The following is a 72,089-nucleotide window of genomic DNA, read 5'->3' on the forward strand; positions in this document are numbered from 1 at the left end:
GCAGTCTGAGTATAGCTTATCAGATGTTAGGATTTGGAACTGCCTTTATACTTTGAAGTTGTCAATTTCAGATATAACTCTCCATTGCAATGTTCAGTTTCCAACCAACCTTCATTATTATACCAACCTTCAGGTATAATAATAACTGACCTGTGTGCTTTTAAAATTCCAGATGGGTCAAAGTAATGCAATCACTGTTAGCCTGGAATGAATTCAAAACTACTTATGTGCTAAACTACTCTATTAGACCCTGGGAAGATGCTATTTTCCCTTTATTGTAAATTTAATGTAATTTCTTAAGGCTATGTTTTCCTGCCATATCAGGAGATGATTAATAATGTTAATTAGTCCACTCATTAGTTCTACAGGTATTGACATAGATCCACTGGTATCTAGTGTTGTAGAGTCATAGAGATGTACAGAACTGAAGCAGACCTTTTGGTCCAACTCGTCCATGTCAACCAGATATCCCATCTCAATTTGGTCCCATTTGCCAGCACTTGGCTCATATCCCTCTAAGGAGGAGAAAGTGAGGTCTGCAGATGCTGGAGATCAGAGCTGGAAATGTGTTGCTGGAAAAGCGCAGCAGGTCAGGCAGCATCCAGGGAACAGGAGAATCCAACGGTTCGGGCATAATTCCTGAAGAAGGGCTTATGCCCGAAACGTCGATTCTCCTGTTCCCTGGATGCTGCCTGACCTGCTGCGCTTTTCCAACAACACATTTCCAGCTCATATCCCTCTAAACCCTTCCTATTCATATACCCATCCAGACGTCTTTTAAATGCTGTAATTGAACCAGCCTCCACCACTTCCTCTGGCAGCTCATTCTATACATGTAACACCCTCTGCGTGAAAAAGTTGTCCCTTCGGTCCCTTTTATATCTTTCCTCTCTCATCTTGAACCTATGTTCTTTAGTTCTGGATTCCCCTTCCCCAGGCAAAAGACCTTGTCTATTTATCCTATCCATTCTCCTGATGATTTTGTAAACCTCTATAAGGTCACCCCTCATCCTCTACTCCAGGGAAAACAGCCCCAGCCTATTCAACCTCTCCCTATAGGTCAAACCCTCCAACCCTGGCAACATCCTTATAAATCTTTTTTGAACACTTTCAAGTTTCACAACATCTTTCCGATAGGAAGGAGACCAGAATTGCGCGCAATATTCCAAAAGTGGCCTAACCAATGTCCTGTGCAGCCGCAACATGACCCCCCAACTCTGATACTCAATGTAGTGACCAATAAAGGAAAGCATACCAAGCACCTTCTTCACTATCCCATCTACCCACAACTCTACTTTCAATGAACTATGAACCTGCACTCCAAGATTCCTTTGTTCAGCAACACTCCCCAGGACCTTCCCATTAATTGTATAAGTCCTGCTCAGATTTGCTTTTCCAAAATGCAGCACCTCGCATTTATTTGAATTAAACTCCATCTGCCACTTCTCAGCCCATTGGCCCATCTGATCAAGATCCTGTTGTACTTTCAGGTAACCCTCTTCACTGTCCACTAGACCTCCAATTTTGGTGTCATCTGCAAATTTACTAACTATACCTGCTATTTCACATCCACATCATTTATATAAATGACAAAAAGTAGGGGACCCAGCACCAATTCTTGTGACACATTGGTCACAGGCCTCCAGTCTGAAAAACAAACTTCCACCACCACCCTCTGTCTTCTACCTTTGAGCCAGTTCTGTATCCAAATGGCTAGTTCTCCCTGTATTCCATGAGATCGAACCTTGCTAACCAGTCTCCCATGGGGAACCTTGTCGAACGCCTTACTGAAGTCCATATAGATCACGTCCACCACTCTATCCTCATCAACCCTCTTTGTTACTTCTTCAAAACACTCAATCAAGTTTGTGAGACATCATTTTCCAAGCACAAAGCCATGTTGACTATCCCTAATCAGTCCTTGCCTTTCCACATACATGTACATCTTGTCCCTCAGGATTCCCTCCAACAACTTGCCAACCATTGATGTCAGGCTCACTGGTCTATAGTTCCCTGGCTTGTGTTTACCACCTTTCTTAAATAGTGGCACCATGTTAGCTAACCCCAGTCTTCCAGTACCTCACCTGTGACTATTGATGTTACAAATATCTCAACAAGGTGTCCAGCAATCACTTCCCTAGCTTCCCACTGAGTTCTAGGGTACACCTGATCAGGTCTTGGGGATTATCCATTTTTACGCATTTCAAGACATTCAGCACCTGCTCCTCTGTAATATGGACATTTTTCAAGATGTCACCATCTATTTCCCCACATTCTATATCTTCCACGTCCTTCTCCAGAGTAAACATTGATGCGAAATACTTGTTTAGTATCTCCCCCATCTCCTCCGGCTCGATACATTGACTGCCTTGCTGATCTTTGAGGGGAGAAAGTGAGGGCTGCAGCATCTGCAGCCCTCACTTTCCCAGCATCTGCAGCCCTCACTTTCAACACATTTTCAGCTCTAATCTCCAGCATCTGCAGCCCTCACTTTCAACACATTTTCAGCTCTGATCTTTGAGGGGCCCTATTCTCTCCCTAGTTACCCTTTTGTCCTTAATGTTTTTATAAGATTTTCCCTAACCCTATTTGCCAAAGCTATCTCATGTCTTCTTTTTGCCCTCCTGATTTCCTCTTAAGTATAGTCATACTGCCTTTATGATCTCTCCTGTCTATGCCTGACATATGCTTCCTTCTTTTTCTTAACCAAACCTCAATTTCTCTAGTCATCCAGCATTCCCTATACCTACCAGCCTTTCCTTTCACCCTAACAGGAATGTACTTTCTCTGGACTCTCATTATCTCATTTTTGAAGGCTTACCATTTTCCAGCTTTCCAGCAAACATCTGCCCCCCGCTCTTTCAGCTTTTGAACGTTCTTGCCTAATATCGTCAAAATTAGCCTTCCTCCAATTTAGAACATTCACTTTTCGATCTGGTCTTTCCTTTTCCATCACTATTTTGAAACTAATAGAATTATGGTCACTGGCCCCAAAGTGCTCCCCCACTGACACCTCAGTCATCTGCCCTGCCTTATTTCCCAAGAGTAGGTCAAGTTTTGCACCTTCTCTAGTAGGTACGTCCACATACTGAGTCAGAAAATTTTCTTGTACACACTTAAGAAATTCCTCTCCATCTAAACCCTCAACACTATGGCAGTTCCAGTCTACGTTTGGAAAGTTAAAATCCCCTACCATAACCACCCTATTATTCTTACAGATAGCTGAGATCTCCTTACAAATTTGTTATTCAATTTCACTCTGACTATTAGGCGGTCTATAATACAATCCTAATAAGGTGATCATCATTTTCTTATTTCTCAGTTCAACCCAAATAACTTCCCTGGATGTATTTCCAGGAATATCCTCCCTCAGTACGACAGTAATGCCATCCCTTATCAAAAATACCACTCCTATGCAAAAAACTGTGTACTTACCGATTTTTGTGCTGTCAGCTCTCCCACACAGGTTCCTGCACTGTGAATTTCGCTGTTTGTTAATTTTTCCTAGACATACTCTGATGTCCAGAGATACATGAATTCAAACAGCAAAGGCAGTAAGTGCACAGATTCAGTGCTGTTTCAGTTAGGAGTGTAGGTTTCTTTCTCTCTCTCCCTCACTGACCATGTGCTCGCTGCCTTTTGTCTGTCTTCCTCCTTTTAAAAGTGCTGTTGTTTTGACTTTTTTTTCCCTAAAATTCCAAAACAATTCACCAGCATATAAACAGTAATTGCTGCTCCTGGATTACCCAGAATCCTTTGGTGATATAAAATGATATAAAATATGGACCATTGATCTCATTGTTGACTGAATACCTGGGATGTTCCATGACTGAAAGGATTATACAAAGGTGGCAAATAGTGCTAATGCCACTTCCAGGTGGTGCAAGGATTGCACATACATGAAGAGGAACCTGACAAGTGGCATTAAGCAGCAGACATTTTTAAAGTACTGTCATCTATTTGCTATTTTACTGTTTGGAAATGTAAACAGTCCAATTGGATTTATGATATAATGTGGAGGAGTGTTCTTGGGTAAGCTGACGAGGGAGGGTGCCAGCTCTGCTTCATTAACCCCACAGTCTTCAGCTCTCTGTCCCTTCCCTCCCAGGCTAGTGACATCAGCAGCCACTTCCTGTGACCTTCATGGCCATTGATGTCACCTGCCACTTCTGCCTGTGCATATTGGCGTTATGGATAATCCCTCTGGTTATAAAGAAGAACCAAAAGCACTGACTTAAAATGGCCACAGGTATAACCTTATTATACAAATGGGCCAAGTTTTTTTTTATATACAACCATGGATTAGAAAGGAAACAGCCTTTTGGATGCTCACAGCATTCTTTTCCTTTTTGCACTTTGCCCTCCCCTTTCAGAACTACCAGACTTCCAGTCAGCCTTGTCTTGCCATGGAGGGCAGTTACCAAGGTAGGAAAATGGTCATGGTTGTCAGCAGTCCTCAGTAAAGTTGAGGAGGATACCCTTCAGCCAGGAGCATAGTCACTAATGGGTAGCCTCTGATATTAGTCCAGAGGCTTATGCATGGTCAGTCACCCACTGGCATTTCAGAGTCTTTTCCTGAGTGAAATAACTCCGCAGAGGCCGGTATCCCTTCACCAAGTCACCTTTTATGTACAGTCATTGACACTGATCCAGCTTCCTCAAAGCCAGCTCTCAAAGTGAACAGGATGTCTGGCACTCATGTTCTTTTTTTTTCTTTTTTTAACAGTAATTGACACTGCCCCAGCTCCCTCAGAGCCAGCTCTCAGAGAGAACAGAACCTCTGACACTCCTGTTTATTTATCTTTTTGTTTTTTTTCATGTTTTTTCTTTTTTTTTTCCCCCTTTTTACCCCCATACTACCACCTAACTGCGGTAGTGCTTATTTTTCCCCAGCACCATGGTATGTGTGTGCAGGTGTGAGACACAGTGAGAGACACAAGGTGCACGAATCGTTATTTAAATTTCCACCACCAGGAAGAAAGGAAACACCTGAGTGGCAGCACTCATGTTCTTTTTCTTTAAGAGACTTAAATATACACTCTGGTTAGTTGTAGGTTAGATTAGTAGACAGTTGAGTTCTTTTTTTCTTTTTCGGTATTTTTTCTTTTGTTAAATTTTGGCAATTGTATATTTGATTTAATTGTATATCAATGTTTGTATTTGAGAGTTTTGTTTATTTTTGTAAACTTGTAAAAATGTTAAATCTCTAATAAAAATATCTATTAAAAAAAATAGACTTGGAGGGGGAAATAATACACTCCACTGGTTTTACTTGTGTTTTTTTTTATTTTTAAAGGAGACACTCCCTTTTTTTTTAAACCCCCACACTACCACCTAACTGTGGTAGTACTTATTTTTTCCCCAGCACCCATGGTGTGTGTGCGTGTGTGCAGGTGTGAGACACAGTGAAAGACACAAAGTGCACGAATTTTTATTCAATTTCCACCACCAGGAACATAGGAAAACACCCGGGTGGCCAGTGACAAACACTGCCCTTCACATCAAAGGGCAGTGCTGTGTGATCAAAACAGTGAAGGGGAGGGGAGGGACTAAATCAAAATAGAGCTGGAGGGAGAAATGATGCACTCCACTTCCTGCGGTGCCCACCTCTCCCTGAACAACTCCAGGGTGTTGGTGGACCCCGCGTGCTCCTTCTCCAAGGACACCCGGAGCACTCATGTTCTTATCTGTCAGCCAGCGCTCCCTGATTGGATCAGGTTAACAGCCCCAACCAGGAACTCATATTTTACAAGGCCCACCTGGCTGACCTCATTACAATCCCCACTAATCATCTTGGCTCTTTCTAGCACTATTTGGGAATGGTATGTACAGGACTGAGAGAAAGGGAGGGTTTGAGTGAAATGGAAGTGGGTAGTACAGATAGGAGAAAGCTGGTGAAGTGTCCTGAGTGAGTGACTGACTGAGTAGGCAGCATAGAGGCCACGCAGAGCTTATTTGGAGAGTATGTAGAGGGAAAAGCAAGTGAGGGAAGACATTACATACAATCGTGAGAGTGGTAGACTGTGAGCTTTGGTGGGAGATGAGAACAGCAGCAGAATTGAGGAAGTCAAAGGTAGCAGAGAGAGAATGGTGTTACTTATCCTGGCTGAGCAAAGAGGTTCTGCTCTATTTCCTGCATCAAAGTATCAATTTCCTTGGCTTCAAAGTTGGGGCAGCTTGACTGACCAGCATTCTTTGCAAACATTTTTTCCAGCGTTTTAAATACTGCTGCTTTAAAAGAACATCATCTCATTTAATTCATTTATGAAAAGCTCTCCAGGGTATTTACCTGCATACACATGCAAGCTCAGACTCCTCTGCTCCTTCCCAAAGCCTCAAGATACTTTGGTCCCTGCTGGACCCTGCAGCAGTGCTTTCATCTCTGTGCCCCAGTGGGAGGCCAGAACACCTGCTGCTGTCACACCACAACAGGCAAATTAATACCAAGGGCAATTGGAGATGTGCAAAATTCATGTAATTTGCTCATACCTGGGGCTGCTGTCAAGAATACCAGGATAATCATTTGCATTCAGTTAAGCAAAATCGCTATTGTCTGTATTTAGTATTTCTACTTGTTTACACCTGTGGCTTGTGGGTTGGAGACCTAACTGCAAAACACTATAGAGCAATAAATCCTTGCACTGGTGTTTACAGCAAAGCACCATGTTACATCTGAATGGATCTGTTTCTATGTTCTACTTCTTCACTGCTCACAACAAAGTTTGAAAATAAAAATGATATGATAGTGCCCATTTTACATATATGTTATACATATCCATATAAAGCTCAGATATAGGTCAACCATGTTCCTCAAGTAACAAATGAAGAACTACTTTATTTCAGCAAAGCTTATGCAAATGAAAATTATTACTAAAATGTTTAAGCTGTGCAAATATACATTACCGTCCTCCTTAAAAACTAACACACATTATATAAATTAGTAAAAAAAAGTCCTCTCTACAATGTTATCATACTTTTTCTGCCCAAATAATAGTTAAAGTTAGAAAGAAATAATTATTTACAGATTGTCCCAAATGTCGATCTGTGGCCACAGTCAACTATCACATGAACTGTTGGCACTGGAGTGTTATTCTCGATCAGTTATGGCTGGCTCACTTCAATTTTCTGAAGACAGTGGTGTAGATTTTGAATTCTCCATAAAGGGATGCTCCACCTAGAGAGATAAGGGTTTCCAGTGGGCTTTACAACTCATAAATTTTGATGAAAGAGGTTTTAGAGAAAAAAAGTTGGAAAGGGTATATCACTCCAGGTATATTATCGCTGTGACTCTCTATCTTCAAATACAATAGATACATTGCACCCACAAACTGGGCCATTGGATCTTTATCTGAAAGTATTGTAGACTCTGTAATTCTAGCTGAGCATCTTGTGTTCTTTGCAAATGCCATGTTCTTCCTTGCTGCAGACAGTCTCCTTTGGTTTTCAAAGTATCCTTCCAAAATGTCTAGGATTTACAATGGTGTCCAGTCAATGATATTTTAAATCAATATTCCAGATAACACATCTCCATAACAGGTGCAAAATAATTCTAGCTGTTGACAAGAACTTTAAATCCATCTGATTGACATTTTACTCTGTGCCTCAGAGCTTTGAATAGAAATCTCACACTCACACTGAAACTTCATGAGGGAGCCAGAGGGTTGTCTACTGAGTGGTGTCTTCAAGGGGGGACAAAGTGGATTTTCTGGCAATAGTGTGTGGTTTGGCAACAATCCATTATGTATGTGGCAGCAGCAGGTATATTTAAAGTGAATGGCCCTGAAAACTCCAGGAGTTGAAGATTTATCGCAGAGTCCTGCTGGAATCAATTCTGGAGAAATGCCAAGTTCAATAAATTGGATACCTCCTTGTCTCTGGAGCCATAGAACATTAGAAAGTACAGCACAGAGACAGCCCATTCAGCCCACCTGCTGAAAAAAATACTAGTTGCCCATTCTAATCCTACTTTCCAGCTCCTCATCTGTAACCTTGTGGGCTACAGAGTTTCACCTGCAGATCCAGGGCTCCTTTTACACATGTTGGGGGTATCTGCCTCAACAAACTGGGCAATGAATTCCAGATACCCACCAGCCTCTGGCCCAAAAGGACTTTCCTCTACTGCTCACCATGAATCAGTGCCTCCTGGTAATTGATCTCTCCAGTAGAGGAAGCAGGTCTTCCCTGTTCACTCTACCCAAGCTCCTCACCATTTTGGACACCTTGATTAAGTCACCCCGAGCCTCCTTTATTCTAATAAAGACAACCCTAGCCTCAGAGCTGCAATTTTTAAACCCTGACAGTATCCTTTGAAATCTTCTCCATACGCTCTCTAGAGCAATTATGTCCTTCCTGAAATGTCGTGACCAAAACTATAATTCTAGCTGTGTGCTAACCAATATGTTACATAGTGGCATGTCTCACATAGAGGCTTTTGGTTTCCATACCTTGCCTAAATCATAAAGGAATGCACCCCAAATGTCGTCTTTACCACCACAAAAACAAACTGGTGATGAGGAAAAAACGGTTTGACAATCACTCAGGCAGTCAGGGTAATGATCTGGTGGTGAAGAAGACCTTCTGATTGGCACTGGGAAGGGGCAATGTGCATTTGGCACTTTTGCTAGTGGAGTCAGGACTGCAGGATGTGGTTGGTCATGTGAGGAAAGCTCCAGAAGATATCTGAAGTGCTGCACATATCGTCGCACCATTAAAGCATTGCTTTTCTATTTTCCTTCGGCTGCACTAAATAAATTTAAAATACAACAAGAGTCATAGAGCAGTGAGTGAAGCAGCAAAACTACTCAGAGAGACAGTCAAGGAGAAAGTGAGGGCTGCAGATGCTGGAGATCAGAGTCGAATGTGCGGTTCTGGAAAAGCACAGCAGGTTAGACAGCATCCGAGAAGCAGGAGACGCTAACCCTAACATGAGCCCCAATCCTTGAAAAAGCTGACCAAAGTAATGCAAGCACAAAGCAAAGACCAGCTTAAAGGTTGAGCGTAAGTATGACAGGGGGGCCAAGTCCCTGTAGTATCTGGGGAGGCTTAGATGATCCAGTCAACCCAGATGACCACTTTTGCAGAGAGCTAGGTAGTAGATTGACAAACAGGATCTCAAGGGTTGTGATTTTTGAATGACTCCCTGTGCCACATGCTAGCAAGTATAGGAATAGCTGGATCGAGCAGATGAAGAGTTGGTCCAGGAGGGAGAACTTTAGACTCCTGAACCATTAAGTCTGTTCCTGGGAAAGGTGGGGCCTGAACAAGTCACATGGGTTGTACCTGAACCAGAACAAGATCAACAAATTTATGGAATTCACTTGTCGTTGCTGGTGGATGTGTAAATTTGGCTAGAGGTGGGAATATAGAGTGAAAGATGTTGCAGAGGCAAATGTAGGAGTAAAACTATGTCAATTTGTAAGACAGGCCATATGTTGTCAGTTTAAAGCATAAAGGAGCATGGCAATGTTGAATGGCATTTATTTTAATGTAAGGAGTCTTGCAAGCAAGGCAAATGAGTTGACACAAGGGGATATATCATTGCTATTAGAGATCTGGTTGAGGGATGGGTGAAGTGGCAGTTCAATATTCCAAGAAACATAATCTTTAGGCAAAGCAAGGTTGTGTAAAAGAAGAGACGCTGTTGCAATATCAGGGTCAATTCCTGAAAGAGGAATAATATATTGGAGGGTTCCTGAAATTAGGCCAAATGGGTGGAACGTAAAACAAAACAAAGGGACAATCACATTGTTGTGAGTGAAATCCTGTAAGTGGTCAGAAAGAGATAGACAGAAAGATACAGAGGTAAATTTCAGAGAATTGTAAGAATAATAGGGTAATAATAATAGGGAATTTCATCTTCCCCAGTACTAATTGGAACAGACAAATTGTGAAAGGCTTAGATAGGGCAGAATACTTAAAATATATTTAAAGAGCTTCTAATACCAGCACATAGAAAGTCCTACAAGAGAGTGTGATGCTGGACCTAACATTAAGGAACAAATCTGTGAAAGTGATAGATGTGACAGTGAGGGAGCATTTCATTGATAGTGACCATAATTCAGTAAGATTTCAAGTAGTTGTGGAAAAGAACATAAATGGATCAGAAGTAAATGTTCTGAACTGAGTGGTGGCCAATTTAAATATTGACAGGACAGGAGATGGCCAAAGTGGACTGGGAGGAGCTACTTACAGGAAAATCTACATCAAAGCAATGGAAGTCTCTCAAAAAGGAAATAATGAGGACCTAGGGCCAACATGTTCCTGTAAAGGTGAAGGGTGGGACTAACAAGTGCGGAAGCATGTAGAGACCTGGATAAAAACAGAAAAGGAAGCTTAAAGCAAAACAGCAGAAGCCCGAAAGGAATATAGAAAGCATAGGTGGGTAATGTAAAAAAAAAATAGGATAGCAAAGAAAGGACTTAAGGAAAAATTATTGCACCCAGGTTGTTGTTGAGTACCTGCAACTCACTATCTAAAAAGCGGTGGAGGCCGAAACCCTCATCACATTTAAGAAGTATTTAGTGAAACACTTGCAACATGTCGGAATACAAGTCCAAGGGCCAAGTGCTGGGAAGGTAGCTAGGGTAAATGGGTGCTTAATGACCAGCATTAGCATGATGGGTCAAAGAGCCTCTATCCCTGCTGTCAAACTTTATGATTGTTTGATTCTGTGGCATTCACTCTGCTATACGTAACCTTGAGATGTAACTTTACGCTGTTTAATTTGAGACATGGCTTGAAAGAAGTTTTGATCAATGTTCTCAACTGATGATAGATGAGCAAGATACCAGAATAGCTGCCAACTCTTCTCCAAGTAGTGTCCAGGGGATCTTTTATGCTGAGATGATAAAATAGACAAGGCCTCATTTTAACACCAGAAAGGCTGGTGTTCCTTTCTCACTCTGGAGTATCAGCTATTCTTATCTGTTCATCAGTGGAATGGAGTTTAAATCAACAGTTTTCTGAGATAGGTGAGCAATTATTGTGTCTACCTGACCCCTAAATCAATAGAAAAACACAGGAAACTGCTGTCATTTAACAACATAAAAGATATCCAAACACTAAAGGTCTGCAGTATACTTGGATTGAGTGTGTTATTTTCCTAAATTTACTTGCTGGTCAGTTTGAAATCAAGACCTTGTTATATGATGCCAAAAACACGAAGTATTTGCAATAAAAAAGTTGTAATTATCTTATGAACTTTCCACTGTTTTCTACGTGTCCGTGCAGGGAAGACTCCATTTTACTGCTTTTGAAGGTCACCACGGTCACAAGGTTTCACAACTTCAGCAAGTGTACCTTGTTCCATTGTTGTTCTCTACAGGCATGTAAATTATTTGACACCTAAAAAAATACACAGGTTATTCTTCAGCATCTTTATTGAGGTAAAGATATTTGACTATATGTTCAGGACTAGGTTAGCACTTCAACACATTTAATTATCTTGCTAATTTGGCATCTGAAAAATTAATTAATCTTTAAAAATTAATATTGAGTTATGTAGTAAGGAAACAGACCCTTTGACCCAACTTGACCATGCCGACCAGGTTTTCCAAACTGAACTAGTCCCATTTGCCTGCATTTGGCCCATATTCCTCCAAACCTTTCCTATTCATGTACCTGTCCAAATGTCCTTTAAACATTGTGATTGCACACACCTCTATCACTTCCTCTGGCAGTTCATTTCCTGTCACAATGCCAATCATCTGCTGATGTATTTGCATAATTACATGCTTTCAGGATTGTGTTTCATGTTTCATTTCAACTTGCAGTATTCTCCTACTGCCATTAGTTTCAATGCTATTTTCTGCCAGCATATAGTCCTCCCTCAGGTCGTGCAAGTAGGCTTTATCCATGTAAATGCCAACAGGTATGGGTGCTGTCTGCTCTGTCCCGATAGAGACATCAGGCAAGCTGTTTCCTCTGATGGCCCATATGACATGACCCTACTCGTTCTAGTTGACTATTATGGATTGGGAAATATTACGGTAGGCATGATCAGGAAGGTGTGACGCAAGTATAAATGTATGATTGCTACCAAGGAAACAGTGAGAGAAAGAATGTCTTACTATTTCTACATACAGTCAGTTCTTCTATAAAGCGATGGTCATGTTCTTGTGCAACCCTCCATTATAGAGAAATTGTGTTTCAGAAACAGCCCTTAAAGTGTTGGCGATGCAATTGCATTACAGCCAAATCACATTTTAAAAGTTCCCACTTTAGAAACAGAATTCCCCAATTTGTCAATCGTGTCACAGTGAATTTGTGTTGACGAAACTCGCATTATAGCAGAAAGACCTGTATAATGCATTAAAATCGATGCACAACCCAAATGTGACACTTTAACAGTTCAAAGCAGTTCTGTCCAGGAGTACCACCACCAGCAGCACAAACAGGTTGCATTATACCTTGCAGTGTGCTCACACTGGCAAATAGGTACACGAGACATTGAGGTAGGGCTCAGGAGGTGGGGAGGATGGCATTTAATATTTGGAATGCTTTGGCAATTTCTACTGTCCTCAAAAATTGATTTTGGTTCCATGTGACTATTGGCCATAAGAGGGAGGACCAAGAGAATTGAGAGAACAGCGACATCAAACTAATTTGTACTATATTAATAAACTATTACATGGACCTGACCCTTTTTGGTTGTGAATCTATGGAGGGTGTGGACCGGAAATGGTGTGAACACACAGTAGGTAAACTCAATTTATTAGTATGATTCCTCTTCCCTATTCAAACATCATTCCAAGTTCAGAACAAAGAGCTGGAGAATTTTGCAATCTACCTTCACTTTGACAGCATTGCAAGCTTGCCAATTTATTTCGCTCTTGCTTTGGATTATACCCGATATTAAGACAGAAGATAAAGGGATGCTTTGGAACTGTGCAAAAAAACAGCACCGGACCAATGAAGCCACAGTAAGTCCGGCCACCCATGGATTTAAGATAGTGAGTTTGAAGAAGGGACAGCCAGAGATAGACCTCTCTCAATGAGGAGGAGCAGTGAGAGGTGACAGCAAAGAACAGGAGATTTCTGACCAGTCTGCACTTCTCTGCTGTATGAACCAACCTACATTCAGAGGCAAATTTAAGGAAGGAAAAGGAGCTTGATGAGATCTCACAAGCCTGTCAATAAATATGTGTTGGAGAAAATCAGCTGCATTCTCAGAACCATAGCAACATAGAAATTAGGAGCAGGAGTAGGCTATTCAGCCATAGAGTCATAGAATCATAAAGGTGTACAGCATGGAAACAGACCCTTCGGTCCAACCCGTCCATGCCGACCAGATATCCCAACCCAATCTAGTCCCACTTGCCAGCACCCGATCCATATCCCTCCAAACCCTTTCTATTCATATACCCATCCAAATGCCTTTTTAATGTTGCAATTGTACCAGCTTCCACCACTTCTTCTGGCAGCTCATTCCATATACGTACCACCCTCTGTGTGAAAAGGTTGCCCCTTAGGTCTCTTTTATATCTTTCCCCTCTCACTATCTCAGTTATAAATGTCCTACCCTATATCCTTAGATTGTGACTTCTGGTCCTGGTCTCCATGGTCCTGCATTTGCTCTGTCTAGTTCCATTAGAATGTCTGAGGCTTCTATGAGATTCCCTTTTACCTTTTTCTTAAATATATATATATGATTTATTATTAAAATGGTGCCAGAGTATGGCAACTTATACACTTTACACTGTATTTTTTTTGTAAAAATACAAGTTACAATAAATTTCTATTCTATTCTATTCATTCTTCTAATGTCCACTGAGTATAGGCCTAACTGAACCAGCTTGTATTCATACGTCAATAAAGCACTGCTGCCTCATAGTACCAGGGACCCGGGTTTGATTCCAGCCTTGGGTAACTGTGTGGAGTTTGCATGTTCTCCCCGTGCCTGCATGGGTTTCCTCCGGGTGCTCCGGTTTCCTCCCACTGTCCAAAGATGTGCAGGTTAGGTGGATTGGCCAAGCTAAATTGCCCATAGTGTCCAGGGATGTGCAGGTTAGGTGAGTTAGCAATGGAAAATGCAGGGTTACAAGGATGGCGGGATGGGGCTGATTAGGATGGTCTTTGGAGGGTCGGTGTGGACTCGTTGGGCTGAATGGCCTGTTTTCACATTGTCGGGGTTCTATAGTTCTTCAGTCCTGTCATCCCAGGAATTGTCCGTAACCTGGTTATCACTGTTGTTATGCATGAAGGAATTATTTAGAGCAGCATTGAACAAGTGTTACCTTGTTGGATATCTAGAGAGATGCTGCCATGCCCAAACCTCTCTCCAATATAGTGATGATTGCAACTAACAGATTGGACTTCCACTTCAGGCATTCCAGGATGGACGGATTAAATGTAACTGCAAATAATTGTAGGCTTCACTCATCTTGTCATGCAGATTGTTTCAAGTCAGCAGGATGAGGAAGAGTTTAATATGCAGTGATACAATGGACAGCCATAGGATTTGATTGTTAATTTGTGACCAAGAATTACTTTCAGTAATGGATGTGTTTGTGTCACTCCAACAGAAAAGGTGTCTGTTACCAAAGGAGGGGTAGCATGTATCTGCTGTTGAAGCTCAATGATCTGCCTTTATCTTCTTTCCAGGACACTCCCCTACAAAGCATGTAGTGCATAATAAAATGGTGACAGTTGATTTTGTGAAGCCCACGATAATGCAGTGTTCAAAATCCTATCAATGCATTTCCCTAAAAGGAGACCTATACTCTATCTTTCTTGTACCATCCAATCTCATGCTTCCTGAATCTCGTCTAAGTAGGAGTGCCGATGATTTCTAGGTTATTGTGTATCCAGAGATGGTAGCAGAAAAAATCCTTTTCATGCAGAGTCTGAGATGTATCCAGAATACAGAATCAGGAATTAATTCTCTTTAAAGAATAACACACAAACCTTGTGGACTATACATCAGATGCCCACATGGTGACTTCATCCCTCCTTTTCTTCATCCTCTTGTTGCTAGCCTCCAGACTGCCCATCAGAAAAATACAGTAATCCCACATCATTTGTCAACAAGAGTGAATGCATCTTCAAATGCTATATTCTAAGAATTTCCCCACTCAAATCACACGCTGCTCACTGTGCCACTCTCTGTCAGACTCTTCTCAAACATCTCTATCAATCACAGCTCAAAGTCAATGTTCCAACCTCACACACACCATTAGCACTGCTGCAAGGCTCACACCCATATTTCTCAGCTTGCACAGACTGTCAGCTAATCAACCATAACAACCAAAACACATTATACTACTAATACACTTCTCCTTCTCTTTCAAGACATAGGACAACATGAAGCGTAAACAGAGAAAGCTAAACAGCAGGGGACAAACATGATTACCATAATCAGAACAGCAATTGCTGAAGGTGTAACCAGTAGCAATGTTGAAAACACTAAAGAGTCAAGGTCTGTTCACATACAATTCTTTTCTTTTCAAATCCTACTTTCTTCTCAAACCACAATCCTTTCTGATTTACATTTTTCAGACACTTCTTGTCACTATTGCACCCCTTCATTATAAACCTATCATGTGCCTTTCTCAGTTCAGATACCTAAGGACTGCAGTCTGGTCAGACAGTGGTGGAACAGAAAGAGGTTGGAACAACAGGAAGGCAGTAATGAAGATGGAAAATGGAAGATGAAAACTCACTCTCAGACCCATAGACATCAGCTCAAATACTGAAGTGCATCACCTGAAACTATGGGGGAATTAGATTCAATTGTAATATTCAAAGGAAATTGGATAAGCAACTAAATAATGCAGGACTACATGGAAGAGGCAGGAATGGGATACTTTGGCTGACCCTTTCAAAGAATTGGTTGATTCTATGTAAGAAATTTGGTTACTTACTGTGTTCCTTCGATTTTTTTATTCTTTCGTAACTTCGATAGATCACTACAAGAATTAATGCTTCAAAAAATTGGAACAACAAGAAAATGAGTGGAAATAAGTAAAGCGCAGAAATATCTTCCTGGTTGAAAGCAACTTTGAGGATGGTAGTACACAGCTGGACATTTTGGCATCCGGTTTCCATAGAAACCGTCCGCCGGCACCTGTTGAAAGAGAGTAAATATGTTAGGAGAGGCTTCCTGGGTGATGATGACCTTCAGTGTGCTGCTATACCTGACTGGGCTTTGATTGGGGTTTAAATAGGTTGAATGGATAGGGTTGGTGCTGAATTTTTGTGATATGAATTTATACTACACAACTTAGCAGCTGCGAAGTTACACAGTCTGCTTCAGGACAACACCAGGTTATAGTCCAACAGGTTTAATTGGAAGCACAATTAAACCTGTTGGACTATAACCTGGTGTTGTGTGATTTTTAACTTTGTACACCCCAGTCCAACACCGGCATCTCCAAATCAAGTCTGCTTCAGTACAGACTGAATTGAAAACAAATTACTGTCCGTGACATTGTCATCAACCTTTAAAAAAAATACTTGGATAGACACTTGAAATGTCATAACTTTCAAGGATATGGGTACTGTGTTCAAATGTAGATTTAGTATAGCTTTGTCAGTACAGACTTGATGGTCAAAATGCCTCTTCTGAAATGTCTGATGATGCATTTATCATTCAAGTTCGCTATGCACCTCCATTTACAAGCATGAGAAGGAGATTATTTTATTCTTTAATGGTAATTAAGTGTTGCTGACAAAACAAGATTTGTAGCCTATCCATAACTGCCCTTGAACTGATTGGTTTATCAAATCAGAGGCACTTAAGAGTCAATCATATTGCTCTGGGTCTGGAGCCACATGTAGGCCAGAGCAAGTAAGTATTACTGATTTATTTCCCTAAAGGACATTGGATGTTTTTTGTCTCTGACAATTGATAATGGTTTCAATATTATTATACCAAGGTGAGCTTTCGATCCTAGATTTTCGAAACTGAATTTAAACCCACCAGCTGCCATAGGATTTAAACTCTTTCTCCAGAGCATTAGTTCACAGGTTTATCAACATAGTGATAGTACCACCACACCACCATCTCCCTCAGCGTGAATGTTGCTGAAGAGAAACATGTTGCTGAAACTTTTCATCTTGCAGTTATCGTATGCAAGAATGCTAAATTTCAAACAAGCACAATTTCATATTCTCCACAGAAGAACATGATGCTGATTGGTCAGCAAGTTGACTCTCATTGGCTGAAGTGTTGCCATAGTGAAAATAATGCAGCACAATAGCTCCACAAACCCCCTGACAACTCAATAAAAGTACAAGGCTTGAACACATGTTTTTTGTTTGCAGAGAGTGGGTAGCTACACATGACTGCATTATTGTATTGTAAAATGGCTTATGGCAAATTGACTGCCTGCTTTACACCCCTCCCACATTCTATTTTCAATGAAGCCGACCCATTCCAGATTGGGCCTGACCAAGTCTTGATACAACTGAAGCATCCCATCCAGCCATTTTATTTCCAGCACCCTTCAGATAAAATCCATCTCTACATCAAACTTTTTAATTATTTTACACCTATCCATGAATGATTTGTCCACGTGGGCACCTCTGTTAAGGACAGATGTCAGCCTACTGTAATCTCATTGAACTAATAAATGAGAAGCCCAGGCTAATTCTCTGGGACATGGGTTCAAATCCAATGATGGCAGCTGGTGAGGTTTAAATGCGATTAATGAATTCAAGGACTTAATCAAAATAAAATCTGGGAATGATAGGTGATCTCAGTACCACTGCTCACAAAGTCAACATTGTTCGTTGTACTAGCTAACCTAATGTCCTTCATGGAAGGAAATCTGCCATCCTTACCTGGTCTGGCCTACATGTGACTCCAGATCCATAACAATGTAGTTGCCTCTAACTGCCCTCAATGGGCAGCACTTGCCAGCCTTTCCAATGGCATCAATTATACGAGTAAGTAAAATAGACATCCCTTTCCTTTGTCTTTGTTCCCAGTCTCTTACCATTAAGAAAATATTCTGACTTGACCTTCTTGGATCCCAACTGGATTCCCTCATACTGAATAACAAACATCTGCTCCAGTTTTGCCTATGTACTTTATCTGTCTCTGTTGTAACTTCCTACTCTTATCTACATAGTACATCACCTCCGCATGGATTACCAGGGTGATGGCTGAAAGGATGTTTTCCCTTGTGGGAGAAGGGAACCATTCGTGTCTCCCATTTAAGATCATATTACCATAAGACATAGGAGCGGAAGTAAGGCCATTCGGCCCATCGAGTCCACTCCGCCATTCAATCATGGCTGATGGGCATTTCAACTCCACTTACCCACATTCTCCCTGTAGCCCTTAATTCCTTGTGACATCAAGAATTTATCAATTTCTGCCTTGAAGACATTTAGCGTCCCAGCCTCCACTGCACTCTGCGGCAATGAATTCCACAGGCCCACCACTCTCTGGCTGAAGAAATGTCTTTGCATTTCTGTTCTGAATTTACCCCCTCTAATTCTAAGGCTGTGTCCACGGGTCCTAGTCTCCTCACCTAACGGAAACGATTTCCTAGCGTCCACCCTCTCCAAGCCATGTATTATCTTGTAAGTTTCTATTAGATCTCCTCTTAATCTTCTAAACTCCAATGAATACAATCCCAAGATCCTCAGCCGTTCCTCATATGTTAGACCTACCATTCCAGGGATCATCCGTGTGAATCTCCGCTGGACACGCTCCAGTGCCAGTATGTCCTTCCTGAGGTGTGGGGACCAAAACTGGACACAGTACTCCAAATGGGGCCTAACCAGAGCTTTATAAAGTCTCAGTAGCACAACGGTGCTTTTATATTCCAACCCTCTTGAGATAATTGACAACATTGCATTCGCTTTCTTAATCACGGATTCAACCTGCATGTTTACCTTTAGAGAATCCTCAACTAGCACTCCCAGATCCCTTTGTACTTTGGCTTTACGAATTTTCTCACCGTTTAGAAAGTAGTCTATGCTTGTATTCTTTTTTCTAAAGTGCAAGACCTCGCATTTGCTCACATTGAATTCCATCAGCCATTTCCTGGAGCACTCTCCCAAACTGTCTAGAGCCTTCTGCAGCCTCCCCACTTCCTCAGTACTACCTGCCTGTCCACCTAACTTTGTATCATCGGCAAACTTCACTAGAATGCCCCCAGTCCCTTCATCCAGATCATTAATATATAAGGTGAACAGCTGCGGCCCCAACACTGAACCCTGCGGGACGCCACTTGTCACCGGCTGCCATTCCGATAAAGAACCTTTTATCCCAACTCTCTGCCTTCTGTCAGACAGCCAATCCTCAATCCATACCAGTAGCTCACCTCGAACACCATGGGCCCTCACCTTGCTCAGCAGCCTCCCGTGTGGCACCTTATCAAAGGCCTTTTGGAAGTCTAGGTAGACCACATCTACTGGGTTTCCTGGTCTAACCTACTTGTCACCTCTTCAAAGAACTCCAACAGGTTTGTCAGGCATGACCTCCCCTTACTAAATCCATTTTGACTTGTTCTAATCCAACCCTGCTCTTCCAAGAATTTAGAAACCTCATCCTTAATGATGGATTCTAGAATTTTACCAACAACTGAGGTTAGGCTAATTGGCCTATAATTTTCCATCTTTTGTCTTGATCCTTTCTTGAACAAGGGGGTTACAACAGCGATCTTCCAATCATCCGGGACTTTCCCTGACTCCAGTGACGTTTGAAAGATCTCAACCAACTCCTCCGCTATTTCCTCAGCCACTTCCCTCAGAACTCTAGGATGTAGCCCATTGAGGCCAGGAGATTTATCAATTTTAAGATCTTTTAGCTTTTCTAGCACTTTCTCTTTTGTAATGGCAACCATACTCAACTCAGCCCCCTGACTCCCTTTAATTGTTGGGATATTATTCATGTCTTCCACTGTGAAGACTGATGCAAAGTACTTATTAAGTTCTCCTGCTATTTCCTTATCTCCCATCACTAGGCTTCCAGCATCAGTTTGAAGTGGCCCAATGTCTACTTTTGCCTATCGTTTGTTTCTTATGTATTGAAAGAAACATTTACTATCATTTCTAACATTACTGGCTAGCCTACCTTCATATTTGATCCTCTCCTTCCTTCCTTATTTCTCTCTTTGTTATCCTCTGTTTGTTTTTGTAGCCTTCCCAATATTCTAATTTCCCAGTGCTCTTGGCCACTTTACAGGATCTCTCTTTTTCTTTGATAGATTTCCTGACTTTAAGATGGATTTAAGATGGAGGTAAGGAGAATATTTTTTGTCTCAGGGGTTTATGCAACTGCGGAACATGCCACACTTGGGACAAGTGGAGGCAGGGTTGCTGGACATTTTTAAGGCAGAGGAAGGAGTCAACAGGTGGAGGGAATAGTCCACAGTCAGATCAGCTAAATGGCAGAGCAGGCTTGAGGGCTAGAATACAAGAGCATGGATGTGTCACCTGAACTGTATAAGGGTCTGGTTCGACTGCATTCCGAATATTGTGAGTAGTTTTGGGCCCCATATCTAAGGAAGCATGGACTGGTGTTTGAGGGGTCCAAAGGAGGTTAACAAGAATGACCCTGGGGATGAAGGGTTTGTCATACGCATAGTGGTTGAGTACTCTGGGTCTGTACTCAATGGAGTTTAGAAGGATGGGGGAGGGGGGGATCTAATTGAATCTTATAGAATACTGAGAGGCCTGGATAGAGTGGATCTAGAGATGTTTCCGCTATCAGGAGAGACGAGGACCCAAGGGATGCCTCAGAGTGAAAGGCGGACCTTTGGAACTGAAATGAGGAGGAATTTCTTCAGCCAAATCGGTGGAGGCCAAGTCATTGAATATCTTGAAGACAGAGATAGATAAGTTCTTGCTTGGTAAAGGTAATCAAGGGTGATGGGGACAAGGGATGGGAAAGGCATGGAGAAACATATCAGTCTTGATTGAATGATGGAACACACCCAATGGGCTGAATGGCCTTATTCTGCTCCTTTGTCTTATGGTCTTATGATCTGACGGCCTAATCTTGCTCTGAATTTGTATTTTCATATTAATGATATCCAAAAATATGAACATATAACTCTCTAATATTTCACCCTGGACATTCTGTTGCGGGGTCATCTGAAACAGATGTGAATAGATATGCTTTATTTTAGAATTAGTTCCTACTTTCTTCTGAATCAAGAACATTCAGGTAGCTCTCTGTGTTACTGACAGCCCCTAATAGAAGCCAAACATTCAGCTTGACTTTCAACCAGATATTTGTGGTTTTCTTTTCTAATGAAGGTGTGGTAAAGCTTCTGACATGCACTCTCATTGTACCTAATTTAAATCTATGCAATTAAAGTTTTATGCCTCAGTTAGTGTTACAAGAATGGACAAAAGACAACCATTTCAATTGCTAAGACAAAACTGTTTCTACCGCAATTAATTGCACACGTTACCTTTCCGGTAACCTGCATAGATATGAGAGGACATATCCGGAAGTATATCCTATAGCGGGCATGAGTGCTGTGGTAGCAAGTAGGTGAGAGGAGAAAAGCATCCAGAGACTGGTCCCAATTGACATTCCTGACAAGATGCCAATTATTATTCCTGCGATAAGAAGAATGAACAGGCCTGCCTGAAAGAGAAACATGCAAGTTTAATGAAACAAAATGCTTTGAATGAAACAAGTTCTCAATAGCCCAAATACCAAGAGTCCATCTGTAGTTACTGACATACCACAATTACCCTTCCACTGCAACTCAGGCGAATGGTGCAACTTCCAAGAAGCCTGTTAAGATGTTCAGATTGTTTTCCTCAGCATTAGCATTCAGACTGAACCTTTAAACCAATGCAGTAAAAGGAGGCTTTTCCCATATTCTCTGCAACAAGCTAACCTAGGAATAGTTAGGCCATGTTAAGTCTGAATCAGACCTGTATGGAGAACTGGCCTGCACATAATGCATTGATGTTATAGAGAGGATCCCACACAGATTTACTTAACTGATGAGAAAACTGCCACATGTTATCATTGAAAGGCATCAGTTAAGTTAGGATTCATTTAATTTTTGAACTATTTTAACAGAAAACAAACAGAGAAGATACCATGCTGGCAAATTATCAAATCTCTTACTTTAGTTATTGTCTTTGAGTACTTTGGATACTTGTCATTGAGGAAGATGCCAATGCCACAAGGGATGAGCATTAAGACCAGGGTTATGGAAATCCCTCTGTATGGGACTTTACTTGCCAGTGATAGGCTTTTGCAATAGAGATAAAGAAGGAGAGGCATCATGCCAAGTGCTAGTACTGTAGAGCATGTGGTCATCACAATACTGTCGGGATAATAAGAGAGACAATGTTAGATAAAGTTTCAGCAAAGATTAGCCATAAACAATTCAGTCACCAATTCTGAAATACAATATTACTGATATTAACAATGCTAACTAATAGGTACCTCTTCCTTGATAGTGTAATCTTTACAGAGGAATTTTAAAAATTTGCTCATGGATTGTGGGCATCACTGGCTGGGCCAGCATTTGTTGCCTATCTGGATTTCCTAGAGGGCAGTTAAGAGTCAAACACATTGCTGTGTGGGTGGGATCACATGTAGGCCAGACTAGGTGACAATGACAAATTTCCTTTTGTAAATTTCCTTGGTAACGAACCGGGACAAGTGATGGGCTTGTTAGTGGGTGAACATTTTGGTGATGGTGACCACAATTCTGTGACTTTCACCTTGGTTATGGAGAGAGATAGGTGCGTGCAACAGGGTAGGTTTTACAATTGGGGGAAGGGTAAATACGATGCTGTAAGACAGGATCTGAGGAGCATAAGTTGGGAGCATAGACTGTCAGGGAAGGATGTCGTGGAAATGTGGAACTTTTTCAAGGAACAGATACGACGTGTCCTTGATATGTATGTACCTGTCAGGCAGGGAAGAGATTGTCGTGTGAGGAAACCTTGGTTGACGAGGGTCGTTGAATGTCTTATAAAGAGGAAGAAGGTTGAGGAAACAAGGTTCAGACAGAGCGTTGGAGGGATACAGGATAGCCAGAAGGGAGCTGAAGAAAGGGATTAGGAGAGCTAAGAGAGGGCATGAAAAATCTTTGGTGGGTAGGATCAAGGATAACCCCAAGGCATTTTATGCGTATGTGAGAAACATGAGAATGACGAGAACGAGGGTAGGTCCGACCAAGGACAATAGTGGGAGACTGTGTATTGAGTCGGAAGAGATAGGAGAGGTCTTGAATGAGTACTCTTCTTCAGTATTTACAAATGAGAGGGACCGTATTGTTGAAGAGGAGAGTGTGAAACGGACTGGTAAGCTAGAAGAGATACTTGTTGGGAAGGAAGATGTGTTGGGCATTTTGGAAAACTTGAGGCCTGACGTGATATATCCTAGGATTATGTGGGAAGCAATAGAGGAAATTGCAGAGCCGTTGGCAATGATCTTTTCGTTTTCACTGTCAACGGAGGTGGTACCAGGGGACTGGAGAGTGGCGAATGTTGTGCCCCTATTCAAAAAAGGGAATAGGGATAACCCCAGGAATTACAGGACAGTTAGTCTTACGTCAGTGGTAGGCAAAGTAATGGAAAGGGTACTGAGGGATAGGATTTATGAGTATCTGGAAAGACACTGCTTGATTAGGGACAGCCAGCACGGATTTGTGAGGGGTAGGTCTTATTGAATTCTTTGAGGAGGTGACCAAGCATGTGGATGAGGGTAGAGCAGTGGATGTAGTGTACATGGATTTTAGTAAGGCACTTGATAAGGTTCCCCATGGTAGGCTTATGCGGAAAGTCAGGAGACATGGGATAGAGGGAAATTTAGCCAGTTGGATAGAAAACTGGATAACCAGTCGAAGTCAGAGAGTGGTGGTAGATGGTAAATATTCAACCTGGAGCCCAGTTATAAGTGGAGTTCCACAGGGATCAGTTCTGGGTCCTCTGCTGTTTGTAATTTTCATTAATGACTTGGAAGAGGGAGTCGAAGGGTGGGTCAGTAAATTTGCAGATGATACGAAGATTGGTGGAGTTGTGAATAGTGAGGAGGGCTGTTGTTGGCTGCAAAGGGACTTAGATATGGTGCAGAGCTGGGCTGAGGAGTGGCAGATGGAGTTCAACCCTGTCAAGTGTGAGGTTGTCCATTGTGGAAGGACAAATAAGAATGCGGAATACAGGGTTAACGGTAGGGTTCTGAGTAAGGTGGAGGAGCAGAGGGATCTTGGGGTCTATGTTCATAGATCTTTGAAAGTTGCCACTCAGGTGGATAGAGCTTGTAAGAAGGCCTATGGTGTATTAGCGTTCATTAGCAGAGGGATTGAATTCAAGAGTCGTGAAGTGATGTTGCAGCTGTACAGGACCTTGGTTAGGCCACATTTGGAGTACTGTGTGCAGTTCTGGTCGCCTCACTTTAGGAAAGATGTGGAAGCTTTGGAGAGGGTGCAGAGAAGATTTACCAGGATGTTGACTGGAATGGAGAATAGGTCGTACGAGGATAGGTTGAGAGTGCTAGGCCTTTTCTCATTGGAACGGCGAAGGATGAGGGGTGACTTGATAGAGGTTTATAAGATGATCAGAGGAATAGATAGAGTAGACAGTCAGAAACTTTTTCCCTGGGTACAACAGAGTGTTACAAAGGGACATAAATTTAAGGTGAAGGGTGGAAGGTATAGGGGGGATGTCAGGGGTAGGTTCTTTACCCAGAGAGTGGTGGGGGCATGGAATGCGCTGCATGTGGGAGTGGCAGAGTCAGAATCATTGGTGACCTTTAAGCGGCAATTGGATACGTGCATGGATGGGTGCTTAAGCGAGGACAAATGTTCGGCACAGCATCGTGGGCCGAAGGGCCTGTTCTGTGCTGTATTGTTCTTTGTTCTATGTTCTAAAGGAACTAGCTGCCAAAGGGATGGGAATCCACACTGTTAACTTTCTCTCTGAATATTTATCACCCTCCAACCCTGCCTGGCAAAGCTTTAAACTGGATCCATTTTTCAAGGCACCTGATTCAGGTGCAGTTATTGGAACCGATCTAAGGAACGTTTTCAAATTTGGACATTACAATATTCTGGTTAATTTTAGCATTCATGTACACTGTAGTTACAGATGTGTATTTGTTCCCTCCATCATTTACTGATACGTTCCCTCGACGGTCAATCACCTATTCCAATACAGGATGTGGTGACACTGGGACTGAATGCTTTTGTGGATCTGGGATACTGGCACTATGACCAAATGAGGAACCTGCACTAGTAACCTGGCAGCAGCCAGACTGAATGTCAGGACAGACAGAGGGTTCCTTGGTGATGAATGAGGTTTGTGTTGCAGACGGGCTAGAGGAGAGATGCCTCCCTTTTTTTCCTCCCACCTCGAAAACCTCTTTGATTTTGCTTCCAATTTGCACCCATCTCTCTCAGCTGCCAGCTAGACCTCCACCTGCAGATGGCGACAGTGGGGGAGAACACCAAGCAGAGGAATTGTTGGCCCAAGTGAGAGATGCAGATAAAGTAAGATATTAAACTGGCTATCACTGTTAAACGTTTGGGTTCTGAATTCAAAAGGACACCATCTTCTTGGGGAACAAAATTTGTCAAACTGTATTTGGCTTGGGGAGTGAAAAAGATGAAATCTTAATTTTTTTTTAACACTAACAGTGCAATCAAGTGGCATTATAAAGGACTTTGAGGAGGATAACATTAACAACCCATGCTTTTGTAAACATAGTCACAAAATATGCCATTTCTAATGAAGACAATATTCTTTATCATTTAAATGTGTGAAACTGGCCTTCAGCAAATGCATGAAAGGGTACATAGCACAGATGGACAGTAATACAAGCATAAAATACGGTGGATGCTGAAACAAAACAGAAAATGCTGGAAGATTTAGCAGCTCGTCTTCATCTCTGGAGAGATAAACGGAGTTAACATTTCACATCAATGACCTTTCATTAGTAGTTGAGCTGACAATATTATGTGGCACCTTTTCTTAGACTCTTTCCCTAGACTTGCATCTTTCCCAAAGATGGATTCTACCCCTTAAGCCATTAGAAAAGCCAAGCTTCAGGTGAGCAGCTGTTTCCGTACCTGAGATTCATGTCTCCGTTCAGTGCCAGTGAGAAGATGTTGGAGAGGGTTCCGCCAGGGCAACAGCCACAGATCAGGACTGACAGAGATTCAATGGAGGACAGCCTGAAAGCCTTGGCGAGGCTGTAAGCTGTTAGGGGCATAATCCCATATTGAGAAAACACTGCAATCAGCACCCCCTTCGGTTTCAAAATGTGATGCTTGATCATTGGTAATTCCATCGTGCAGCCCATTGATATCATTGTGATGAACAGAGCAAGGATTGAAATGACAGTAATAGTCTGATCTATTAACTTTCCTGGTGGCTGGTCTGTCTCCCCCATACTTAAGTTTAAGATTGGTGTCGAGTTAATACTCAGGAGCACATTCCAAGCATCTTTCACCAAATATTCCTCACTGGTGGTGTTCATTTTGATTCAACGGTTCAACGCTTAATCTCTGAATCGCTTCTGCTTTGTAGATGAGAAGTAAATGGATCTCCCAAAATAAAACATTTACAGGGCTCCTGGTTTTGGGGATGCTTTTGTTTGATATAATTCTGCAGGAGTTTTGCTTCAAGTGCTACCAGGTAGCCTGTTCCTATAAAATCTGGCAATTTCTCCGAACCTACAAGAGAACGAGCACTGTAAAGTCATGTTGTAAGCTTTGCTGCGAGTTATAAGTGACGGTATTCAGAACAGTCTCTGAATAGTAACAAAGAACTAGTCATTCAGCTCTTTTTTTTGGATGGCAGCTTAAAATTCTCTGTAATGACTCTGATTTAATTATTTGGGAAATGCAGACCAAGCAAAAGATACATAACCCTTGACTCACGGAACTGTTGCATGACCATATTTCTTAAAAGCCTTGAGTCGAACAATGAAAAACAAGCTTGATACCAATATTACATTTTATTTATATTTTCTCTTCATGTTCCTCCAGTTTTCTCCCCACTCTTCACAAAAGATGTGTTCATGCTGGGACTTGTCTCTTTGGATCCACACTGGGATATTGCTCCTTGGGTCCACATTAGGAGATACCTATCTGGGCCCATTCTGGATTATATATCTCTGGGTCCATAGTAGAAGGTATCTCTCTGAGTCTGCACTAGAATATGTTGCCCTGGGACCTGACCACCATACTTTGTTAAACAATCTGAATTGATTAGTGAAGATTGAGTACAGGCGTTGGGAGGTCATGTTGCGGCTGTACAGGACATTGGTTAGGCCACTGTTGGAATATTGCATGCAATTCTGGTCTTCCTATTGGAAAGATGATGTGAAACTTGAAAGGGTTCAGAAAAGACTTACAAGGATGTTGCCAGGGTTGGAGGATTTGAGCTCTCGTGAGAGGTTGAATAGGTGAGGGCTGTTCTCCCTGGAGTGTCGGAGGCTGAGGGGTGACCTAATGGACGTTTATAAAATCATGAGGGGCATAGGTAGGATAAAAAGACAAAGTCTTTTCCCTGGGGTGTGGGAGTCCAGAACTAGAGGGCATAGATTTAGGGTGAGGGGGGAAAGAAGGTGGTACATGTACAGAATGAGCTCCCAGAGGAGGTGGTGGAGGCTAGTACAATTGCAACATTTAAAAGGCATCTGGATGGGTTTATGAATAGGAAGGGTTTGGAGGGATATGGGCCAGGTGCTGGCAGGTGGGACTAGATTGGGTTTGGATATCTAGTCGGTGTGGACGAGTTGGACTGAAGGGTCTGTTTCCATGCTGTACATCTCTATGACTCTATGTGGACAATGTATGTTGCTTGTGGTACCATTATTTAAGAAAGGTGGCAAGGAAAAGCCAGGGAACTATCGACCGGTGAGCCTGACGTCAGTGGTGGATAAATTATTGGAGGGGATTCTGAGGGACAGGATTTGCAAGTATTTGAAAAGGCAGGGACTGATTTGGGATAGTCAACATGGCTTTTTGTGTCTCACTAACTTGATTGAGTGTTTTGAAGTGAGAAAGAAGATTAATGAAGGCAGAGCTTGGACATTGGCTAGGTGGAATTCAGCAAGGCTGAATTGACAAGGTTCCACTTGGTAGACAGGTTAGCAAAATTAGATCACACTGAATCCAGGGAGAGCTAGCCATTTGGATACAATGGTAGAAGACAGAGGGTGGTGGAGGGTTGCTTTTCAGACTGGAGGCCTGTGCCACAAGGATCGGTGTCCACTGCTTTTTGTCATTTCTATAAATAATTTAGTTGTGAATATAGCAGAATGGTTAGTAAATTTGCAGATGACACCAAAATTGGAGGTGTAGTGAAGACGGTTATATCACAGTACAATAGGATCTTGATCTGATGGGCCAATGGACCGAGGACTGGCAGTTGGAGTTTAGTTTAGATAAATATGAGGTGTTGCATTTTGGTAAAGCAAATCAGGGCAGGACTTATACACTTAGTGGTAAGGTCCTGGGGAATGTTGTTAACCAAAGAGAGTTTGGGGTGAAGGTTCATAGTTCCTTGAAAGTGGAGTTGTAGGTAGATAGGATAGTGAAGAAGGCTATTGGTACATGCCTTTATTGGTCAGTGCATTGAATAAAGGGGTTGAAATATCATGTTATGGCTGTACAGAACATTAGTTGGGCTACTTTTAGAATTCTGCATTCAATTCTGGTCACCCTTCTAGAAGAAAGATGTTGTGAAACTTGAAAGGGTGTAGAAAAGATTTACAAAGATGTTGCAATGGTTGGAGGATTTGAGCTATAGGGAGCTATAGACTGGAGCATCGGACGCTGAGGGGTGACCTTATAGAGATTTGTATAATCATGAGGGGCATGGATAGGGTAAATAGACAAGGTCTTTTTCCCTGGGGTGGGGAAGTGCAAAACCAGAGGGCATAGGTTTAAGGTGAGATATATCAGAGACCTCGGGGCAATCTTTTACACAGAAAGTGGCGTGTGTATGGAATGAGCTGCCAGAGGAAGTGGTGGAGGTTGGTACAATTACAACATTTAGAAGGCATCCGGAAGAGTATATGAATAGGAAGGGTTTAGAAGGATATGGACTAAGTGCTCACAAATGGGACTAAATTAGAATATCTGGTCGGCATGGATGGGTTGTACCGAAGGGTCTATTTCTGTGCTGTATAATTCTATGACTCTAATCAGTTCACGTTTGAGCATCATTGAAGATGTTGGAATATCTGGTCAGCATGGACGAGTTGGATGGAAGGGTCTGTTTCCGTGCTTCATATCTCTGTAAACTCGATTGTATGCTTACTTAGAAGCTGAATTGTCAGCAAGAGTTATTGGCCAGTATTTAGGAGTGAGTACTGGTTGGAATATATCCAATTTCTAAGCAAGGAAGCTGTGACAAATTGGAGCATGCCCCAGCCTGTCCCTTGGAAAACAGTGAAACTCAGCAAAACCTATTGTGTCACAAACTTTGTGATGAAGCTAATTCCATTCTTTACTAAGATATTAAATCTGTTAACTTCCTGCCTCTCTCAGCTGTACTTAGATTTGTTTCCATGCTGTACATCTCTATGACTCTATGACTACTGGACCAACAGAACTACATTTGTGAAGGTAGTACAGTGCTTTTCAAAGGGAACCATCTCTTCCAAAGATACATTTCTTCCTCATTCACACAACAGTATTTTAATTTTAATTGAATTTTCCCCTCATCCCATAGTGGTGAAGGATGAGAAAAGATTCTTGCTGCATGCCCTGCCCCTTCTGTCCCCATTCCATTGTTTGTCCATTTCCTCTGATTTGAATCCTCTTGGAGGCACAGTCTTCGCTTGTCTCCACCAAGTACCACCCTCTCTTTGTAAACTAACCCTTCACAGCTCTGGAAATTATGCTTATGACTTATTATCCTGCTGATTGGGCCTGACTAACTGTGGCATAGTTCTCCTTGGCTTAGACATTTTCAAGAAACTTTGACTTAATTCAGTTCTGTTGACAAATTAATCTTGCCTCAGCTGTATGGTGGTCATGACTTAGTTCTTAAACTGGTGTTTATTGCAATCCTGCTACATAAGTTATGTCACGAGCTCTCCTCGGAGCTGAATATAAAATTCCCTTTACTTTTGTTGCATGATTCCAAAGTAAAGGTTTTCAAAAACACCCATTTAGAGTCATAGAGGTATACAGCACGGAAAAAGACCCTTTGGCCTAACTCGTCTGTGCCGACCAGATATCCTAACCTAATCGAGTCCCATTTGCCAGCATTTAGCCCATATCCCTCTAACCCTTCCTATTCATATACCCATCCAGATGCCTTTCAAATGTCGTAATTGTAACAGTCTCCACCACTTCCTCTGGCAGCTCATTTCATACACGCACCACCCTCTATGTGAAAATGTTGCCCCTTAGGTCCCTTTTATATCTTTCCCCTCTCACCCTAATTCTATGCCCTTTATTTCTGGAGTCCCCCATCCCAGTGGGGAGAGACCTTGTGGATTTACCCTCTCCATGCCCCTCATGATTTTATAAATCTCTATAAGGTGAAAGCCTCAGCTTCCAACGCTCCAGGGAAAACAGCCCCAGCCTATTCAACCTCTCCCTATAGCTTAAACCCTCTAACCCGGCAACGTCCTTGTAAATCTTTTCTGAACCCTTTCACAACATCCTTCCTATAGGAGGGAGACCAGAATTGAACACAATATTCCAACAGTGGCCTAACCAATGTCCTGTACAGCTGCAACATGACCTCCCAACTCCTGTACTCAATACTCTGACCAATAAAGGAAAGCATACCAAATGCCTTCTTCACTATCCTATCTACCTGTGACTCCACTTTCAAGGAGCTAGGAACCTGCACTCCAAGGTCTCTTTGTTCAGCAATTAGAAAACTTAAGAAGCAGTGTTTCATAATTACCAATATAATTTAATAAGCACTGTACAGCACTGCAAGGTGTGACAGGGCAATGAAAAGCAAAGTCAATAACATTGAATCCTTATAGTATAGAAGCAGGCCATTCAGCTCATACCAACCCTCCGAAGAGCATCCCACCCACGCTCACCCCATCCACCCAGCATTTGCCATGGCAAATCCACATAGACTACACATCCCTGGACACTATGGGCAATTTAGCTTGGCCAATCTACCTAACCTGCACATCTTTGGACTGTGGGAGGAAACTGTAGCAGCTGGATGAAATCCATGCAGACACAGGGAGACTGTGCAAACTCCATACAATCACATGATAGTGGAAGTGAACTCAGGTCCCTGGCACTGTGAGGTAGCAGTGCTAACCACCATGCCACCCTTGAATGCACATTACCCTCTACTCATGGAATTGTTGCATGAACGCATTTCTTAAAAGCCTGGCATAGAGCAATGAGAAACAAGCTTACACCGATGTTATATTTCTCCTCATGTCCCTTCGGTTTTCTCCCCTCATTTCCCAAAGGATTGAACTTGAGGTGGGATGAGATGTAGCATCAGAGGCACAGGCCATCACACTTTATCAGGTTGCCCATTGAGCTTCAAGGATGAGTTTTAGAACGGAGAAGGAGCATTGTGATCAGGCACATCGAGGAGATTAGCAAAATTCTGTAAATGTACTGTTTGTGCTGCATTCTGTTCACTTCATGTTATTGACAATTTCCTTTCATATTAGCCTGACCAATTGGTGTTCTATTATTGAAGTTGAGGAGATCCCATGCAGTTCATGTTACATACTCCAACAAGCTGCTGACTTGCTGTGAACAACTTTACATGATGGATTTCATTACACAAGCATCCTGCAAAGCACGACTTCAAATCCTTAAGTGACAGTTATCAACGTGGATCCTTATAGCACCCAACAAAATACCTTATGGTGCAAGAACATCTGGAAAAGCATCTAAATGTAGCAACAATTTTAAGTGTCAATTAAGGGCCTGCTGTGCAAAGCAGAGCAACAAAGTTGTCAGATTGTTAATTGAACTGTTACTGTGTGGCAGTAAAGTGTGGCAGTACGGAAGACAGTAATTTTGTATATTTTCTTCTTATCTATTTGTTCTTGATAAATCTCTAGGAGAGCTTTGGGAAGGGAAGAACCATCAGCTAGGGAACCAATCACAGAAGGCATAGTATTGAGTCAGTCCTCAATATTCACCTCAAGACAATCTCCTGATAAACCTCTCCACAGAGTGGTGCATACATTTTTGGGGAATAACTGCATCTTTCTCTTCTCAAAAAGCATCAATACAAAATATGTCCATTCAGACACTGCGTGACTTTCAAAGTCTAAAACATGATGGGTGATATTTGTGTCTTCCCTTGCTTGGCAGATTGCTACCTCAGATGTTGCCTCACTCCCTACACCCAGTTTACAACTCAATCCCCTCCTGCTACCATCATGGGGGCTGTCCATCCTTTCAACCACCTCGAGCCAAAGGAGCTTCCTTGTGAGGCATGGTGTCTCAGTGGTTAGCTCTGCTGTCTCACGGCAGCAAGGGCCTGGGTTCGATTCCACCCTCGGGCTACTGTCTGTGTGGAGTTTACATATCCTCCCCGCATCTGTGTGGGTTTCCTCCCACAGTCCAAAGATGAGCAAGTTAGGCGGATTGACCATGCTAAATTGCCATTGGTGTCCAGGGATGTGCAGGCTAGGTGGGTTAGCCATTGGAAATGCAGGGCTATGGTACGGGGAAGGGTTTGGGTGAGATGCTTTTCGCAGGATCAGTGTGGACCTGATGAGTTGAATGGCCTGCTTCTACACTGTAGGGATTCTATGACCTACCTGCACCTTGCCCAATTCATATAAATGCAATTCTTCCTCTGAGACTCAGAGATGTACAGCATGGAAACAGATCCTTTGGTGGGCAATCCATGATGGAGGACAGGTAAAATTTCTGGCTGTAACAGCTGCTCCTGTTTTGAGGTATTTTAGGTGCTGGAGGTGATTTCCTTGAATTCCAGGAGCAGCAATTACTGTTTTATATGCTGCTGCATCGTTTTGGAACTTTGGAGAAAAAAAAAGTCAAAACAACAGCAGTTTTAAAAAGGCAGAAGAGCAGACAAAGGAAGCACATGGTGAGGTCAGTGTAGGAGGGAGAGAGAGAGAGAGAAAGAAACTGACACCACAGTCAAACTGCACACTTACTGCCTTTGCTGTTTGAATTCATGTATTGCTGGGCATCAGAGTGGGTCTGGGAAAATTAACAAACAGTGAAATTCACAACTGATCTTGGAGGAACTGTTTGGGTGAAGTCACAGCACACAAACAGATAAGTCAACAGTTTTAAGTGTGGCCTACAGAAAGTCTGCAGTAGTTCTTTTTTGATTATAGGTTTTTGGAATATGTCTCTTGACTAAACTTAAAATATAAGCCATAACTATTAATTTAACCTGGGGCAGTGTTTTGTTGTGGAATAAAGCGGTGTTATTTTCTGGATCTGTAGATTGTGAAGGAGCAAAAATGGCCTTTAGTATAGTGATATGTGCTTCTTGTCAGATGTGGGCGTTTAAGGAGAGTTTACAGGTTACTGTGGATTATATCTGCAATAAATGCTGTTGGTTGCAAATCCTATCAGATCGAATGGATTGGTTGGAGAGACAGTTAGAGACAATGAGGAATTTGCAACAGCAACGGTATGTTGCAGTTATAGGAAGGGGGAAAAGTCTCAGATACAGTCACATAGATGGGTTAACTCCATGAAAGGTAAGAGAGGTAGGCAGCTAGTGCAGGAGTCTTTTGTGTCTATCCCCATTTCGAACAAGTATGCTGTTTTGGAAAATGTAGGGAGTGATCAATTCACAGGGGAATGTAGCACGAACAGCCAAGTTTTTGGGATTGAGACTGGCTCTAATGCAATGAGGGGTACGTTGGGTTTCAAGAGATCAATTGTGTCAGGGAACTCTCTAGTCTGAGGTACAGACAGACAGACGTTTCTGTGGCCAGCAGCGAAAAATCAGAATGGTGTGTTGTTTCCCTGGATGTCAGGATCAAGGATGTCTCAGAAAGGGTGCAGAATGTTCTCACGGGGGAGAGGGGCCAGCAGGAGGTCATTGTCCACATTGGAACCAAAGACATAGGAAGGGAAAAGGTTGAGATTCTGAAGGGAGATTACAGAGAGTTAGGAAGGAATTTAAAAAGGAGGTCCTCGAGAGTAGTAACATCTGGATTACTCCCGGTGCTATGAGCTAGTGAGGGCAGGAATAGGAGGATAGAGCAGATGAATGCATGGCTGAGGAGCTGGTGTAAGGGAGAAGGATTCACATTTTTGGATCATTGGAATCTCTTTTGGGATAGAAGTGACCTGTACAAGAAGGACGGATTGCACCTAAATTGGAAGGGGACTAATATACTGGAAGGGAGATTTGCTAGAGCTGCTCGGGAGAATTTAAACCGGTAAAGTGGGGGGTGGGACCCAGGGAGATAGTGAGGAGATAGTGAGGAACGAGATCAATCTGAGACTGAAACAGTCAGGGTAGGCAGGGACAAGGTAGGACTAATTAATTAAACTGCATTTATTTCAATGCAAGCGCCCTAACAGGGAAGACAGATGAACTCAGGGCATGGTTAGGAACATGGGACTGGGATATCATAGCAATTACAGAAACATGGCTCAGGGATGGGCAGGACTGGCAGCTTAATGATCCAGGATACAAATGCCACAGGAAGGACAGAAAGGGAGGCAAGAGAGGAGAGGGAGTGGCGTTTTTGATAGGGGAGGAGAGAGGATATTCCCGGAAATACATCCAGGGAAGTTATTTGGATGGAACTGAGAAATAAGAAAGGGATGATCACCTTATTAGGATTGTATTATAGAACGCCTAATAGTTAGAGGGAAATTGAAAAACAAATTTGTAAGGAGATCTCAGCTATCTGTAAGAATAATAGGGTGGTTATGGTAGGGGATTTTAACTTCCCAAAAATAGACTGGGACTGCCATAGTGTTAAGAGTTTAGATGGAGAGGAATTTCTTAAGTGTGTACAAGAAAATTTTCTGATTCAGTGTGTGGATTTACCTACTAGAGAAGGTGCAAAACTTGACCTAACTCTTGGGAAATAAGGCAGGCCAGGTGACTGAGGTGTCAGTGGGGGAGCACTTTGGGGCCAGCGACCATAATTCTGTTAGATTTAAAATAATGATGGAAAAGGATAGACCAGATCTAAAGTTGAAGTTCTAAATTGGAGAAAGGACAATTTTGATGGTGATGGTATTAGGCAAGGACTTTCAAAAGCTGATTAGGGGCAGATGTTCGCAGGTAAAGGGACGGCTGGAAAATGGGAAGCCTTCACAAATGAGATAACGAGAATCCAGAGAAAGTATATTCCTGTCAGGGTGATAGGAAAGGCTGATAGGTGTAGGGAACGCTGGATGACGAAAGAAATTGAGGGTTTGATTAAGAAAAAGAAGGAAACATATATCAGGTATAGACAGGATAGATCGAGTGAATCCTTAGAAGAGTATAAAGGCAGTATAATTAAGAGGGAAATCAGGAGGACAAAAATGGGACATAAGATAGCTTTGGCAAATAGAATGAATGAGAATCCAAAGGGTTTTACAAATATATTAAGGACAAAAGGGTAAGTAGGGTGAGAATAGGTCCCCTTAAAGATTAGCAAGGCGGCCTTTGTGTGGACCGCAGAAAATGGGGGAGATACTAAGTGAGTATTTTGCATCAGTATTTACTGTGGAAAAGGACATGGATGATGTAGAATGTAGGGAAATAGATGGTGACATCTTGAAAAATGTCCAGATTACAGAAGAGGAAGTGCTGGAAACGGTTAAAGGTGGATAAATCCCCAGGACCTGATCAGGTGTACCCTAGAACTCTGTGGGAAGCTAGAGAAGTGATTGCTGGGCCTCTTGCTGAGATATTTGTATCATTGATAGTCACAGGTGAGGTGCCAGAAGACTGGAGGTTGGCAAACGTGGTGCCACTGTTTAAGAAGGGTGGTAAGGACAAGGCAGGGAACTATAGACTGGTGAGCCTGATGTCGGTGGTGGGCAAGTTGCTGGAGGGAATCATGTGGGACAGGATGTACATGTATTTGTAAAGGCAAGGACTGATTAGGGATAGTCAACATGGTTTTGTGCGTGGGAAATCATGTCTCACAAACTTGATTGAGATTTTTGAAGAAGTAATAAAGAGGATTGATGAGGGCAGAGCGGTAAACGTGATCTGTATGGACTTCAGTAAGGTGTTCGACAAGGTTCCCCATGGGAGACTGGTTAGCAAGGTTACATCTTACGGAATACAGGGAGAACTAGCCTTTTGGATACAGAACTGGCTCAAAGGTAGAAGACAGAGGGTGGTGGTGGAGGGTTGTTTTTCAGACTGGAGGCCTGTGACCAGTGGAGTGCCACAAGGATCGGTGCTGGGTCCTCTACTTTTCATCATTTATATTGATTTGGATGTGAGTATAAGAGGTATAGTTAGTAAGTTTGCAGATGACACCAAAACTGGAGGTGTATTGGCAGCAAAGAAGGTTACCTGAGAGTACAACAGGATTTGGACCAGATGGGCCAATGGGCTGAGAAATGGCAGATGGAGTTTAATTCAGATAAATGCGAGATGCTGCATTTTGGGAAAGCAAATCTTAGCCGGACTTATACACTTAATGGTAAGGTCCTAGGGAGTGTTGCTGAACAAAGAGACTTTGGAGTGCAGGTTCATAGCTCCTTGAAAGTGGCGTTGCAGGTAGATAGGCTAGTACAATTGCAAGATTTAAAAGGCATTTGGATGGATATATGAACAGGAAGGGTTGAGAAAGATATGGGCCAAGTGCTGGTAGTTGGCACTAGATTGGGTTGGGATATCTGGTCGGCATGGACGGGTTGAACCGAAGGGTCTGTTTCCGTGCTGTACATCTCTATGACTCTATAACTCATCCATGCTGACCAGATTTCCTAACCTAATTTAGTCTCATTTGCCAGCACCTGGCCCATATCCCTCTAATCTCTTCCTATTTATATACCCACCCAGACACTATTTATTTGTACCAGCTTCCACCACTTCCTTTGGCAGCTTATTCCATACACGCACCGCCTTCTACATGAAAAAGTTGCCCCTTAAGGGTCTTTTATATCTTTCCCCTCTCACCCTAAACTTATGCCCTCTAGTTCTGGACTCCACCACCACAGGGAAAATACCTTGTCTATTCATACTATCCATGCCCCTCATGATTTTGTAAACCTCTATAAGGTCACCCCTCAGCCTCCAACGCTCCAGCAAAAACAGCCCCAGCCTCTCCCAATAGCTCAAACCCTCCAACCCTGGCAACATCCTTATAACTATTTTCTGAACCCTTTTAATTTTCTCAACACTCTTGTTCACATAGGTAATCTCCTCCTCCTCCTAATTTACACAAGTACTCTTTCTTCCTACCACCTCCACCCACTCTCTACAACCTTCAGGTCAACCCATCCTTTTCCTGCTTAAAGTCTTTTCCTCAGTATGCACCCATCCTGTCTCTTTCCTATCTCAGCACATGTATTGCAAAGAATTAATGTGAACATTACTGGAGAAGGGGAAGAAAAAGGTCAATGTTTTCTCCACCATGTGTGTTTGTCCACATGTACAGTTGCTCTTGAATAAAAAATAGAATCCTGCATGTTCCATAGTTACTGATGTAGTGCCTCAGTTTCACTCCCAGTAATTTGACTCTGCCTTTCTATAACAAGCTATTTCTACAGTGTATCTTATCTCACTGGCTTTGATCATCTGAAAAGTACTCCATTCATTTACATCAAATGGGGTGCCAATGCAGAAGTGCTGCTTCAGTTTAATTATGTTTCACAGTATTACATAGTACAAAAGTCTTCTAGTGATTTACACCACAGTGAGAGATACTCAGTATGGGAAGGTAAGTCACTCATAAAATTAAAGGTTGCTTGTAAAAAAAAATACATTCGCTTTCAATCACAACATGCATGCTGCCACGTTCTATGATGTGGCATGGATAAATACTAGGTAGGAATGCATTCCTCCTGGTATTATCTTACCCATTATAGGAATGGGGAAATTTTCAACTTGCCAAGCACAACGTTTGTGTTGTGAAGTGGCTGTTTATTATACCATTCGAGTCAAGATTAGAGTGGTGCTGGAAAAGCACAGCAGGTCAGGCAGCATCCGAGGAACAGGAAAATTAACATTTCAGGCAAAAGCCCTTCATCAGGTTTTTGCCCAAATCGTCGATTTTCCTGCTCCTCGGATGCTGCCTGACCTGTTGTGCTTTTCCAGCACCACTCTAATCTTGACTCTAATCTCCAGCATCTGCAATACCCACTTCTGCCTAATATACCATTCGCCCAATTGTCATTCATATATATATATATATGCTTACATAGAGCCACTGCCATAATAAAACAACCCAAGTTGCTTCACAAGTGTGAATTTGGACAAAAAGAAATTAACATGGAGCCAAAGAGCGAAGGATGCGATCAAAAGCTTGGTCAACAATGTTGGAAGGAACTGTTCAATTCAGGAAAAAGAGTTGGAGGGGGTTTAAGGAAGGAATTCCAGAGTTTAGGAATTAGACAGCTGAAGGCATGGCTCCCAGTGGAGGAGTGAAAGAAGTGTAGTTTGGTGCTGGGGCTGGGGTCCAGAGCTAGGGAAACTGAATGAATAGAGTGTGTGTGGTTGAGCCATGCCTTGGTCCGAGCCCTTGGGAGTAAGTTACAACCTTCTGAAAAAGTATGGGTCAATGATAAAGATTCACGAGACTTCAGAGTGCCAAAAAAACTCTTGATGCAAAGAATGATTCTGGCAAACGATGCATGATTCTTTTAAACAAAGTGCTTTCATTCTGAAAGCAAAACAAGGTTACACAGTCAAAATATTTTAACCTTCCTCTTAACTGCAACCGAGTTCTTGTATATTTCAAGCATATTCCATGATAACTATTAAGACGTTGCTCCTTTAAAGTTGGAGTTTAAATTATTTGCTTGTTCAAACAGGGTCGTCCTATTGGTGACAGCCTCTTCTTATCCGGATGTGTTTGGGTCACCATGTACTAGGGGCCAGGCTGAATCTCTGCCCAGTTTCTTGTTGACAATGCATTGATTTTATTTCTCCTGCGGGGCGTGGGAATATACATCCAAAACTGTTTTCCTTACAGGAAACAAAATAATGATTCCTGGCATTTGAAGTACACTTTGCCGTTGCTTGGAAACCACCCAAGTTCATGTCCTTTATGCACTGGAACAACTTTCGATTCTTCAGTGACAAAATAATCACAGTTATGTAACACATTGGATAAACCAAATGGACTGGGTTATAATTGTTGTGTTGATTGTTAAAATGAAAGCAATGTTCCTACTTTTTAATTAAACATGACAGTCCTAATATGACTGAATGTAATGTAGTAAAACGTGATGCAATGCTGAAAGACATACAAGTCTAATCAGAATACAGTTCCAATACTGGTCAGGACGAACTCATTTGCAAAGTTGCCTTGCCCTTCCTGAGTTGCTCTTGAGAAAGCATTGGTGAGTTTTTTGCCTGAACCACTGCAGTCTTTGTGGTGTACAGTCTGGGTGCTGTTCAAGAGGGAGTTCCAGCACTTTGACCCAACACCCATATAGAAAGGCCATGTCATACGCAGCGCAATTTCATTTTCATTCCCAATGGCTTAACTGTCTCACCACGAGCTGGGGTGGGGTGAAACATTGATCAAGTACTTGGCATATGGCTTCAATGAAATGATTTCTGGCAGATTGCACTTCATGAAATTTGCATCTCACTAACTGGAGAAGTATTTAAAAAAATATATTTTATTGAAAAGAATTTTTCTTTACAAAATTATAAAATTACAAAACTATGAAAATATAACATTATAACAACAAAAGCAATAAACAATAGATCAACTACTATACTATTCAACAAAAGAACTCACAACTACATTCATTATACATAAATAAATAAAATAATGCCACTCAGCGTAATAAGACCTCAGCTCTCAGCCTGCGAGAGCATCAATTATTAAACCCACGTTTGCTTGAAATTCTTCCTCTCATGAAATTAGACTTATTAAACCATATCAACATGGCTAGCCAAAAGCCTTAATTAAAATGGCGGACATATCTGCTTCCAAATAATTCAAAAAGGGCTGCCATGTCTTATAATAATAGTCAATTTTCTGGTGCACCATGTCTGTAAGAAAGCCCAAAGGAACGTGTTCCATAATTAACTTATGCCATCCCGACAGACCCAGGGGATTCTCAGACACCCAACACATCAGAATGGCCTTCCTGGCACAAAAAGTGAGGATGCTCAAAAGCTTTCTCCCATGTACATCTAAGGGAGATATATTCAGCGAACCCAGAAGAAGAAAAATCGGGTTCACATTGACTTCAGTCCCCAAGACCCTCTCTATTACTGCTGCCACAGCACTCCAATACGCATGGAGCCTGTGGCAGGACCACAGACAATGAGTGAGGTACCCGTATTTATTCGGGACACATTGAAGATGCTCCCTGCTTACATTTTGCAATACGATCTGGGGCCAGATGAGCCCTATGAAGAATATTTAACTGCATAGCATGGGTCCTATTACATATTGAAATCCTCCTCGTGCTCTCACAAATGTCCTCCCAAGTTTCTGAAGTGATCTCTACCCCTAACTCTCTCTCCCAGACCTCACGTAGATGCTTGATGTCACCTGAGGAACCTCCCCCCAATAAATGATAGAGAGTACTCACTGAAGGAGTGCTCTTAACCTGAAGCACCCTCTTTTCTGTATCAGACCTTGAACACTCAGTCAGAAGTGTAGGCTCTCTTTGGATAAAATCTTTGATCTGCCATAAGAAGGAAGAGGTCCCTGCTCGATAATCCATACTTATGAGTTATTTGATCAAATGACATTAACGTTTCATCTTTAAACAGATCACCCAAACAAGAGACTCCCCTATCCACCCAAAGTTTAAACCTGGGATCCATTGTCCCTGGCCAGAAACCTGGCATACCAACTATGGGAGTATGGAAAGATGTTTTCGACATATTACCCTCCATCTGTCTCATTGCCCTCCATGCTTTAACAGTAATAATAACTATTGGATTGCTGCAATGTTCTGCAAATATCCTCATTTTGTCCAGAAACAACAGGTTAACAAGAGGACACTTTGCCTGGGAGGCCTCAATATCCAACCATATCGACAGTGAGTCCTCACAAGCCCAATCACTCACAAAAGATATCTTCTGACGTCTGAGAGATTCACTTTTCCCAATCCCTGGGACATTTACAATTTCATAAGCTTGATAAGGGGCCGCTGATGGCATCAAATAAAAAAACTAAACCAACCATTTAATATCCGAAATGAAAAAGCAAGGGAAGCATCCGCAGAGGGTATAATAAGTGAGGAAGAACATTCATTTTAATAAGAGCAACTCGACCTAGCCGTGATATTGGAAGCCCCCCCCACTTTTGAAGGTCTTGTTTAATCTTGTCAAACAAATGTGGAGAAGCATTTAATGCCTCCCTGGTGGTCTAGACAAGACCAGGAATCAACAGCTGTAACTATTTGTTGCAGCAAGCTTACAAAATGTGACACCAAGCTGTTTGGTCAGCTGACTAAAAGAGCTGGGGTTCACGGAACATTTTACAAGAGGAAAGAGAGAGATTGCGATAGGAAAAGGTTTTGGGAGGGATTTCCAGATCACAGAATCTAGGCAGTTGAAGGCCACCACCAATGGTGAACTTTGAACCAGTTGTCAGATGGAAATTGGGACGACAGGCCCACTTGAACTGGTCCATGCAGGTTGGTGGGGTTGCCTGCAACTGGTCCAGTCCAGCTTGTTCCAGTAGAAACCAGCTAACAGGCTCCTGAGTGAAAACTATATTGGCTCCTGCCATGACCAGTTAGTGTGGTCAGTGAAAGTGGAAACTATATAATTAATTCACCTGCTCTCCTCATATAAGCAGCATTAATAAGCAAAAAAAACCCTATCTGTATGCACCTGTGTGTTTGATTGGGTGAGGGGGGGGGGGGGTGTGGTGTCAGTGAAATATAAAACATTCTTGACTCAAGTGTAGTGTAGGATTGAAGTTTAATTCTGGTATTGAAAAACAGAAAATGAATGGAGCAAAACCCAAATAACTAGAGCAGAAAGTTAACAAGAACTAAATATATTACAAGTGCAAAAACAATTAAATTTACAATATCACATCTAAAAATTGATATTGAAATGGGTGGTTTGCCTGTTGTTGGCCTTGTGAGTTTCTTTAAGATGTTCGACTGACTTGTGAAGAAAGAAAAAATACTCTTAAGCATAATTAACTTGCAAAATCAGGGATGCTCCAACACTAGAATTTAAACAGTGCAAGGATCTCAGAGGGTGACATGGGTTACAAGGCAGGAAGAGCAAGACCCTGCAAGAATTAATCTGTCTTTCTCAATGATTGCACTATTGTCTGTATGAATGGCAATGTACCATATGGCATTTTGCCATTCTGATGTTATTTTTGAGGTGTTGTATGATGTAAAGTTATCCTAACCTGCAAGATCTCAATTATCTCCATGACTGGGCTTGCCAACCAGCACTGGCTCCTGGTCCAGTTAGACCATAAGACCATAAGACCATAAGACGTACGAGCAGAAATTAGGCCATTCAGCCCATCGAGTCTGCTCCACTATTCAAACATGGCTGATAAGTTTCTCACCCCCGTTCTCCTGCCTTCTCCCTGTAACCCTTGATTCTATTGACAATCAAGAGCCTATTTATCTCCATCTTAAATATACAGAGTGGTCTGACCTCCACAGCCTTCTGTGGCAGTGATTTCCACAGATTCACCAATCTCTGGCTGAAGAAGTTCCTCCTTATCTCTGTTTTGAAAGGTCTTCCCTTTACTCTAAGGCCATGCCCTCGGGTCCTAGTCTCTCCTACCAATGGAAACATCTTCTCAACATCCACTCTGTCCATGCCGTTCAGTATTCTGTATGTTTCAATTAGATCCCCCCCACCTCCCCATCTTTCTAAACTCCATCGAGTATAGACCCAGAGTCCTCAAACCTTCCTCATAAATTAAGCTTATCATTCCTGGGACCAATCTTGTGAACTTCCTCTGAACACACTCCAGGGCCAGTCCATCCTTCCTGAGATATGGGGCCCAGAACTGCACACAATACTCCAAATGTGGTCTGACCAGAGCTTTATAGAGCCTCAGAAGTGCATCCTTGCTTTTATATTTAAGTCCTCTCGAAATAAATGCCATAATTGCATTTGCCTTCCTAACTACTGATCTTTACATTGCTGAGGCTAAACGCCAGCTCGCGGACACCTCCTCCTACTGCCCCCTTGACCATGACCCCACCACCCACCACCAAACCATCATCTCCCAGACCATCCATAACCTCATCACCTCAGGGGACCTCCCATCCACCGCCTCCAACCTCATAGTCCCACAACCCCGCACCACCCGTTTCTATCTCCTGCCCAAAATCCACAAACCTGACTGCCCCGGCCGACCCATTGTCTCAGCCTGCTCCTGCCCCACCGAACTCATCTCTGCATACCTCGACACGGTCCTGTCCCCCTTAGTCCAAGAACTCCCCACCTACGTTCGGGACACCACCCACGCCCTCCACCTCCTCCATGATTTTCGCTTCACTGGCCCCCAATGCCTTATCTTCACCATGGACATCCAGTCCCTGTACACCTCCATCCCCCATCACGAAGGCCTCAAAGCCCTCCACTTCTTTCCTGCCGACCCAACCAGTACCCTTCCATTGACACCCTCCTTCGTCTGACTGAACTGGTCCTCACCCTGAACAACTTCTCTTTCCAATCCTCCCAGTTCCTCCAAACCAAAGGAGTAGCCATGAGCACCCGCATGGGCCCCAGCTATGCCTGCCTCTTCGTCGGATATGTGGAACAGTCCATCTTCCGCAGCTACACTGGCACCACCCCCCACCTTTTCCTCCGCTACATCGATGACTGTATCGGCGCTACCTCGTGCTCCAACGAGGAGGTTGAACAGTTCATCTACTTTACTAACACCTTCCACCCCAACTTCAAATTTACCTGGACCGTCTCAGACTCCTCCCTCCCCTTCCTAGACCTCTCCATTTCTATTTCGGGCGACCGAATCAACACAGACATTTACTATAAACCGACCGACTCCCACAGCTACCTAGATTACACCACCTCCCACCCTGCCCCCTGTAAAAACGCCATCCCATATTCCCAATTCCATCGCCTCCGCTGCATCTGCTCCCAGGAGGACCAATTCCAATACCGTACAACCCAGATGGCCTCCTTCTTCAAAGACCGCAATTTACCCCCAGACGTGGTTGACGATGCTCTCCACCACATCTCCTCCACTTCCCGCTCCTCCGCCCTTGAGCCCCGCCCCTCCAATCGCCACCAGGACAGAACCCCACTGGTCCTCACCTACCACCCCACCTACTTCCAGATACATCGTATCATCCTCCGTCATTTCCGTCACCTCCAAACAGACCCCACCACCAAGGATATATTTCCCTCACCTCCCCTATCAGTGTTCCGGAAAGACCACTCCCTTCGTGACTCCCTCGTCAGGTCCACATCCCCCACCAACCCAACCTCCACACCCGGCATCTTCCCCTTCAACTGCAAGAAATGCAAAACTTGCACCCACACCTCCCCCCTCACCTCCCTCCAAGGCCCCAAGGGATCCTTCCATATCCGCCACAAATTCACCTGCACCTCCACACACATCATTTACTGCATCCGCTGCACCCGATGTGGCCTCCTATACATTGGGGAGACAGGCCGCCTACTTGCGGAACGTTTCAGAGAACACGTCTGGGACACCCGCACCAACCAACCCAACCGCCCCGTGGCTGAACACTTTAACTCCCCCTCCCACTCCGCCAAGGACATGCAGGTCCTTGGCCTCCTCCATTGCCAGACCATGGCAACATGACGCCTGGAGGAAGAGAGCCCCATCTTCCGCCTAGGAACCCTCCAACCACAAGGGATGAACTCAGATTTCTCCAGCTTCCTCATTTCCCCTCCCCCCACCTTGTCTCAGTCCCAACCCTCGGATTCAGCACCACCTTCTTGACTTGCAATCTTCTTCCCGACCTCTCCGCCCCCAACCCCTCTCCGGCCTATCACCCTCACCTTAACCTCCTTCCACATATCATATTCTCAACGCCCGTCCCCCAAGTCTCTCCTCCCTACCTTTTATCTTAGCCTGCTTGGCACACCCTCCTCATTCCTGAAGAAGGGCTTATGCCCGAAACGTCGATTCTCCTGCTCTTGGATGCTGCCTGACCTGCTACGCTTTTCCAGCAACACATTTTTCAGCTAACTACTGACTCAACCTGCAAGCTTACCTTGTGAGAATCCTGCACTAAAACTCCCAAGTCTCTTCATACTTCAGTCTTCTGAATTTTCTCCCCATTTAGAAAATAGACTATGCCTCTATTCTTCCTACCAAGATGCATGACCTGACACTTTCCCATGATTTACTGTATCTGCCACTTCTTAGCCCACTCTCCTAACTTTTCCAAATCTTCTTGCAGTCTCCCCGTCTCCTCAATGCTACCTGTCTCTCTGCCTCCTTTGAACATGCTCCAGAATCAATCTTAAATCCTCATTTTTATTTTCTGATCTCTCCATGGTCTTGCCCCTCTAGATCTGCAATCACCTCCAGCCTCTCAACCACCTAAAGTATTTGTCTTGCTCCAATTCTGGCCTGTGTGCATACTGCATTCAATGAGTCCACCATTGGTGGCCATGCTTTTGACTACCCAGTTTGTGAACTCTGGAATACCCTCCGTAAAACTCTCCATCTGCAAGCTCTCTTCCCTCCTTTAGGATGTCTGTCAGAATCTATTTGGCTACGTTTATGGTCATCAGTCTTAATAACTCCTAAAGTAGCTCAATTTGTTTGATCACTCTCTGGTGAAACAGCTTGAGGTGCTTTATGAGATTGAAGGAACTACATAAATGCAACTTGTTGTTGTTGTAAAATTGGCTTATTTGTTTCACAGCTATTGGTGAGCCATGAGACCATTGTGGCCAAAAATCCCACACTTCTGAAATCAAAATGTGCACTGGAATCCTCTCCAGTCAGGCACCTTTGTAAAGTCCACCCTTACAAACTCTGTCACTCTTTAAAATTTGATTAAAAACTTAGCGTGCCCGCTAAGTTTATCTGCTTGTGTCTGAGTGCCAAGGCCTCCATTGACTTACCTATGGTCTGAGCAGACTTTGTGACTGTGGTGTCCATTATGTCGTCAAGCAGCGTGACTTCCATCACTAAAGTCAGGGCTTAGTGATTGGAGCAGCATTAAATTAGCTCATGACCAATCTGTACCTCAACCCCATTTACTTAGCTCCACACCACCTGCAGGGAATGGCAGGGATCCCGGAAAATATGGATCTTTCCAGTAGCTTGGCAGTCTCTTGTTGACCAAGGTAGACATAGATGTTGAAATTCACCATTGCCTCTGATATGTCAGCTCAGCCTTCAGCTGACTGAAGAAAAGGGACTAGGATCTCAAATCTCAGACAAGGCCCTGGGTTATTGGGCAGGAGCGATACCTGGACTCCTGTATGCTTTGGAGATTTGGACAACATACAGCAGGCATCTCCAGTCACTGGAAGAATTCAACTGGCCACGCCTTTGTGAGATCCTCTACATCCTGTAACTAGAAAGGCTGCCTCCCTCTCCCGGCCAGCACACGGACCTCCAGGAGGACAATGTTTTACACATGTCCTCAAAGCATCCCTGAAGAGATCAACCAGCCCCACCAACACGTGGTGGGAACCTGTGACCGACCAAAATGGAGCTCCTGCAGAGAAAACACTGAGAGACTTCGTCAGAAACATGCAGAGGCAACGTCGAGGCAGGGAAGAGAGTGAACAACATTCTCAGCCACTCATTCAACTGATCCCCCAAGAACCACCCACCCTGTAGAGTCTACATAATGTGCTTTGGACTTATTCACTGCCTCAACACCCAGAAAACTGGATCAGAAACAAGTCTTCATTGGCTCCAAGGGACTACTGAAAGGAGAGTAAATCTCTTGAGGTTGTCGTGGAGAGATGGTCGCAAATTCTTCTAGTGTGACACTCCTACAGTGGGTGAAGGGAAGTAACCTTCATTAATTCATAGTGGATGGGGGAGGGAGTGGGATTGTCGGGGGAAGCTGAGGGCGCGGCATGAATGTGCAGATCCATGTGCAGCCAATCAACTGTGCTGGTGTCATATAGTCGATCAGGGTCTTCCAAAATGTGGGCGATGGGATTTTGGGGTTACAAGCTCTGAGGTAACAATGTCTGCCCTGAATCTCGGATTGAGTTTCTTAAGCTTTGAGGCCACTTTAAATACTGGTCTTGCTTTTGTTGGTGGCTGGATGAACTACCCTCTGTGGCCCAAGTGCCACTGCTGCTAACAGCCCATGAATAGCGAGGTGTCTAGTTCTTTCGAGAGAACCTCAGTCCACCCACATTCAAATCCTGCTCCCTGCAAATAGCCCCCCCCCCACCCCCACCCCACAACTCTTGAAATCTCCAAGTTCCCCAAATTGTTACACTGCATCCCACATTGTCTGAGGCATTAAAATGGGCTCCACCAGGAAAAGAGATAGTGAGGACTGCAGATGCTGGAAAGTCAGAGTCAATAAAATGTGGAGCTGGAAAAAGCACAGCCAGTCAAGCAACATCAGAGGAGCAGGAGAGTCGAGATTTCGGTAGGACCCTTCAGCAGGACTGGTTAAAGGGACCTGCTAAAACATTGACTCTCCTGCTCCTCTGATGCTGCATGACCTGCTGTGCTTTCTCCAGCTCCACATTTTTTCAACTCCATCAGGAAAAGGTTTTGGGAAGCACGATAGTGGGAGCTTTGTGTGCATGAGTGAAATAAACTCTGCTCCACGGTTCAATGGGTTCTTCATCTCAGGTCATGGTACCTATTTGCTTACTCCACTTTGATAATACCTAAAGGTGTTTCTGATACATCTTGGTGTAGCCACTGTGGCAATATAGGAAATGCAACAACAATTAATACTCAGCAAACTCCACAGACAGCAAATGGTCGCAAACCGTTAACTTAGAGTCATAAGAGATGTACAGCATGGAAACAGACCCTTCGGCCCAACCCGTCCATGCCGACCAGATATCCCAAACCAATCTAGTCCCACCTGCCAGCACCCGGCCCATATCCCTCTAAACCCTTCCTATTCATATACCCATCCAAATGCCTCTTTAATGTTGCAATTGTACCAGTCTCCACCGGCAGCTCATTCCATAAACATACCACCCTCTTCATGAAAAGTTGCCCCTTAGGTCTCTTTTATATCTTTCCCCTCTCACCCTAAACGTAGGCCCTCTAGTTCTGGTCTCACCGACTCCAGGGAAAAGACTTTGCCTATTTACCCTATCCATGACCCTCAATGTTGTAAACCTCTATAAGGTCACCCCTTAGCCTCCGATGCTCCAGGGAAAACAACCCCAGCCTGTTCAGCCTCTCCCTATAGCTCAAATCCTCCAACCCTGGCAACATCCTTGTAGATCTTTTCTGAACCCTTTCAAGTTTCACAACATCTTTCCGATAGGAAGGAGACCAGAATTGCATGCAATATTCCAACAGTGGCCTAACCAATGTCCTGTACAGCCACAAAATGACCTCCCAACTCCTGTACTCAATACTCTGACCAATAAAGGAAAGCATACCAAACGTCTTCTTCACTATCCTATCGACCTGCGACTCCACTTTCAAGGAGCTGTGAACCTGCACTCCAAGGTCTCTTTGTTCAGCAACACTCCCTAGGACCTTACCATTAAGTCCTGCTAAGATTTGCTTTCCCAAAATTCAGCACCTCGCATTTATCTGAATTAAACTCCATCTGCCACTTCTCAGCCCATTGGCCCGTCTGGTCAAGTTCCTGTTGTAATCTAATGTAACCCTCTTTGCTGTCCACTACACCTCCTATTTTGGTGTCATCTGCAAACTTACTAACTGTACCTCTTATGCTCGCATCCAAATCATTTATGTAAATGACAAAAAATAGAGGACCCAGCAATTGTGTTTCCTTTGTGATAAATATTGGTAAGCCAACCTGGAATAACTCTACTGCTTTTCCAAATAGTGCCACAAGATCAACCAGGCAAGTTGAAACAGCTTCAGTTTAACCAACAAAAGCACAGCTCTTCAGATAGCTCAGCACTCTCCTGGTATTACACTGGTGTATCAGCTTTGACTTTTATGCTGAAGTTCTGGAGTGGGTCTTGAACAGACTACCATTCAAGTCCCACCTGCTCCCGAAGTATGTAGTAACATCTCTGAACAGCTTGATTAGAAAATATCTATAATTCACACGCAAGTGTGCAACCCAACTGAGCCACATCTGACTTTTGAAAATAAAGGTTGCTCTTAGCATTCACATCTACTATTTGCTGTGATTTTGACATTCGGAGAGGCTTCACAAAAATAGCTTTAGTGGTTTACTGCTGGCAGTATTTTCTCTACTTCAGCTCATCCATTGTTTGTGCAAACATGTGATTGTGTTATTACTGCTGCTTCTGAAAAATTTCCTGATGGAAATCTGCTGCATTGCTGGTATCTGACAACTGTGTGTAACAAACAAGAGGCCAAATCCTCTATTTGAAGCTGATGGTGTTAAAGCCACTGCTAAAACTTGACTAAACCTTGGTAATAAAATAAAATACCAATGTGTTGAGGTTGCTGTGTTTCTATCTATATCCCAAATGCAAACTCACCATGTAGGACTGATAATAAGCCAAATTGTAGCTTGTTATTTAAAGGTTATTGTAAACCTGTTGCAGGAGAGCTCTTACTGGTACATCATTCTTGGTCAACAACTGTCTGACATGACATCACTTCCTGTCTAATAATGGATTATGGATATCCCTCGTTAAAGATGTCAGAATGTGCGTTCACATCGCAGCTGGCTGAATTGGTAGGGCATCATGTGAGAGGGTACCACCATTAAAAATAGCTGCCATTTTGTTCTCGTGAAACAACTGAGATGCATCAGGGTAGAATCCTTCAGCCATCTTGTCTCTTCCTCCTGTCAGGTCAGAAACAGAAGAGCTGGATTAGTTCATGCATCCAGTAGGCATACCCCTGGACTGCAAGAGTTTGGTCATCTCCACAATAATCCATCAGGAAAGAGCATTTGTCTATTGGTGTAAAGAGAAATGGTGTCATGGGAACTGAACTACAACAAGTTTCTGATGCTAATGACAGCCAGGGGTAATAAGCCACAGCAATAATCAAAATTGTGCTAATCTTCTCTACTTTCTGAAACAGGTTTGGACTTGGAGTATTAGACTTGCTCTTGTGGACTTGTTCCAATCTGCTAACTACTTGCACATGGCAGAATGGGACTATTTTGCTGGATTGAGCTGCAAATGAGTTAAATTGTTGGAGTACATCAACTTTTGATCACGACTGCATTTCTTCAAAGCTGTATCAGAATGGTCCTGCGACATTTCATTCACAGACATTTCAAAACACAAAGATGCAACAATTGACCATATGCCAGTCATGTATGGACCTGATTGGCTGAGCAATGACTGAGAAGTTACAGAATTTCATTTCATATGGCACTCCTATATCTGACCCTGTGAAGCACTGTTAGAAAAATGCAGTTCCATTTCTCAGGCCGTACTCAACACATTCCATGATGACAACCCTATAAATGAGGCCCCATCTGAGGGCTACATTGTAAAACCAGCTTGTGAAGGCCAAGTGTGCCAGATGAGCACAGGCCAGACAGTGCGGAGAATTTTTAATAACAATAGATGTCAATCTGTTATATTTTATATCTCAGAACAATGTGCAGACACAACACTAGTTTCTACACACATTACAAATTCTAATTAAGTTGTTTTAATATGTTTATTCAATGCTTCATCTTGAGTTTCCAGTTCTTTTTACAGTTTGGCACCATTTTTCTATGTCAACACATCAGGCTTAGCCAGTCAAGCACACTGAGTATCAATAGTAAGCAGACTCACTTAATCAAACGCAGAACTATTGAACAATTGTAGTCAAAGTCAATTATTAAGGGAAAAGAGAGATCACACTCTGGCTCTGCACAAACAAATCTCAATTTAATATCAGTAATCTACTCACCAACAGGAAACACTTTGACCTTGCTTGATCTCAGTGTGGTGGTATTGTTTAGAACTTCTCAGTTCGATAATAGGTCGCCTGTTTTTCCTTTTGGAATACTGGAGAAAGCCTGGCAAGAAACTTTGTATCTTGGAATGTTACAATGTAGAGATTTGAACTTTGATCACTTAAGATTAAGAACGACACCATAGAAAGGATTATGATCCTCTGCTTTGCTAAGTCTAACATGAACTATATGCAGCACCGAAAATTTATTCAATCGTCTGTAGCATTTCATGTTAATGCATTTCCTTCTCAGCCGTAGCTCAGTTGATTGTCTTTGAAAAACAAGATCCTATGAGGAGGATGTGGAAAGGATGTTTCCTTTTGTAGGTCAGTCAAGAGTTAAAACACAGCATTATAAAATCAAGTCTCGTCCTTTTAGCTCAGAAATAAAGAGAAATTATTTCACTGAGAGACTTGTATGACTTTGGAACTCTTAGCTTGGAGGCAGTGGTCATTGAGAATTTTTAAGGTGGATAGATTCTATTTTCATTTCAGATTTCCAGCATCTGTAGTCTTTGTTTCATTTTAGTTTGCAAATTATTTGGAGATTGGAGATAAATGGAAATGTGGAATTCAAACACAAATGGATCTTATTGAACAGCAGAGCAAGCTCAAGGGGCTGCATGGTCCACTTCTGCTACTATTTCATATGTTTGTGTGATTCCAAGTTCAAGTCTCACTCCAGTCCCTGAAGCACAAGTTACAGTGCTGTATTGAGGGGCATTGTGCTATTGGAGCTGTAGTCTTTGATTGAGGTATTAAACTGAGGCCTTGTCTCTGTGTTTGGGTTGACTGGTGTCCTGGCTGATATCTATCCCTCAATCAATATCATAAGAAACACATTATTTGGTCATTATTGTTGCCGAATGTAATGGCTGTTCTGTTTCCTACATTATCACAATGGTGACACATTAAAATGCTTTTCATTGGCTACAAAGAGACCATCTGTACTTGTGAAAAGTATTACATAAATAAGCCCCCTTTTTATTAAGTTCCAGTAGAGACTGGGCCCGAAATGGACTCCTGGCAGCGGCGGAGTTGAGTTCTGGTTGCCGCCAGCATGCGTGGTATCTGTATTGGCAAGGCCCATCGAGAACACAAAGTGGGGAGGGCGTCATTGGAGGCAAGATGGCGCCGAAGAATGGCGACTTTCGTTCCAGTGATGGCGGCAATGCGGGGAAGGGGACTCGTGCCTGGCTACCAGGCCCATGACCCCTGGTGGAACACTTAATGCGGAGAACTGTAAAGCTGAACATTTTTTCTTTACTTCTTCATTCTTCTGGCTTTACACTCAATATTTTGGTTTATTTTTCTGCATTTTAAAAGGCGTTGGAGAGTGGTGACTCGATGCAACACTCTTCACCGTATTTTTGCAACAAAATACATGTGACTGTAAATAAACCAGATCAAATCATATTCTGTGGATTTCATAAAACTTTGGTATCTCTCAACTACATCTAATATCAATAGCACCTCCAAATGGTTTGGAAGAGTAAACTGTATGCAAATCAATATTTAGGTATATCTTCTTAAATTATTTCTTCAGTATATACTTTTCCTCAATTTTCGACATCCTGTCAAGAAATTAGAATATTTGCTCATGTCCCAATATCTCATAAAGATGGGCTATTCTTCAGAAGCCATTGAAGCCAAGGTCAATGTTTCTTCCAGCCAGAGATTTTCAGTGGGTTTTGGTGAACAGGAATGGGAAAGTCTGGTCTATTTTCCTCATTTAGCTAGCCCAAGGAACTCTGAGGCCGTTCACTGTTTCCACTCTGCTCTTTCCACTTCAGCTGATGCAACATAATGTAAAGAGGTGTAATCTGGGATCACCACAGTGTCTCAGCAGCATGTTTATCAACTGAAAAAAGGCAAGAGTGGTACATCAATCTCCGTAAGTGAAAGAAAAAGTCAGGAAAGAAGATGAAGATAAAAGAAATGTCAGCATCCTTTTCCACTTGAACCATACTGAGATGACAAATGATCCATGTTATATGTGTCCATCTGAAGAGGACTCAAACATTTCCACATTTCAATGAGTTAGTTTGATTTAGCCAGAGAAAGGAGCAATCTAACCAAAACATCTCCATATTCTATAGTCGTGTTCAGATCTCTCATTCTGAAAAGGAATCCGTGCAAAGAAATATAGTTATAATGAAGGGTTATCGGCATAAGAATTATTTTCCTGTAGATAAGAACTAAAAGTAAAAAAGGCCTCCTTTCTAAAAATAAACTACCTTCATACCTGGGCAGATATAGTTTTTTTCTCAATGGCAATAAAAAACCAGAGATAAGAAAGATACACATCCAGAAACTGCCAATCAGCATACTTTTCTGTACATTATCAGGAAAGACAACATACAAATTAGGTAAGGAAGTAGGCCACTTGTCCTGTAAAGCCTGCTCCATCATTCCGTAAGATCATAGTGGATCTGATCACTCCACATTTCCATTTACCCCTTGATAACCTTTCACCTGCCTTCTTATCGAGAATCTGTCTACATCTGCCATAAAAATATTCAAAGGCTCTGCCTCCACTACCTTTTGAGGAAGACAGATCCAAAGTCTCATGGCAGTGTGTAAGAAAAAAAGAATTTGTAAGAAAAAACTGCAAATCTGAAATAAGTAGAGAAAATGCTGGCAAAACGCAGATTGTCAGGAAACAACAGTAGAGAAGGAAGCTGTAGTGGTTGGAACAAAGTCAGGCAGGTGAATGTCATAGAATATGAGTTCCCTGATTGGACCAGATTAACAACCCCAATCAGGGAGCCCTGGCTGACAGATATAAACAGGAGAGTCAGTCTAGGAGCCAGCTCTGAACTAGCTGGGTCAGTGTCATGTACATGTGTAAATAAAGGGCGACTTGGTGATGGGATACCAGCCTTTGTGGAGTTATTTCAGAAACACTTCATATTTCAAGTTCAATATGTCTCTTATTCAGAACTAGAAGGAGCTGGAAATAGTCATTATTATGTTGATGCAGGAGGGGGAGGAGGAGCAATTGGAATAGATAGTGAGGATGACCCACGCAAAGACCAAGTGAGTGTTAGCGTTGGTAAAAGAGTGATAGAAATGTGAAAGAGGTGTAAATGATGGGTGTGAAAAGGAGTAAATGGTTAAGATACGACTAGGTTACAATCAAACAGAGGACAGAAGTCATGATCTGAAATTGTTACACTCATCATTGAGTCCTAAAGCATATAAGGTGCCAAGGTGAAAATTAGGTATAATTTCTTGAACTTACTTTGTTCTTTGTTGGAACACTCTAGCAGACCCAGGATGGAAATGTTAGCAAGAGAACAAGATGGTTTGAAAGGGCAAGCAAATGGCAGGCCAATATCATTCTTACAGACAGAATGGACATCTTCCATTAATTGATCACCCAGTCAGTGGTTGGTCTGACCAGCCTAAAGGAAGCTGCATTATGAACAGTTAACACAGTCAAATAGATTTGGAAAAAGTATAAATGAAATGCTGCTTCTGCGAAGTGTTTTTGAGAGCCTTTCACAGTGAGAAGGGAGGTGAAAGGGCAGGTGTTACACCTTTGTGGGAAGAGGCCATGTATGGTGATGAGGAATCAACACAGCAAGCTTTTATTTTCAGCAATAACTGTTGATGTGACATCTTATCAAGTATCTTTTGGAAATCTAAGTATTGTAAATCTCCCAGTTCCTCTTTATCCACAACACATTACTTAACAAACAACACCAGCAAATTAATTAAACATGATTTGTCTTTCATAAAACCATGTTGACACTGCCTGATTAACTTGAACTTTAAAAACATGCCCTGCTAAAATGTCTTTAATAATAGCTTCTAATGTTTTCCCTATGACAACTTTTAAGTTAACTGGCATATAGTTTCCTGCTTTCGTTCTTCCTCCTTTTTTGAACAAAGGAGTTACATTTATTACTTTCCATTCCTGATTTACAGCTATTTCTGGAATGTTACCTGTATCTTTAAACTTAAGACTGATACAAAATCCCTGTTCAACTCATCTGCCAGTTCCTTATTTTCCATTATTAATTCCCCAGCCTCACTTTAGATCGGGTCAGTGCTCACTTTATCAACACCGCATCTTTGAATTTTTATAGAAACTCTTTGTATCTGTTTTTATACTTCTTGCGACCTTTCTCTTATAATCTTTGCTCCCTTTTTTCTTAGTTATTCTTTGCTGATTTTATGTCATGCCAATCTTCTGATCTCTCACCCATCTGGACATAGTTTTTGTTTGTGCTGTAGTACAGTATCAAACAATGTAGGCTTTGATAGGATAACTTTATTCTGTAAAACCTAGGCCATGTCAAACAGTTTTTTTTATAATTTAGAGCCATGTTGCAATTTTGAAATGCAGATTTCTTCCTAATGGAAGATTCAAGCTCGTAACCTTGAATCACTGAGGTACACAGCATGTGTAAAATTGTGCAATTATGTGCATTTTCTTGGAGTACCACCTTTATATTTAAGAATTTAACTATGCAACCTCAAAAAGCATTAAACACAAACGACAGACATGAGATTCTCAGAATCTCTGAATATATAACAGTAAGTTTTACTTCAAGACAAATGTTTAGCCACTGAGACTCAGCAAAGGTAACTGGGACACAGTCATTTCACTAATCCAAAAGTTTAACTTGGAAAATTAAGTTAAGTATTATTTTGATAACTAAGGATACTTGCCTTAAGATATTTTGCTGAGACAATAATTGGAATTTAAAACTGGACTTTCTACAAGAAAGAAGATTGAATTTTCCCTCTTTTTCCTAGAATCCATTTAACATTGCAAGTGATTGTTTCAACTCAACTTTCAATCATGTCCATTCGAAAAAGAAACTTCCATATGTCTTACAATTTATATTAGCTCACATAGTCCTCTCTATCTCTAACAGTCAGCAACCAGACTCCATATTCTACTTGGCAAGGGAGTACATTCTCTGTTTAATACAGGAGTACATGACTGGTGAGTAGCTCCCAGATTCTTATAGTCTCTGGGATGTTATAATCTGATTTAGATTTGTTAACAAGGCTATTCAGAGAATACTGTCAGCACATTCCTTTCCTTCAGGGAGAACTGATCAGCTCTTCAGACCAATTTGCAATTTGCCTTCCCCAATCTAACATTGAGAGGAATCAGCTGGGAGGTGCTGCTGATTTAGGACTGTCCCAAAAAGGGGCTAGCATAATAATCCAAAATAGCACCATCATATATCCTCATGGCTTTCATTTTCTTAACCCTCAAGCCCAGTTGAGAAAGCCAATACACCTTTTCTCTGTTGCAGTCAACAGTGTGTTTACAAACATCTCCGTTGTCAACTTTATTTAAGTAAATCCGTTAGGTGAGTATTTGGATGAAATGACGATCTGAACCCACTTACTATCAACATCTGATATATTTCCTTTCTTTGTTGGAAGTCCATTTTTGAATCCTTCCAATCAGCATTCTGCTAAAGGACTGAAATGGTCAAGGACACAAGTACCTACTCTCGCTGTAGCTGACAATATCCAAAACTCTGCTTCAACCTGCCGACATTTGGAATAAGTCCCATTTTACAATGATCCCTGTGCCTGCTAACTGACATTTGTTCCTGGTCAAGCATCACCTAGATTTTAAAATCTCAGATGTGTTTTTACATGCCTCATCCATTGCTGCCACCGTTCTCACCTCCCCGACTCACACACACACATCTGTGAGATATCTCCATCCATCTAATACTGCATTTTAATTGCTTTACCATTTGTGGTCACATAGAGTCATACATCACGGAAGCAGATCCTTTGGTCCAACTCGTCCACACTGACCAAGTTTCCCAATCTAAACTAGTCCCAGTTGCATGTGTTTAGCCCATATCTCTGTAACCCTTTCCTATTCATGTACCTGTCCAAATGTCTTCTAAATGTTGTAACTGTACCTGCATCTACCACTTCCTCTGGCAGTTCATTTCACATATGAGTCACCCTCTGTGTGAAAAAGTTGCCCCTCAGGTCCTTTTTAAACCTTTCTCCTCTCACCTGAAAAATATGCCCCCTAGTTTTGAACTTACACACCCTCATAGAAAGATCTTTGTTATTCATCTTATCTATGCCCCTCATGATTTTGTAAACCTCTTTAAGATCACCCCTCAACGTCCTACACTCCAATGAAAAAAGTTCCAGTCTTTCCAGCCTCTCCTTATATCTGATGGCACAGTGGCTCACGCTGCCACCTCACAGCACCAGGGACCTGGGTTCAATTCCCGCCTCAGGTGACTGTCTGTGTGGAGTTTGCACGTTCTCCCTCTGGGTGCTCCAGTTTCCTCCCACCATCCAAAGATGTGCAGGTTAGATGAATTGGCCATGCTAAATTGCCCATAGTGTCAGGAGTAAATAATGGGTAGGGGAATGGGTCTGGGTGGATTATGCTTTGGAGAGTCAGTGTGGACTTGTTGGCCTGAAGGGCCTATTTCCATACTGTAGGGAATCTAGTCCAGTCTAACTCAAAGCCTCATTCCCAGCAATATCCTGGTAAATCTTTCCTGAACCCTCTCTAATTTAATAATAATAATATCCTTCCTATAGCAGGGTGACCAGAACTGTTTCATAGTACTCCAGAGAAGGCCTCCTGTACATTTTCAGTGGCCCAGGCGCTATGTTCTGAAACTCCTTTCCTAGATCCCTCTGCATCTCTACCTCACTTTGCTTCTTGCGACACTCCATAAAGCCTAGATCTTTGTCGAAACCTTTGGCCAACTGCTCTAATAGTTGCTGGTACAAGTGGCTCATTACCAGTTGTCACTTTATATCATTCTTCTTCCTGTGTGTTATTACATGGAGGGCACTGTATAAATACAAATTGTTGTTACGTTTCCTCAGATTAGCTGGAGCTGTTAACTGTTTTCTTTCCTCTCTCCCTGAGACGTCATTTCATGGCTGCTACTATGTTTTGAAACATATTACAGACGTAGCAAATTGAAAACATTTGCAGTACAAAGCCAACCTATAAAAATGTGCAGAGGAAATTGGGCAGCAAGATTTTGTGCAAATACTTCACAGTGAATGAGTGAAAAACACATCTGATATTAATGTTTTATAATTAAAATATATCATAAAGTAAATTATATAATAATAAGTGTAACTGGTGGATAAAAGCTCACAGCTTTAAAACATTGTGTTCTGGAACAGAAACTTTATTGAAGTAACCATTGTGAGGTCATATAGGATCTGAGAACATCTTGTTCACAATGTGTTGGTATCATTATACTCCATAATATGCCTCTGCCATGTCTGACTCTACAATTGTACTCAATCTTAGTTTTTCAGTTTACCTCTTGTCATTTTTTTCTTGACTCCAAAGCTGGATAATTCAGAAGTAAGACACACTGAGCCACGGCCAACACTAAGCATAGGAAGGTGGGTAAAGGTGAAGGTTAATAATAGGATTGGGCATCTCAAAAGTAGAGGAATATTTGCATTTTATACTTAAAAAGTAATCCCATCACCCAAGTCACCCTTTATTCACTGGGGAGAGTCCTTGGCAGTGGTCTGGCTCCCTCAGGGCTGCATTTCAGAGTGAAGGGAGCCCTTGACACTCCTGTTTATATATGTCAGCCAGGGTTCCCTGATTGGACCAGATTAACAGCCTAAATCAGAGAACTCCTATTGTCTGAGGGCCACCTGGCTGACCTCGTTCCAATCACCAAACAGGAAATTTCCAGTAACAACAGAAAATGTAAGAAACATGATGAAGCCTGGAAATAGATGTAGAGTTAGAAAAATCATTGACTTGAAACATCAACTCTGTTTCTCTCTCCACAGATGTCATCTGACCTACCAAGTATTTCCATACACCTCTTATGAACTATCCTCATTGTTAAACAGAGTTTCATCCACTCTGAGAATTGCTCGTGATATTGGTGATAGACTTTGAATCAGCTAAGTAGTATATGTTCCTCAAATAATTGTAGTATGTTATTTAGCTGACTAGATAGATTCTTTGGAAAATTCACACGTGTGAATACGTTCAATGACTCGACCACCACAGCCATCTGTGGTAGAAAGTGCCACAAGTTGATCACCCTTTGATTGAGGACATCTTTCCTCAATCCTAATTGCCTAACACGATATGTTAAGGTTATGATCCCTGGTTTTTACTCTTCCCAACTCAATAGATTTCACTTTCAGAGGTTTACTTTGCTAAGGCAATACACGTATATTTTTGCCTGTGAAACTTTTAAATGGTCTTTTCTACTTTACGTGCTCCTCAGTGTTTTGGAAAAAATGGACATGTATTCCAACACTGGAGGTGTACCTTTTTGTCTTATGAACTTCTCAATCTATTTTATTGGACCTCTTATCCCATGCCTGTAGATCAATCAACTGAACTAAATGCAGTAAATTCATTTCGGGAAACTCTGGTTAAAAACAGTAAGAAGCCTAATCATTTGTCCCAGTCCTATAGGTAGTTGCAATAGTAAGCCTTAATCATGGTTTCAAGAGTCTGATGGTATCTCTGCAAAGTTCAGGTGTTTGAAGATGATATACTGTGGACTTTAATTGTTTTATACCAAAACTGATGAAGTCCTAGAAGCCTTTAGATATAAAGTTAGAAACTTGATCAGATTGCATTTCAATTGATAGGCCATAACGAGTAACAAAAAAACTATGCTAATTTCTTCACAACTATCTTAGCTGTGGCTGTCCTTAAAATGATAGCTTCTGGAAATCAGGCTGGCATTTAATAATTGCGAGGAATAATGCTGTCCGACTTTTAACTTTTGGTAATCATCCAGCTCAATCTAGTGGCATTCAACTGAATGGTTCTTCAAAACTGTTGTTGATATCAAAGATGCTGGTTTGATTACATGTGGAGGTTTTCATACTGCCTGGCAAGAATGTCACATTTTACAGACTGTCACTACATCCTTATGAAGGTCATATAAAATATCTGGTTATCAACGCTTGCATTTTCCATATTCCTCCATGTCTTGCCAAAGGAACTTCTTATGCTCCTCACAATGTCTCCTTATGATATCCAGGCAGTACCCCTAATTGTTGAACAACTGTCCCTTCTTCATCTGCAGGTCCATGAGAATATCTCCACTTCCCCATCAGGACTCTGTTTTTAATATATTAGCCCTCCAGAACTCCTTCAGCCTCACTGGGAGCTGCCTTTGCTAACTTACTTAATACTGGATCTGCTTCCTGCACCTCAAAGACATACCTGACACCTCTTAAGAACTATTCTCATTCTTAAACAGAATTTCATCAACTCGAAGAATTGCCTGTGATATTGCTGTGACCTCTGGTGATAGACTTAGTTTAGCCACTGCTCTGGTTGGAAAAATACTTGGAATGTGCTCCTGCAATTGTTCTGTCTCTAGACTCACCTGGACTTTCTGTGATTTTGGTGAAGCTGAAATTACTCCTGTCAAATGATTCCCCTGGAGTAAATCAACTCAGAGCATGAATAACTTCTTAAAAACTCTGTTCAGAAAGTCATACTCCAATTGGACTTTGTACAATGGCACACGGATATACTCTCCATGTATCCTGTATTCTAACACTTTGACTTCCAATGAATTCAGTGGAGGGAATAGTAAATCCATCTCCAGCAAAAGAGTTTAAGTAGCTGTTGTGTCCCTTACGTTAGTTATGGGCTTGACTGCATCTTTTGAAGATAAAAGGGATTACCTTTTCTGTTGACAAAACCTCTTTCTACCTCTCATCTACCTTATCACTTCTGCTGCAGTCACAACAGTGTTTCCTTCAGCTCTCTGAGTTGTAGTTAAAGCTACAGTTTGATCTGTGGCATCTTCCTTCGGAGTTTCATCTTCAATTTATTCTTACGAACCCTCATAATCCCGTGGGCTTCCTTGTAACTTCCAACATTCTGAACATGTTCCACATTGATGCAATGGAAACACCTCAGCCTTGAATTTTCATCTCTGCCTCACTTCCTGCCTTCCTGGTCTGAGGCACAGACCTTGAGATAGTTGCAGCTATCCACTCTCGTTCTTGCTTTCCTTTCACTCTCCAATTCACTAACCCTTTTCAATGAATGGGGACAATGGAAACAAAAGGTTTCGGTTACTGGACCAGCTCATAATCATCAGTCATCATTGTTGCCTACATAGCAATTGCTCCCCTTTGGTCTTCAACATGGGTTCTTATTACAAAATGTCATGAGTTTATAAATTCTTCCAGAAGAATAATCTCTGAGGGTCTCAAAGGTGATTTCTGTTCCTAATGTTTGCAGCAGCTGTCAAAATTGTTTTGCTTAACGCACTTGAATTCAATGTAGGTTTACCCAGGCTGTTTCCTTAAATTCTGGAACTTTTGCCTATATGTTCCAGACGTTAATTCATATGCACCTTTTATTTTAAACATTATCATAATTCCTCGAAACCTTGCCTGACAGTGGCGCATAGATTTCCTGTGCAAATCTGTCAATTTGCTTTCCACAGTCAAGGTCTGGATTTCCTCTGGCTCATTTCATTTGAGTCACTATTTTCTCAAATGACATAAGGGATGACTCCACGTCCCTTTCCTAAAATTTTGGTGAAGGTTGTACACGTTTAAACATTTTCGGACTGGACTTCAAGTTATGACGAGGGCATGCTTCATCAGAGTTCTCTTCAGGTTCTGAGGTCTCTTTTTGTTACTCACACTAAGCTTTCCCTGGTATCTTTAATTCCAGCCTCCTCACCTCCATACTTTTTAAACTCAATACCCATTCTTTATCGATTTCTGCCCACTGGAATTTTATCACCAGATTTTTCATCTTTTCTTTGTGCTTATTGCGTTAATTCTGATGTTTCATGAACCAGAATTCTTGGTCCCTTCCTAAAGCCTAATGTTGTGCTGGCCCTTTCACTTTCTCTATTTTTTTTAAACTCTGTAGGCTATTCCACTTATAACTTCCTTGCCAATTCAATTGATTTGGCTTTTGTGATCTCTTTTCAGTTTGTCAGGGACAACTCTGCCACCTACAGGTTATCCTTAGCAGTTACAAGTGTCATTTTTTAGTATAGTTTAAAATCTGATTCTTCCTTTAGTCGTTTATCACTTACCAACTCCAAACACAAATCTTTATTGTATTTGTTCCAAAATAGTTCAGGACAAGCTCTAGTCACAATCCATTTGCTGATACTTGAGCCCGCTACACCCAGGAATGTCACAAAACAAGTACAGGGTACGATGCTCAATTCATCGATCTCCAGTTCCAACATGCAAGAAACCGTAATGACCTCCTCAGGAGACAGACACAAGCTGCAACTGACAGGGTAACCTTTATTGTCCAGTACTTCCCAGGAGCTGAAAAACCATGGCATGGTCATCGCAGCCTGCAACACATTATCGATGAGGATAAGCACCTCACCAAGACCTTCCCCACGCCTCCACTTCTCACCTTTAAACAACCGCCAAACCACAAACAGATCATTGTTCGCAGCAAACTGCCCGGCTCTCAGGACAACATCATACAACCCTGTCATGGCAAATGCTGCAAGACGTATCAGAGTGTCGACATGTGGGGACACTGCCCACCATGTACGTGGCAGGTACTCATGTGACTCTGCCAACATTGTCTATCTCATACGCTACAGGCAAGGATGCCCTGAGGCATGGTACATTGGCAAGACCAAGCAGAGGCTATGGCAACAGATGAATCGACACCACACAACAATCAACAGACAGGAGTGTTCCTTCCAAGTCAGAGAACACTTCAACAATCCGGGACAGTCGATCTCGGACCTTCGGGTGACCATCCTCCAAATCGGACTTCGGGACAGGCCTTTATTCCTGATGAAGGGCTTTTGCCCGAAACGTCGATTTTGCTGAAGCTCCTCGATGCTGCCTGAACTGCTGTGCTCTTCCAGCACCATTGATCCAGAATCTGGTTTCCAGCATCTGCAGTCATTGTTTTTACCTACAACGAGAAGTGGCCAAGCAGAGGCTGATAGCCAAGTTTGGTAACCATGGGGATGGCCTCAACTGGGACCTTGGGTTCACGTCACAAGACAGGTGACCCCACTGCACCACACACACACACACACACAGACCCATACACTCATGCAGACCCTCTCTCATATACAAGCTCTCTCTCATACGCTCACACATACACTCCCACACTCACACGCACACAAGCACCCACTCACAGACTTACACCCCTTTACGCACACACACACACGGACACACACACACACGGACACACAAGGACACACAAAAAGTTTGTGGAGTGAATTTGTACTTGCAGAATTATATTTTAATTTGCTTAAAAACTGCATGAAACTATGTAAGATTCTGTAAATCCCTTTTTTAGAAATAGAATCAGTCTGAACATTGGGGCACAGACAGTCTCACACAGGACACTTCACACCTTCAGTGCATTATCTGAGATGACATGGCACCTATTGTTAAGGTTCACTTGAGAATGTAAGTTTAAAACAATGTTCTGTGCTTTACATGTGAAAGAACTGAAACCAACATGGTCATCCTAAAAGATGAGAGACTTAACAAACAATCCAGGTCTTTTTCAATATATAATTTCATGTACATCACACTGTAAACTTTTGTTATAAATTCTGTGTCTTATGATCCTATACTGCACAACCACCTGATGAAGGAGCGTCGCTCCGAAAGCTAGTGTGCTTCCAAATAAACCTGTTGGACTATAACCTGGTGTTGTGTGATTTTTAACTTTGTACACCCCAGTCCAACATCAGCACCTCCAAATCACACCAGTTAAAGATTTAATGAAATGACTCAAAATTCCCAATTACCTGCCTGACAAGCTCAAGTTAGTAGAATACATTGACCAAGTTTCTATATAGAACAAAATACTATAAACTACAATCTCTAACCAGAGGCAAACAAAATATAAAGTATCAACTTATAACCTATTAATTTAAAAGCTACCTCTTCTTAAACCCCTACACACATGCAGACTGACATAGATAAATGAAAAACCATAGATATTATGGATGGAACTTTTTAAAAAGGGGAACACAATTCTTTGAGATGTCCTTTTGCTTCTTCTGAGACCTTCTAATCTCCCATCTTCTTCTTCATTTTCTTCCCAAGTCCTTTCAGTTCTTTGCTACAGACACAGGGCATGTGGCCCACTAATTGTTCAGTCTGTTAGTCACTGCTCAGATGAAGCAAACTATAGGCAGCCATCTTCCAATTAGAATCATAGAGTCATAGAGATGTACAGCATGGAAACAGACCCTTCGGTTCAACTCATTCTGTCCTGACCAGTTATTCTGGATAAATCTAGTTCCATTTGCCAGCATTTGACCCAATCCCTCTAAATCCTTCTTATTCATATATCCATCCAGGTGCCTTTTAAATGTTGTAATTGTTCCAGCCTTCACTTTCTCTGGCAGCTCATTCCATACACGCACCACCCTCTATTTGAAAAAGTTGCCTCTTAGGTCCCTTTTAAATCTCTCCCCTCTCTCTTTAAATCTCTAGTTTTTGACTCCCCCACCCTAGGGAAAAGACCTTATCTACTTATCCTATCCATGCCCCTCATGATTTTGTAAGCCTCTACAAGGTCACCCCTCAAACTCTAACACTCCAGGGGAAATAACCAACACTCCAACCCTGGCAACATCCTTGTAAATCTTTTCTGAACCTTTTCAAGTTTCACAACATCCTTCCAATAGGTGCGAAACCAGAATTACACACAATATTCCAAAAGTGGGCTACCCAATGTCATGTACAGCCTCCCAACTCTTATACTCAATGCACTGACCAATAAAGGAAAGCATACCAAACACCTTCTTCACTATCCTATCTACCTGCAACACCACTTTCGAGGAGCTATGAACCTGCACTCTCTTTGTTCAGCAACACTCCCCAGGACCTTACCATTAAGTGCATAAATCCTGCCCTGATTTGCCTTTCCAAAATGCAGCACCTTACATTTATCTAAAGTAAACTCCATCTACCACTCCTCAGCCCATTGGCCCATCTGATCAAGATCCCCTTGTAATCTGAGATAACCTTCTTCGCTGTCTAATACATCTCCAATTTTGGTGTCACCCGCAAACTTACTAACTATACCTCCTATTCTTTATTACTTCTCTGTAAGGAGGGGTAAAGATCGTCTTTTTAGAGTCTCAGGCTTTCTGTTGCTATATTTTTAGCACATTGGCTAGTTACCTCCCAAGGAGCCAATCGGAGAGTTATCATAGTGATGAGTCCTGACACACACAGCTGGTCCTGAGTAAAAGACCAATCAACAGACTGTCACTGGGTAATGTTGCTCCAAACCCATCCTGAGTGGTGACGAATCTCCAGTAACTTCCCAAACTGCCCAAAGAAGACAAAAGTGTCAATACAACTTACAATCAACTCCAGTAACTTATAACATCTCGTGCACAGTTCCCTTGGTTGAAAGCAGTACCGTTTTCCCATTTGCTTCATAATTCAAAATAAAGAGAAATAAAATGATGTGGTTTTTACACTCCTGACTATTTGGTTGTTCAAGTGTTTGCAGCTGTTGACGGTTTATATGAGTGGGTCTTAACACAAGGTCCTGAAAGCTGTAAAACTCACATTGTGTTCTGGAGATTTCTTCTCCTGGGTGCAATGGATTCTTCAATGTTGTACCTTGTTGTTTTAAGTACTGATGTTCATGTGGCTTCATCAGCATGAATATTGGGTGGAGTGCATCATTTCTCCCTCCAACTCTGTTTTGATTTAGTCCCTCCCCTCCCCCTCACTGTTTTGATCACACAGCACTGTCCCTTGATGTGAAGGGCAGTGTTTGTCACTGGCCACCCGGGTGTTTTCCTATCTTCTTGGTGGTGGAATTTGAATAAAGATTCGTGCACTTTGTGTCTTTCACTGTGTGTCTCACACCTGCACACATACACCATGGGTGCTGGGGATAAAATAAGCACTACCGCACTTAGGCGTTAGTGTGGGGGTTAAAAAGAAAAAAAAATAAACAGGAGATTTTTAGTCCAAAAAAAAATGAATATTGGGTGGAGCTGAATGTCACCTTCAACATTAACTGTGTCAAGAACTGGTTACCTCATATAACAGGTGTAGTATTGACTCTGTGCCATACTGGCTGGTAGTGAATTGTGAGCACATCTTATATTTCTCATTGTTTTGTTCCCTCTCAAACCTTCAGATTGGTGTGCACTGTGCCCAGTTATGGCCTTCACAACACATACCTCCAATTCTTTATTACTTCTTTGCAAGGAGAGAGAAAGATTGTCTTTGGAGTCTCAAGGCATTCTGCTACTATATTTTTCACACATTGGCTAAGTATTTGGTCCTTGCCTCCTCCACTATTATGAGTTTAGTTTTAACATTGTTCTTAGGGTGAGTATCACTGGCAAGTTCAGCATTATGGTGCAGAGGTAGTGTCCCTATCTCTGAGCCAGGAGGACAGGGTTCAAGTCGCACCTGCTCCAGAGGTGGGTAATAACATCTCTGAACAGTTGGTTAGAAAACGATTTATTGTCCATCTTAATTGCCTTTGAGAAGATGGCGTGTGTCTGTAAACCACTGAAGCCTATGGGATATCATAGCCAGAGAGTCACCTGCAATGTCTTTATTCTCACTCTCACAGCAATACACCTGACATCTCTAAATGATGTTCCCTTAGTGGCCCCTTTGCTATGGACACACTGTTTCATTGCCTTATGTGGTCCTATTAAGATTACTGTATGTCCATGCAATGTGTGCATACATCTTAAAGGAACCACTGCTGTTCGGCAGCCTGATTGGCTCAAGCAATGCAAATTTCTGATTATTACACTCCCCTGCAGCCTGTACATTGATAGTAGACAACATTGCCTCAGTACCTCTACAATCCTTTGACCACCCTCTGATTTTTCCAACATCCGGTCCTTCCCTTGCCTCCGATCCCATCTCAGTTTCTACTCGCTCTCTGAGGCTGAAGCAGGCTGTGTGCATCTGTTACCTTGAAGTACGATTCTGACAGCACATCTGCTCTGCGCCAGGACAGCTTGTTTCTACCTCGGTTTGGCAGACTGTCCTGTTCCCTCTTTACTCCACTGTGGCTGAAACTCTTGTCTCCCCCCATTACTCCAGACATGACGATTCCAGTGGCTAGTCTCCCAGCTCCACTCCCGAAACGTCAATCCTCCTGCTTCTCGGATGCTGCCTGACCTGCTGTGCTTTTCCAGCACTAAACTCTCGACTCCCAGCTTTCACACTCTGCACATTGTGCCAAACTCATCCTCCAGGGCCTGATTTACAAAGAACCCTGTTCTCACTGGGTCTTATTGGTTCCAGTCTATGATTGATCCTGTGCTTCATGTTATAATGCCCCCTGCAAACCCTCCTGGGATGTTTAATTATGTTATTTATACAATGTCCTCAGCATTGGTTTGCTCAGTTCCTTTTATTCAGTGTGCAATGTGTTATTGAGCTTTGTAGTCTATAGAGGGAGCTCCAACAGAAGCAAAGGGATAATTGGACCTCAGGCTGAAAATCTCAGATCAAAGCATCCAAAAGTTATTTATTCAAATGGACATTCCCAAAATATCAGGCCATGAAGCTCTGTCCAATCGGTGCAGGCTCTGTTTGTTTATATTTGTTTATATTAAGTTTTGTCTCTCACCTGTAGCTAAATGACTCCCGTCCACCTGGTGGCAGTGTTCTGGGGCAAACATGTATGGCTTAGAGAATGGTGCAGCTAAATAACAAACAGTGAGCCAACAGCCAACCAGCCCTGGAGTGCTGCGGGTTTGAAGCACATCCTCGCTTCTCGGCCTTTTGGCTACGATCAAGTGTCTGTTCTTATCAGGACAGGGGTCGAGTTGCGAGTCATCAGAGCTAGTGGAGATCATCGCTGGATCGTGATTGGACTTTGGAGGATCGTTTGGTTGTGCTGACCTGCTATTGGTGGATCTTCATGCTGGCTTTGTCAATTCAGGGACCAACTTAGCCTGCTGGACCAACTTTCCTCATTCCTGAAGAAGGGCTAATGCCCGAAACGTCGATTCTCCTGTTCCCTAGATGCTGCCTGACCTGCTGCGCTTTTCCAGCAACACATTTCCATCTCAATTCAGGGACCAGCCAACCTCAGAGCTATGGCCTCAGCAGCTGCCCGCAGCCCTGGGCAGGGGTTCGAAACACAGTCCGGGTGTCTGTGAAGAAGGTAGAGGGTCGTACACCGGTGGATCGCATCCTGTTTATTAAGAAGGTACTGCTGGGATGCTGTGGGTACGTCCAAGTTGAGGGAGAAGCCACCGATGTGACCGACCCCTTTGGGATCTGGAACAGTATGCGGCAGGTCAGGGTGACTCTGAGGGTCGATGGCAATGGGAACATTCTCCACCCACCTTCGAGCTTCGCAATTGGAGGGAACAGAGGCTACCTGACATATGCAGGGCAGCCGAAAGTGTGCCGAACCTGCGGGAAGTCGGGACACGTGGCGGCGGACTGCAAGGGGACCATCTGCAGGAACTGCAAACAGGAGGGTCACCTGACCAAGGACTGCCAGGAAGAAAAGAGCTGCAGCCTGTGTGGCGAGGCGGGCCACATGTACAAGACCTGCCCAAGACGGGGGGCCCCACTTACGCACAGATGGTTGGAGGTGGCAATGCGAGCTGTGGACCCCCAAAGACCAGTAATGTGCACCCAGACAGCAGGGAAACAGAGTCTGGTGGCACCCAGAAAGAAGATCAGGCTGGAGTGGAGGAGGTGGCACCCAGCGGAGAGACACAGCAGCTGATCCTAGCTCTAGCTGGGCAGATGGAAGCAATGGAGGAGAAGGTAATCGAGCAGACAGAGGAGTGGATACCTGTTAAAAACAGGAAGAGAAAATCCGGCCAGGCCCCCAAAGCCTCCCAGCAAAGGGGGAAAAGACAGCTGCACAAGGGAGGGACGGCCAGCTCTTCGGATGGGGAAGACGGGCGCACAGAATGTCATCACCACCAGAAGAAGAGACAGAGAGCCATAGATAAAGAGGAGGGCATTTCCTCCCAATCAGGAAACAACAGACCCCCCGAAGTCCACCCTCCACCCAGTGAGAACCAGGGGGTACCCACTGCCCCACGACCACAGACAACTGAGAGCTGCGATCCTCTGACAGTCCCATTGTCAGACACAGAACTGGACGGTGCGGACCCTTGCCTTGGCTCAATGACTCCAGAGCAGGTAAGTGACCACAGTGAGAGCCTGGATAGCTACCTCAGCCCAGCGAGGGTCCAGCAGTTCGTGCTCACCATGGGGATGCAGACAGCTTCCCCAGAGACAGGACAGTCAAATGGACAACGGTAACCCCATACACTGGGATTAAAAAAGGTTCATTTGCTATAGTATAACAGGGCACCCACTCAGTAGGTGGGTCCTGCTGAAGCCACAGCTAAATAATAAGAGACTGGATGGTTAATAAAGGGAACTGTAAATAGGATAACTGTAAATTCGAGTAATTCAATCTGTTCTTTGTAATGTTAAGACATGCAATGTATATATCTATGAACGACATGACAAATTGTACAAGTACCAAAGATTTATTTCTATGAATAAAGTATATTTGAAAAAAAAACAGCCAACCAGCCCTTGCAAGAATATATATTTCTGGGTGAACAAAAATCACAAAGTCCCTATACTGTGGAAGCAGCCCATCAAGTCCACACCAACCCTCTGATGAGTATCCCATCCCTCATAACCCTGCATTTGCCATGGCTAAACCACCTAACCTACACATCCCTGACACGATGGGCAATTTAGCATGGCCAATCCACTTGACCTACCTCATCAGTGGAATCGAACCCAGATTCTTGGCGCTGTGAGGCAGCAGTGCTCACCACTGAGCCACCATGCCCCCTCCAAACATAAATGAAGAACACAGAATCTCAAAGATGGAATTTAGTCCTTATCCTCAATCTTCATCCTGTTGTACTGCATAGCAAGCAAAAGCAATACATTTCACGTATCTCGGTACCTGTGAAAATAATAAATCAAAAAAGGGGAAAAGTGATGGAAGAATTCTTTACCGGAAGCACAGATGGATCTAGCAACATGAATCACTCCGCTGGGCAAGTTCTATTTTAAATTATAGGATCCTATACAGTTGGATGACATAGTTCCCTGAATCAACTTTTGATTTAGACAAGCTATGACACACCTCTGGAGCAGGCAGGAATTGAAGCCAGGCCTCCTGGCTCCAAGGTTGAGACATTACCACAGCACTGGAAGAGCCCATTACTGGATTACAGACTTCATTCACATGCACAGTTAACACACTTACATTTCGATAGCACTTAGCAGATGATGAATTATTCTGAAGTGGCTAGAACACCAGGAGAATTTCTTTTCTCTGAAAGTAAAGCAAAGAGATCTTTTTCATCCTCTCAAGTGGGACTGTAGGTCTGCAGATTAACTTCTTTCCTGATTGATGCTATTTTCAAAATGCAGCATTACCTCAGTACAAAAGTCTCTGGAGTGAGGCTTGAACCAACAGCTTTCTGACTGTGAGCCAACACTGACTCCTGAATATAATACTAGCCATTGTGAAGCCTGACACTAGTGACTGGTGGCAGCAAGCCGTGATGTTGTAACTGAAGTAGTTTCCTTTTGAATGCCAATCTCAATGAATTTGCACATGCAAACCTGTTTATGTGATTTTCCAATGTTTAATGCCCGCTCGGCAATCTCTGCTTGTGGTTCAACAGCACTTCTGCCTCTGAATTTGGTCAACCCAACCTCTGAGCATGAAACTTAAACTGTTACACAAAAGCAGTATATTGAGGAAGTGCTGCACTGTCAAAGGTACTGCCTTTCAGTTCAGACCTTAAACTGGGTGGACATAGAAGATAAAATAGCAGGATGGTTCTTTTGTTGCTCTGTCCAACATCCATTCCTTAATTAAAACCTCAAAACAGTCTTTCCAATGCATTATTTCATGGCGTTTTTGGGATCTTGCTCAAATTGACTGTCACAACAGTGACTACAATTGATAAGTCCTCCAGAGGCTTGCAAAACGTTTTGCTCTTAAATAATGTTGTGTTTCAAATCATTCTTTCTTTGGTCCTTGGCTACACATTCCCAGGATTCTGCTTTTGACCCGAACACCTGAAAAGATAAGAGTTGACTCCCTGTCCAACCCTTTTGACTGTAGGAAAGGTTAATCTTTCATTGAGTCATCGGGTTGTACAGCACAGAAACAGATCCTTCAGTCTAACTTCTCCGTGCTGACCGGACATCTTAAAATAATCTAGTTCCATTTGCCAGTATTTAGCCCATATCCCTCCAAACCCTTCCTATTCATATACCCACCCAGGTGCCTTTTAAATGTTGCAATTGTACCAGCCTCCACCACTTCCTCTGGCAGCTCATTCCATACATGCACCACCCTCTGCGTGAAAAATGTTGCCCCCTAGGTTCCTTTTAAATCTTTCCCCTCTCACCTTAAACTTATGCTCTTCAGTTTGGACTCCCCCACTTTAGGAAAAAGACCTTGGCTATTCACCCTATCCATACCCCTCATGGTTTTATTATCCTCTGTAAGGTCACCTCTCAGCCTCTGACGCTCCAGGGAAAATAGCCTCAGCCTCTCGCTATAGCTCAAACCCTCCAACGCTGGAAGCATCCTTGTAAATCTTTTCTGAACCCATTCAAGTATAACAATATTTTTCCTATAGCAGAAGGGAGACCAGAATTGAATGCAGTATTCCACAAGTGGCCTAACTAATATCTTCTACAGCCGCAACGTGACATCCCAATTCTTCTACTTAATGCACTGACCAATAAAGACAAGTGTATCAAACACCTTCTTCACTATCCTGTCTACTCATGACTTCACCTTCAAGGAACTATGAACCTGCGCCCCAAGGTCTTTTTGTTTGGCAACATTCCCCAGGATTTTACCATTAAGAGTATAAATCCTGCTTTGATCTGCCTTATCAAAATTGAATGCCTCACGTTTATGTAAATTAGACTCCATCTGCTACTCCTCGACCCATTGGCTCATCTGATCAAGGAGGTAAAAACAATGACTGCAGATGCTGGAAACCAGATTCTGGATCAGTGGTGCTGGAAGAGCACAGCAATTCAGGCAGCATCCAACGAGCAGCGAAATCGACGTTTCGGGCAAAAGCCCTTCATCAGGAAT

General features: G+C 42.6%; 1 protein-coding gene across 1 annotated transcript; it reads right to left on the reverse strand.

Moving 5' to 3' along the window:
- Positions 1 to 6,280: 6,280 nt before the first annotated feature.
- Positions 6,281 to 26,623, reverse strand: slc10a1 (solute carrier family 10 member 1). Its single transcript, XM_043698098.2, has 5 exons — positions 26,001 to 26,623; positions 22,046 to 22,247; positions 21,372 to 21,550; positions 15,861 to 16,063; positions 6,281 to 11,343 (listed from the first exon to the last, which is right to left on the reverse strand). The coding sequence occupies exons 1-5, from the start codon at positions 26,408 to 26,410 to the stop codon at positions 11,333 to 11,335; spliced, it is 1,005 nt and encodes a 334-aa protein (XP_043554033.2). The 5' UTR covers positions 26,411 to 26,623; the 3' UTR covers positions 6,281 to 11,332.
- Between the last annotated feature and the right edge of the window lie 45,466 nt (positions 26,624 to 72,089).

The sequence above is a fragment of the Chiloscyllium plagiosum genome, unplaced genomic scaffold, assembly GCF_037043375.1.
Source record: "Chiloscyllium plagiosum isolate Xiang-an unplaced genomic scaffold, Cpla_swu_hap1 HiC_scaffold_8, whole genome shotgun sequence".
In the NCBI taxonomy this organism is placed as follows: Eukaryota; Metazoa; Chordata; class Chondrichthyes; order Orectolobiformes; family Hemiscylliidae; genus Chiloscyllium; species Chiloscyllium plagiosum.

Coding starts and splice junctions, on each gene's coding strand:
- slc10a1 (XM_043698098.2), bottom strand. CDS start 26,410: ATGAACACCACCAGTGAGGAATATTTGGTGAAAGATGCTTGGAATGTG. Junction 21,551..22,045: donor ACTCAAAGACAATAACTAAA/GTAAGAGATTTG, acceptor TTTCTCTTTCAG/GCAGGCCTGTTCATTCTTCT. Junction 16,064..21,371: donor CTATGCAGGTTACCGGAAAG/GTAACGTGTGCA, acceptor CTCTTTCAACAG/GTGCCGGCGGACGGTTTCTA.